The 72,089-nt window shown below is 39.8% G+C and overlaps 4 protein-coding genes and 1 non-coding gene across 7 annotated transcripts; 4 read left to right on the plus strand and 1 right to left on the minus strand.

The window, feature by feature from the left end:
- Nucleotides 1-11,393: 11,393 nt before the first annotated feature.
- Nucleotides 11,394-23,612, plus strand: lrrc2 (leucine rich repeat containing 2). Of its 3 annotated transcripts, none has more exons than XM_078250456.1 (10): nucleotides 11,394-11,480; nucleotides 14,999-15,143; nucleotides 18,850-18,965; nucleotides 19,057-19,133; nucleotides 19,208-19,364; nucleotides 19,628-19,764; nucleotides 19,931-20,076; nucleotides 20,329-20,481; nucleotides 20,728-20,909; nucleotides 22,041-23,612. In XM_078250456.1, exons 2-10 carry the CDS (start codon nucleotides 15,007-15,009, stop codon nucleotides 22,088-22,090), a joined length of 1,155 nt encoding a protein of 384 aa, XP_078106582.1. In that variant the 5' UTR covers nucleotides 11,394-11,480; nucleotides 14,999-15,006; the 3' UTR covers nucleotides 22,091-23,612. The 3 variants fall into 3 exon arrangements, with proteins under 3 accessions (XP_078106582.1, XP_078106585.1, XP_078106584.1); XM_078250459.1 differs by having other exon boundaries at nucleotides 19,060-19,133; XM_078250458.1 differs by lacking the exon at nucleotides 11,394-11,480 and adding an exon at nucleotides 11,793-11,977.
- A 2,024-nt stretch (nucleotides 23,613-25,636) lies between these two features.
- Nucleotides 25,637-44,119, minus strand: slc71a2b (solute carrier family 71 member 2b). The gene is made up of 12 exons (XM_078250455.1): nucleotides 43,864-44,119; nucleotides 40,756-40,842; nucleotides 37,578-37,640; nucleotides 36,602-36,729; nucleotides 32,825-32,939; nucleotides 31,650-31,868; nucleotides 31,004-31,117; nucleotides 30,514-30,585; nucleotides 29,875-29,987; nucleotides 29,566-29,663; nucleotides 29,230-29,372; nucleotides 25,637-28,803 (listed from the first exon to the last, which is right to left on the minus strand). Exons 1-12 carry the CDS (start codon nucleotides 43,918-43,920, stop codon nucleotides 28,573-28,575), a joined length of 1,440 nt encoding a protein of 479 aa, XP_078106581.1. The 5' UTR covers nucleotides 43,921-44,119; the 3' UTR covers nucleotides 25,637-28,572.
- Nucleotides 44,120-51,866: 7,747 nt separating this feature from the next.
- Nucleotides 51,867-61,274, plus strand: spinb (spindlin b). Its single transcript, XM_078250451.1, is given in 7 exon segments — nucleotides 51,867-52,023; nucleotides 52,025-52,052; nucleotides 52,282-52,330; nucleotides 52,462-52,556; nucleotides 52,828-52,983; nucleotides 56,376-56,609; nucleotides 56,850-61,274. Coding segments are annotated over 7 exon segments (792 nt in total). The 5' UTR covers nucleotides 51,867-51,993; the 3' UTR covers nucleotides 57,050-61,274.
- A 1,972-nt stretch (nucleotides 61,275-63,246) lies between these two features.
- On the plus strand, nucleotides 63,247-63,347 carry LOC144518830 (small nucleolar RNA U13). Its single transcript, XR_013502050.1, has one exon. It is a non-coding gene; the product is annotated as a small nucleolar RNA U13 (small nucleolar RNA).
- Nucleotides 63,348-64,985: 1,638 nt separating this feature from the next.
- Nucleotides 64,986-71,869, plus strand: LOC144518068 (protein MAK16 homolog). The gene is given in 11 exon segments (XM_078250450.1): nucleotides 64,986-65,176; nucleotides 65,582-65,631; nucleotides 67,032-67,141; nucleotides 67,282-67,346; nucleotides 68,738-68,889; nucleotides 69,166-69,220; nucleotides 69,346-69,420; nucleotides 69,575-69,655; nucleotides 69,657-69,698; nucleotides 69,825-69,890; nucleotides 70,826-71,869. Coding segments are annotated over 11 exon segments (930 nt in total). The 5' UTR covers nucleotides 64,986-65,161; the 3' UTR covers nucleotides 71,045-71,869.
- Nucleotides 71,870-72,089: the final 220 nt, after the last annotated feature.

Raw genomic sequence — 72,089 nt, forward strand, 5'->3', positions numbered from 1 at the left:
ACTACTACAAAATTGTGGAGATGTACTAGCATTAAATTGTTCTTAAAGTATATTAAATAAAAAATATTCATTGGGCAGATTAACCCCTTTCACTGCATACATATAATATTGTGTTACTTCTGATGTATACGTTATTTTATTATTAACCAGCTAATTTTAGCGACTTTGGTTTGGCAATTAAACATACAAGAAAATGAAAACAAATCACATTAAGTACCTCAGAACTGTACTACTCTACAGTAGGTAAGTACATTTGAGTTACTTTCCACCACTGATACTAATGATATTACAATGTTGCTACTATTCTTACCTTCTTTACTTTTCAAAACAGTTTTGCATTATTTTACAGGCAGTTAAATTATCAGAAATGATGGTCATACAAAACTCTCCAACAAACCTGAATCCCAATAATGTGCCGTTAAATCCATCCAAACATAATACCTCGGCACAGCTGCAGATTGAACTGTACCCGATGCTAGACTGTAAAAAGTTTTAATTCTTCTAATTGGTTTCATACTTAAAGCTGTTATGGACGTTATGAAGTTATTGACTAAAAATAAACCAGTAACTACTAACAACAGAGTAAATACATTTCTTTGAATAAATAACCTCAAAACACTAAAAGATAATGACATTTGATATGAAATATTTTAGATTTACTGACAAAAAAACACACAAACCTTCAGAACTTCAACTGAGCGTCCGCCAGCCTCACAGGGTGGGTTATGACAGAATGCTGTTTATATTAGTGTGTGTGTGTGTGTGTGTGTGTGTGTGTGTGTGTGTGTGTGTGTGTGTGTGTGTGTGTGTGTGTGTGTGGGTGGGTGTGTGTGTCCCTCCCCACTCAACAAAAAAATGTTTTACATGTGAAACTCCCATCAGCCTGTAAATTTGTCAGTAAACATATTCATGTTTTCCTCTCTCTCTGTTCTGTCTGATGCTCTCTTGCCCATCTCTCTCCCAGTGAGCTCACAGTACTGGAATATAACTGGTCTTCAGGGACACACAGGGAGTGAGAGAAATGTGAAGGAGTGATGGAGAGAGAGACAGGCGGAGGATGGAGGGAGAGCTCAGAGGTGTGAATTAACTTATTTATAGAAGCAGTTTTTTATTTCCCGACTTGGTTCAAGTCTCACTTCTGATTGGCCGATGAAGCGGTTTGTAGTATTTATAAGGTAGTATGAAGTAGTTTGTAAGGACTACTGACACAATGGAGCCGTGGTAGAAGAAGAATTCCGATTTTTTACTGCAGTAAAAGTACTAATACCACACTGTTAAACTACTCCACTAAAAGTATAAATCCTGCAGTGAAAAGCTTATCGAAGTAAAAGTATTTCATCAAAATGTACTTAAAGTATTTAAGGTAAAAGCATTAATTGTGCAGTAAAATGCTTCTTGTCAGTGTTTCCCATTATATCTGATGTTTGTGCATTAATATTAGTGCTGCGTTAAATGTCTGTTGTATTTTACTGCTGTAGATGTTTAAGGTTGTGCCAATTTTAACTCCTTTATATATTGTTAGGTAATTTAATCTACAGCAATGCATCATTTTCTATAAGATCATATGTTTTGTAGCGTTGCTGTCCTGTGAGAACCACGTATCTCTAAAAAGGTCAACTCTTCATTGAGTCAGAAAAACAGCCCTTTTTCAGCTTTGTGACGATGCTATTTCAAGCTAAACCAAGAGGCTTTTTAAAGACTTCATTTAGCTAAAGAAGTAGGGGAATTATCTCAAAGCATAAAGGAACACTTTATCCTTTAGTTTATCACAAACCTTCAAAATCAACACATCTGGAGATCAACGCATTCTCACGAATGGGTTCGTAGGATAACGTACGAAAAGTTATCACACTAAAACGTATGATATACGAAAACTAGGAGACCACTGGCTGGTCACGTGACATCGGCTACAGAGCTCCGTGCTACAGAGTGGCAGTTGCTAGCTGTTTAAGCCGCTACAGAGCTCTGCGACACCAACTACGGTGCGCCGCATGGTGCTCCATCAGGTCAGCGGTAGTTGGTGGTTCAGAGAATAGGTGACTGTGAGTTGGGTAAAGAGCACCGTAAGCTGCTGGTCATTTTGGTGGAGAATACGATTTAGTTTAGGCAAGGAAAAGTGAGCATAATGCGGTGTTGAAAGTTACGTTTTAGGCACCGAAAATGACGTTGTGTTATTTATCTTTTTTGTGCACGTTATAGGTTTACAAAGTGAAAAAGCCCAAAGTCCACCCCAAAGGGACTTACCATCTCCAACAGAAAACACTGTTCACAAACTGCTCCAAACAGCTCTATTGTAGTCCAGCCTTTACTTCCGGGACGAACGTGCGTCACTTTGTAACACACGTTATAATGCTCGCCTAGCTGCTAGCGTAGCACGCCCTCATACTCTGCTTCTGACTGGGTAGTAGTCCTTACCTAGCTACTGCACGTGTGCGACTCCCAACAAAGATGGAACAGAAGTGTGATGTCTCACTCTGTAGCTAAAACGGAGAACTCAACACACAGGGTGAAAAGAGGAGCTGCAGCAATGTGCAGTACAACAAAAATATGGTGTTTTTTGAAAATGAAACTACATAAACCTATTCTGGTAAAACCTCTAAATACAATTATGAACCTGAAAATGAGCATAATATGAGCAAATATTATTTTACAAAATAAAACAGGAAACTAAACAAAACCCAGGATCATGACAGTGGTAACAAGACAACGAGGACTGGGAACACAAAAGATGAATCTCACTTTTTCTTTTTTATAGCTCCTCGCTTGAACTGGAAGTTGTTCTGGCCCTCCTTCCTGAAGGTCATCTCAAAGCTTTTATGCCTGCCGAGGATCAAGGATTAAGGAGCTATTAGCCAGGATACACGAAAGCAGCCTTCTTGGAAGCTGTGCAGCTGAAAGCCGTTGCTGACTCCGCCCATACAGCTGACAAATTCACGTGACACTTCAGAGGAAAGGACATCTCATCACTCTAAGACATTTCCTCGTTGCCTCTCTTCTCCCATGATTTCCTCGCGTCTCACCCTTGCCTCCTCGGTGGGAGGGACTAAGACGCGAGGAAAGGAAGCAAGTGGACGACTCGAGGAGGCAATTTAAGGGTTATGAGATGCGGCCCAGGTCTCCTCCCTCTAAAACACGTTTCCTCGTTCCCTCTCTCTTCCCGTGATTTCCCATGAAGGAAAGCAATTGAAGGAACCGTGGATGCAATTTAAGAGAACTGAGATTCAGCTAAAGGCAGGCTGACGCGGGTAGACACAAAACCGGTGTACAACAGACGACGTACTGGTGGGGGTACAGGGGCACAGAAAACTCAAACACAATGAATGAACAGAAAACCTAAAAATACCAAATCCTCTAGAAACTAAAGAAAAACTGTCACACAGTCTCAAATAAAGTAAAATTAACAACAAAAATCTGAAGACCTCAGGCCACAGAGCAGGACAGCAGCAGGAGAGAGTTGTCTGATAAATGTCCTCGAGTGTCACCTGAGTCAGTGTTGGTTGAGGACCAAGAGTTTGAAAATTAAAAAAAAATCTGGAGGTGTGCAGTTGGGAAAGAAGTGAGACCTCTGTAGCCCGCTGCTTATCTCTGCTCGAGGCTACGTTGGCTGCTCCTGGCATAACACACGCCAATCTCACACACAGCTGTCAAAGGGAGAGTTGCATTCTGGGTTATGTTGAGTTTTTGACAAGGAAGAAAAATGTGTGAAATTAAAAAGACAATATCTTGGGTGCCTGCTGCATCTATTTGGAGTCTGTGGAGGACTCAGACAGTGAGTTTGGCTTTAGCATCAGTGTGGAGTCTCAGCTGTGAATACAGGCCGCTCGTTAAAGTTTACAGAAACCACAGAATGAGCTGAAGACATCACACTAACTGCAGACCTCTCATCACTCTTTAAAGGGTTATACCGTGTTTTAGGCCATTGACAGCAAATGATGTGCTTTTAATATCACTGCTGATGATTTTCCATCAGTTTTTACATTGATTACAGTTCATTTCTATGAAAATCAGCCTACAGAGGTGAAACTTGAAGATAATCCAACACTTTAATATTGGGTTAATGCACCTCAAGGTCTGTTTTGTAACTGTTCTTTTCTGATCTTTCAGTCACATCACATGATCTTCATGTGATGTGATTGTTCCTATTCTTATTGTCTGTGCACACGAATGAAAAAAATTCAAATGCGGATGTTTAGATTTCCATGTCAACTGTTGACATGATTGTAGACAGCTCAAGAGCACAAGAGTGATGACACACACGCACGCACGCACGCACACACACAGTCAGCACTCAGTCTGCTCCCTGACAGCTGTTACATCCTGAATCATTAAAGAAAAATAACACACACGTGTTGGGTTTGTGCGTGTATGAGTGTGTTGCAGACATATATATCCTGTAGACCATGAAGGTATGACATGTGTGTAGAAACAGAAAGTGATCTGCTTTTACAATTATGTCATGAACTTCAGAACACACTTTACGAGAGAGCGTGTGTGTGTGTCAGTTGGGTAATAACGTGTTTGACATTTCAACCCTCTCGGGGTGTGATATGATGCTGCCCCAGGGTGTGAAGCAAATACACACACACACACAAATACAAACAGCCGTCTGTCACACGGCTGCTGGTATGTGACTCTTAAAACAACCACACTGAACGACAGGAAGCTCACTGATTAACGTTATAAAGTATCAAAAGTAGCAGTGGACACTTTGCAAACTGGCCCCTTTCACAGTGTTGAATTATGGAACCTTCAAGTTTCTCCCTTACAACTAAACTGAATTCTCAATTACATTTTGAGTATTTTGTTGATGGATTGATCAACAACACAGGACTTTTACTCAGGAGACCACTGTTCATGTCCCGTGTGAATTTAATAAGTTAATCAGATTTTTTGTGTGTAAAATCAAATCAGCAGTTAGCGTAAAGTACCTCAAAATTGTACTTAGGTGCAGTACTTGAGCAAATGTACTTAGTTCCTTCCACTACTGTATCAGACAGTAAGCTTCTTAGGTCAACAGGCAGAAACCAAACATACAGCAAAACACTGAATATTAACTGAAGAAGATCAAAGACAAAAAGCTCAGACAGGACAGGAAGTCAAAGTGAAGAGCGTGAACCTGAAGCAGAGAAACTCTTATATCATTCGTGCTGATAAGACGATTGCAGGCAGGTGCAGCGACTCAGCTCTCAGGAAGGCAGGTAGAGGCCTCTGGTGGGTCTGGAAGGTAGCACAGGGGGCAGTATCAGGACAGAAGAACTCTTGTGGAGTATGTCACGCTCGATGGTGTTTTTTGCCTCCAACGGTGCCTTCCAGGCAGCTAACCCTAACCTTAACCCTAAACATAACCATTGCCGTGCTGCCTGGGAGGAGACTTGGGGGCTAAAAACACCAAAGACCGTATGTCACACAGTTCTCCACAGACAAAAGAGCTTCAGAGGAGACGTATATATCAACTGGAATAATTTGTGCTGTTATTGAAGTTTAAAGAAATGTGGCATCAAAACCAAAATGAAGGACATATAGTATGTGCACATCGTACAGACATCCTGAATCATGTTACATCTTGTTTATAGAAGCCAAAGATATTTAGTGTCACAGCTGAGAGGTACTATTCTAGGCGTAGTTATAGTATGGGCAGGACACAATATTAAAAATGTCATTACTTTATTTGTTAAATTATTCATTCGTATGTAAACATACTAAATCAAGGAATATAAAGATTGCGTAAACATGTAAATAACTTTATTTATCCAGCAGAGGAGAATAAAAATATGTTTTAAAATGTACTTAAAGTATGAAAAGTAAAAGTACTCAATATGCAAAATGTTCCCTTTTAGAATGTTTAGTTATGGAGCCCTAAAGGTTCCCGAAAGATGATATATATATTTTACCATATGTACACAAGATAATCATTTATAGAATAAAGTAAAGTAAAAATAAAGTTATTATCGTGTTCAACAAGATAAAACATTTTTTCCAGGACTTCACGGGCTCTTCTGTTCGATTTTTACTATTATTCTTATAAGGCAAAGCAACTTTATTTATATAGCAACTTTTTGCAACAAGGCAATTTAAAGTGCTTTAAGTAAAACATTAATGAGCAATTAAAAACAGTAAAAAGGACAAAACCTTTACTTTCTAAAGAGAATAGAAAGTAGAAACAAGCTAAAATCAAAAAAGATAATACAGTAATAAAAGTTACGGTGCAGTGACGACCTGAAAAGTCTGGATGGTTCATAATATAGCAATAGATCAGACATGTATTTTGGCCCTAACCCATTCAGTGCTTCATAAACCAACAGTAGTGTTTTGAAATCAAGTCTTCTCAGACTTCACAACTGGAGTGATGTGATCCACTTTCTTGGTGTTAGTGAGGACTCGAGCAGCAGCGTTCTCAATCAGCTGCAGATGTCTGATAGATTTTTTAGGGAGACCTAAAGACACCGTTACAGTAGCCGAGTCTACTAAAGATAAATGCATGGACACGTTTTTCAAGTTCCTGCTGAGACATAAGTACGTGATGACCTCACATAAATCCCAGCAGAGCTTCAACCTGATTGGTCTAATCAGCCACATAACTGAAAACACCTGAGAGAGTCTGTGGGGCCTTCAATCTGTAACAATGCATCAGATTTAATAAATTGATCTCATGGTTTGTGAGTAAACTCAAAGTAAGTATAGCAGTTAAATAAATGTAGTACAGTAAAAAGTGCAATATTTACCTTTAAGATGTAGTGGAGTAGATGTATAAAGTAGCAGAAAAACTTAAGATTGAACAAGTACAAGTAGCTCAAAATTGTGCTTAAGTACAGTACTTGAGTAAATGCAGCCTACTAGTTACTTTCCACCACTGGAGGCACCATAAGCTTTTATTTGGACCGATCCCTCAGGCTGATTGCAGGCGGCTGCAGAGACTCAGCAGAGACCACTGGTGGATCTGGAAGATAACACAGGAGGCAGTAACAGCCAGCATGATCTACCAGTATGGAAAATATAACATATCAAGGAATATAACCATGCAATCCTTAAAGATAAATAAAGGACATGGATGAATCAACATATGAGAGTAGAGATACAGCAAACTGCACACGTGTTGCTCTTCTTTTGTGTTGTCACTCTGCTCTAGTGATAGATACATAAAATCCCTTTGCAGTGGTGGAATGTAACTACAGTAAGTACATTTACTCAAGTACTGTACAACTTTGAAGTACTTGCACTATACTTGAGTATTTTCTTATACTCCTTTACATCTAATTTACTACATTTATCTGATAGATTTAGTTACTTCACAAATTAAGCTTTTACACACAAAACGTGAAGAGTTTATAAAACATGTTTCGTTATTAATTAAACTCCAACAGTTTATACAAGTACAGCTGAAACCATTAGTCCATTAGAAAGTTATTGTGAAACTATTTTGACATTTGTCTATCATGTTTTTTCTTGTAATAATGTTGATAATTGTAATGCAGGTTCAAAATGAGCTTCACCTCAACCAACTTCAACAGTAAAATCCTGCTTTTACATTAATGCATGAGTAATAATCTAATGATATATAATAGTATAGCAGTCACACAATACTTTAACTACATTTTCACGATTATACTTACATAGGCTTACTTTTACTGAAGGAACATTTCCAATTGAGGACTTTTGGTTAGAATCTGCAGTTGGCCTACTTTGTCTATTTCCCCCTTGTTTCTCCAGTTCCCCCCCCTCCCTTCCTGTTGTGTTTGTGTCGTCCCCTGTCTGTGTGTCTGAGGCTGGGTGTGGCTGACCTACATTCTGCTACTCAGCCAAACTCATCACACCTGCTGCTCCACACACCTGCGGCCAGCCACATTTAAATGGTGCGTTCATGCCACATTTAAATGGTGCGTTCATGCCACATTTAAATGGTGCGTTCATGCCACCTGGGAATATCAGGGACCGCCCCCCGTGATTACATTGTTTTTCCGACTGCCAGCGTTCATGTGCATCACTGTCTATGCGTGTTCTTCTTCTGTTATATTGACGTTTTGGCATAACAACTTGTTTCATGACTACCACCAACTGTATCAGGTGTGTGAAAACATGGAGGCCACAATAACAAAGATTTTTGTTTTCTTATGCGAGCGCCTACTTGACTTGAATTGGTTTACTTGTTACTGGCAATAGCACACAACTTTTATAACTAATTTAAGTTACTCTGTTGAAACCAAGGGACGACTACAACCTAAATCGATAGCACATTGTGGACGTTGGTAAAATATATTCCATGCATGCGTGAATTTTCTATATTTAGGAAAATGCCGACACATTTGAACGATCGTCGGCCATGTTTCTGTACGTCATTGTCAACAACGCGTCACCAACTGGGAAACTCTGTTAGCAAAACCTAGCCCCAGTTTCCCAACTCTGATTCCCAGATGAAGTGACGTGAATTATGACGTTTTCAGTGGGAAAAAATGTTTTTCCGATGCCCATGAACGCACGGAAAGCCTCTGAACACCCACACAGGTGATTTCAGTTATTCTTGCTGATTGGACCTCTGCCCAGGTGGAAGGTGGGCCGTAGCTTAGAGGGGAATTTATTACATCACAAATCTTTTCTACCAATAAAAAGAATGATAAAGGTTTCATTTGTCCTGCCCAAACAGGTGCAACTTGTGCTGCGTTCATATTTCACATTTTTCCAAGTGAAAACGTCATCATTTACGTCACTTCCTGTGGGAATCAGAGGTGGGAAACTCGGGCTAGATTTTGCTAACCGAGTTTCCCAGTTGGTGGCACGCTGTTGACAACTGACGTTTGATGTAGACGACTTTGGTTCACTGAACATATTTCAATGACAATAAACTGTTCATTGTGGACAAATGCCTCTGCCAAGTAACATAACATGTTTTAAATTATTCATAAATAGGCCCATGTATAAAAAAACAACACCTTATCCGTGTCCTTTCCTGTCCGTCGTCCTGCAGATAACACAAAAAAACACCTGTCCATGTGCTGTTTGTATGCTTGCATAAGAAAACAGCAGCAAATCTTTTGTTATTGTGGCCTCCATGTTTTCACACACCTGATGCTCTAGGCTACGACCAACCGTTGGTGGCAGTCATGCAACAAGTTGTTATGCCAAACGCCAATATAACAGAAGAAGAAGAACAAGCATCCCGACCGTGAACGCTGGCAGTAGGAAAAACAATGTAATCACGGGGGCGGTCCCTGTTATTCCCAGGTGGCATGAACGCAGCAAGAGCCAACAAGAGACTCAGGAAGAAGTCAATCAATCTACTTATCAATAATCCTTTTCTGTTTGGATCACCTGCAACTCTCTTTGACATTAAAACGGTTTTCAACCAACTCCTGTCTCCTGTGTCTGTGGGTCCAGTTAAAACAATTGCTAAAGTATAACACTTTTACTGTAACACTGTATTTTTACAGTGTGGGCATGAATTACTTTTACTTAAGTAAAGGATCTGAATACTTCCTCCATCACCAATGCTTCATGAAACATTTTCAAAATAAAATATTTATAACCACGACTCACTGTTATGGGTAAACTCAAATAAACTCACAAAATAACTCAAAAATAAGTCTTTTTTTTTTTTTTTTACATTTCTTTAAAGATAACATTATTATATATAATGAACCAAATGGCAGATAAGTAATCTTGTATCACAATATCACAATGTTATGTAAACTGTACTCTTCCTGCTACTGATACTACTGCAGCTCCTGTTTGTGGTACAGCTTAACATACCGTCAGTGTGTGTGCATGTATTTAAAGAAGGTGAGCACACGTGTTGTGCACGTCTTTACATTTCGTTGACTGTAAATGTCATGCAGACAATATTTATGGAAGAAGCACCAACTGTTTCACTCACAGCTGTTTGGATGCTTTTTGTACTTGTACAAATATCTAATGTGATATTTGGAACGTTGAATCCTAAAAAAAAAATAATGAATCCCAGTAGATTTAAAAAAAAAAAAAAAATCATCAAACCATCTGAACTGCTTGTCTTTGTGTCGCTGATATTGTTAACCAGTCCCAGTATCATCTATAGATTTAGGAAAAAGTTCAGAAGCAAATCTCTGAGTTCAAGTCCAGAAACAAATATTCTGTTTTAGGCCTTAAACAACTTTTAGGGTAAAATTTTTTAAGATTGTCCTAATGGAGCTGCAAGAGGAAAGGTTGTGTTGTAATGAATAAATCTAATCCTCTGTACGGTGGCCTTTTAGGACATTCTTTTAAAGTTAACCCCCCCTAACCCTAAATTTTGAGTTAATGTTTGGAAATCAAACTTTGACTTGCAGGTGCAGCTCTAAGGACAATACTGGCACAAAGCGGGAACTCTCAGGGCCATGAAGGTCCCATGATTCACTGTGTAGAAATAAGTTAGTGATAATTTGATTGAATGCACATTTATCTGGGAACATGTTCACCTAAAAGCTGTAACGATGAGAGTTTTAAGGTCTTCTGTATATTTTTACTCAAGGTCTTGTCTGTAAAAGTTTATATATTGTACTCACGTGTTGCATATACCTAAATACATTAATGTTAAATAACAACACACTAACTGAAATAACTAGCACGGAAACCCAGGGGCAAGTACATTTACTCCAGTACTGTATACTTAAGTACAATTTTGAGGTAGTTGTATTTCCATTTAATGCCACTTTATACTGTTTACTGCACTACATTCTTTCTGATATCTTTTGTTACTTTACAGATTTAGTTTATTAAAAACAAAATATAATCAACTAATAAATAATGATGAAGCCTATACTTATAGATTTAACTACCCAGTAGTATAACAATTAATTAAAATGAGCTTCATCTTTACCAGCTGCAACATTAAAGTGAGAAACTAATTTATGCATCAATTATTATAATACAATAATATAATATATATTATTTTGCATAATGAATACTTTTATTTTTGGTACTTTAACTACTACTTATGTACTTTGACTTGTAACAGAGTATTTCTACACTGTGGTATTACTAGTTTTACCGAAGTAAAAGATCTGAGTACTTCTTCCACCACTGCTGCTTTAGAATAGAAGTACAAATCTAATGTGTGCACTGGCTGATAAATCTGAATTTAATGATGAAACTCAATTAAAACTGTGTAACTCCGTTAAAGATATGATGACACCAACAGAAATGAGAAGTGTCTTTATGCCATTACATTACCTGTTTTAATGGAGTTTTACACAAAAAAAGAAGATGATGTCAGTGATCCAGATAAATGCTTGTACTGTATGTGAGGCAGCAGAATCATGTGACACACGGCAGGGGTCACATCTCAGCTGGTAAAAATAGCATGTACACACACACACACACACACACACACAAACAGACACACACACACACACACACACACACACACACACACACACACACACACACACACACACACACACACACACAGTCAGATCTCAGTAAACAAGCTGGTGAAAGTGAGCAGACAGCAGGACGTTAACAGGAACTCACAGGTAAGAAACACATGAATCATTGTTTTTTGTAAACACAGCTGAATGTTGGTTTACATTCTGACAGTGATAATATATTATTATTATATTGTTATATTATATTATATATGGTCAGACTGAGCTCCCAGTAAACAGTATGTGTGTCTCCATAATGGCAGGGTGAAGACAGATTAGCAGCTCTTAAAGTAAAAAAGTTGAACTGCAGGATAGTTTGTTCTCCAGCCAGCAGACACGACTGTAAACACAACTGATGATTCATGGGAAGTCGAGTTCCACCTCCTTCACTTAGTATCCTCATGTTTAGCATGTTAGCATTTCTACGTTGTAACATTAAATTCAAGTACCTAGTAATTTTGCTGATAATACTTACTGTACATACTTAATTACTTACTTAAAGTTTTGAAAGCATGACTTTTTCTTGTAGTGGAGTATTTTCACAGTGTGGTATTAGTACTTTTGCTGCAGTAAAGGATCTAAATACTTCTTCCACCACTGTCTAAGTAAGTGATTATAAAGAACCTTTCCAGCTTTTGGAGGATCTTATCTAAAGCGCCGCAGCAACATTTTGAAAAACTTGTAAATGATCCAGATGTTTTGTTGAGGCAGGTGAAGAGGGAGTAACAATAGCTGCGATGGGACGGGATAAAAGTGTGAACTATCATATCAATCTTTTGAACATGAGTTTAGTTTTTCAGCTAGAAAAAAGAACGAAACAAACACTTCGCGTTTGTCTGCATTAAGATGGAGAAAGTTATCTAGGCAGTTATTTTTATTTTTTTTTGTCATTAAAGTATTTATTTATTTTTCAACAAATAATACAACCAACCTACAAATGACAACAAAACAAAACACAAAAAGGCAGTCGAAACTAAACTTAAAGGACAACACCCCTCTGTACCACTACAGTGGTGTGAAAAAGTGTTTGCCCCCTTCCTCATTTCCTGTTCCTTTGCATGTTTGTCACACTTAAGTGTTTCGGAACATCAAACCAATTTAAACAAAAGTCAAGGACAACACAAGTAAACACAAAATGCAATTTGTAAATGAAGGTGTTTATTATTAAAGGAGAAAAAAAATCCAAACCATCATGGCCCTGTGTGAAAAAGTGATTGCCCCCCTTGTTAAAACATACTATAACTGTGGTTGTCCACACCTGAGTTCAATTTCTCTAGCCACACCCAGGCCTGATTATTGCCACACCTGTTCTCAATCAAGGCATCACTTAAATAGGAGCTGCTTGACACAGTAAGGTCCACCAGAAGATCCTTAAAAGCTACACATCATGCCGAGACCCAAAGAAATTCAGGAACAATTGAGAAAGAAAGTAATTGAGATCTATCAGTCTGGAAAGGGTTATAAAGCCATTTCCAAAGCTTTGGGAATCCAGCGAACCACAGTGAGAGCCATTATCCACAAATGGCGAAGACATGGAACAGTGGTGAACCTTCCCAGGAGTGGCCGGCCGCCCAAAAATTACTCCCCAAGAGCGCAGCGACGACTCATCCAAGAGGTCACAAAAGACCCCCACAACAACGTCCAAAGAACTGCAGGCCTCACTTGCCTCAGTTAAGGTCAGCGTTCATGCCTCCACCATCAGGAAAAAGACTGGGCAAAAATGGCCTGCATGGCAGAGTTCCAAGGAGAAAACCACTGCTGAGCAAAAGAACATCAAAGCTTGTCTCAATTTCTCCAGAACACATCTTGATGATCCCCAAGACTTTTGGGACAACATTCTGTGGACCGATGAGACAAAAAGTGGAACTCTTTGGAAGGTGTGTGTCCAAGTATATCTGGCGTAGAAGGAACACTGCATTTCATAAAAGAACATTATACCAACTGTAAAATATGGTGGTGGTAGTGTGATGGTCTGGGGCTGTTTTGCTGCTTCAGGACCTGGAAGACTTGCCGTGATAAAAGGAACTATGAATTCTGCTGTCTACCAAGAGATCCTGAAGGAGAATGTCCCAGACCATCTGTTCGTGTACTCAAGCTGAAAGCAGAACTTGGGTTCTGCAGCAGGACAATGATCCTAAACACACCAGCAAGTCCACCACCGAATGGCTGAAGAAAAAACAAAATGAAGACTTTGGAGTGGCCTAGCCAAAGTCCTGACCTGAATCCTATTGAGATGTTGTGGTATGACCTTAAAAAGGCCGTTCATGCTCGAAAACCCTCTAATGTAACTGAATTAGGACAATTCTGCAAAGATGAGTGGGCCAAAATTCCTCCAGGACGCTGTAAAAGCCTCATTGCACGTTATCGCAAACGCTTGGTTGCAGTTGTTGCTGCTAAGGGTGGCCCAACCAGTTATTAGGTTTAGGGGGCAATCACTTTTTCACACAGGGCCATGATGGTTTGGATTTTTTTTCACCTTTAATAATTAACACCTTCATTTACAAATTGCATTTTGTGTTTACTTGTGTTGTCCTTGACTATTGTTTAAATTGGTTTGATGTTCCGAAACACTTAAGTGTGACAAACATGCAAAGGAACAGGAAATGAGGAAGGGGGCAAACACTTTTTCACACCACTGTATATTGTTTGTGATTATATCACTTGTGATGTGATACACCATATGTTTAATGTATCAGGCTCTTAATATATGAAAAGAAATAGTCCCATACTAAATGGAACTTCCCTTTAACATTGTTCTTCCTGGCAATCAAATATTCGTAAGATGCAGTCTCCGTCATCAGTTGAGTCCAATCTGTGAGCCTCGGCGTGTTCGTGCTTTTCCAGTTCCTCAGTATCAGCCTTGCTGCAGTGATGAGGCTTGCGGTTATTAGCGCATGCTGCCCTTTGTTGACTCCTCGTGGCAAAAGTGTGCTATTTCCCAGGAGACATCTAGGCAGTTATTTAAAACTGACATTGTTGCTATTTTGAGGCTTAAATAGGATGTATAGTTGAATATTACCTGCATGGTGTCTTATTATCTGTCAAAGAGTTAGCATATACAAGGCAAACAGAGTGGGATAGTACAGTTCCACGCTTGGCCAAAATGTCAGCCTTTTTCCAAAATAAAAGCCTTTATGATGCTTTCAGTGACAGAGTGAATTTTTCTGTCATGTGGACTCATCCAAAATGTGAGCCTCCAGCAGCAGCCTTGTTTGTCATATTAATGTCTTCTGAGTGATGGAACTCACTGATGCATTAAGGTCAGAATGCTGCACTGAGACTAGATACACTTTTTTCTCTTCCTTCTGTCTTTAAAAGTTTATCTGTGACATTTTCATTTTCCATGAAAATCACTATTAAAGCGGGCACAGAAAAAGATCAACTAAAGTCACACTATTTCTCAGCTTTTTGTTGATCTGTAAACAAATAATACTTAATAATAGAAATACTTCTAAATTGTAGTTAAGTGTAGTATTTGAGTAATAGTACTACATTCAACCATTGAAACTCTGTATTTCTAAAATCAGGCTTTAGAGGTTACAAGATAATAAAAGGGAATTTATACTTGAGGGATAACATCATGAGATGATGGTTTCCTCCTCCTCTCTTCCTCTTCTTGCCTCCAGGAGCAGAGATGGGTCCTGGGAGGAAGCTGGACGTCCCGGTGAGCGACCTCTCTCTGATCAGAGGGCTCTGGGAGGTCCGAGTGAAGAAATACAGACATAAACAGAAGAAGGAGCAGGAGAGGATCGAGAGGAGCGCATTGCCCAAGTAAGATGATCAAGGCTGTACAGTTACACGTCAGCTGTCACACTCTGTCCCGGCATAAACAGTAGTGTGATGTGACTACATACACATTTACTCAAGTATTGTGCTTAAGTACAAATTTGAGGTACTTTAACTTTAATTGAGTATTTCCATTTTATGCTACTTGATCATTTTACTCCACTATATCACAGAGTGAAATATTGTACTTTTCACTCCACTAGTTTTTTGACACTTAGTAGTTCATTTTTTACATACAAAAACATATGATAGGATGAAGTACTATAATCTACCCAGTAGTATACAAATATCTAAAATTGGCTCCACATTGAGGAACTACAACATTAAAATGCTCGTGCATGCATTCATTAGTGATACAAGGATAACAGAAAAAAATAAAATTCTATAAACACTGAATAACAGCTGATCATTCTGTGTTGAAGTAAAAATGGTGGTGAACTTAAAAAATGTTGGCATAAAGGGTTGCTGAGGAGCAGCCGTAACAAACAGGAATCCCACTTTAGCATTGAGTAAAGTTGTATTGATCAGCGTCGTCAAACATACCGTGATCAAACTGAACTTCAGTAGCAGGAAGAACAAACTAAAGTTAGTAGAAACACACTGGAACAGTAGTATCACTAATTCTGTTTTTATTTTTATTGTATTTTTTTTATTTTACTTAAAAGGAGAATTCATTTGACAGATATTTGACACCACTCCATTGTGTAACACAAAAATAACATTTAAAATCAGCAAAAAAAAAAACTCAAGACAAAGCGAGTTGAGGTGCATTAAAGCTATAGTGCGCAGTTTCTGTCTCCCCCATGAGGAATTCTAAGTAATGACAACAACACGGTCGGGGCGTCCACATGATACAAGCCTTCCGTGATTGCGTAAACCCACCACCCCTCCTCCACACAGCTGCTAGTATCCAAGGAGGACACGGAGGATTAAAAAAACATGATGGACTCTTCAGAAGAGGTCATTATCTTTACTTCAGTTTACTGCGCGGGAAAGTCACCGGACGACACAATCTTCTGAACATAGCCACACTGAGAAATACAGAGAGAGTTGTGTGGAGCCGATAGTCTTAATTAGCTTTGTAGCAACTCATATGGCAATGGCTTGAATGTAAAGGACGTTCATTAATATCAAAAAGTTACGCACTAAAGCTTTAATCTCCAAATTGAAAAGTTTATTTTCAGTTCAGGTCCTCAAAAATAATCCTGAGCATTGATAGCCTCCATGGCTAAACAGAAACAGGAAGGAGGACCACTTAACAAATTAAACAGCAAATATTGAGAAAATGTCAAAGTACATCCCATCATTTTTGATTTACAGCTGATGTCTGTGCAGTGATGAAATGCCACAACAATCAGTCCTCAGCAACAAACATGGAGACAAAATAAGAGTTAAAACTTAAATTCATTTTTTTGGCATTTTAGGCCTTTATTTGTGATAGGACAGCTTAGACATGAAAGGGGAAAGAGGGGGAGATGACATGCAGCAAAGGGATGCAGGTGGGAATTGAACCGTCGGTCGCTGTGTCAAAGACTTAGCCTCTGTATATGGGCGTGTGCGCTATCAGGTGAGCTACCCAAGCGTTACATTACATGTCATTTAGCTGACGCTTTTATCCAAAGCGACTTACAATTGCTATATATGTCAGAGGTCAGACGCCTCTGGAGCAACTAGGGGGTTAAGTGTCTTGCTCAGGGACACATTGGTTGATGTATCGCAGTGGGAATCAAACCCAGGTCTCCCACACCAAAGGCATGTGTCATATTCACTGCGCCATCACCACCCACACCTTCCGTGATTGCGTAAACCCACCACCCCTCCTCCACACAGCTGCTAGTATCCAAGGAGGACACGGAGGATTAAAAAAACATGATGGACTCTTCAGAAGAGGTCATTATCTTTACTTCAGTTTCTGCGCGGGAAAGTCACCGGACGACACAATCTTCTGAACATAGCCACACTGAGAAATACAGAGAGAGTTGTGTGGAGCCGATAGTCTTAATTAGCTTTGTAGCAACTCATATGGCAATGGCTTGAATGTAAAGGACGTTCATTAATATCAAAAAGTTACGCACTAAAGCTTTAATCTCCAAATTGAAAAGTTTATTTTCAGTTCAGGTCCTCAAAAATAATCCTGAGCATTGATAGCCTCCATGGCTAAACAGAAACAGGAAGGAGGACCACTTAACAAATTAAACAGCAAATATTGAGAAAATGTCAAAGTACATCCCATCATTTTTGATTTACAGCTGATGTCTGTGCAGTGATGAAATGCCACAACAATCAGCCCTCAGCAACAAACATGGAGACAAAATAAGAGTTAAAACTTAAATTCATTTTTTTGGCATTTTAGGCCTTTATTTGTGATAGGACAGCTTAGACATGAAAGGGGAAAGAGAGGGGGAATGACATGCAGCAAAGGGATGCAGGTGGGAATTGAACCGTCGGTCGCTGCGTCGAAGACTTAGCCTCTGTATATGGGCGTGTGCGCTATCAGGTGAGCTACCCAAGCGTTACATTACATTACATTACATGTCATTTAGCTGACGCTTTTATCCAAAGCGACTTACAATTGCTATATATGTCAGAGGTCAGACGCCTCTGGAGCAACTAGGGGGTTAAGTGTCTTGCTCAGGGACACATTGGTTGATGTATCGCAGTGGGAATCAAACCCAGGTCTCCCACACCAAAGGCATGTGTCATATTCACTGCGCCATCACCAACCCCAAGCGCCCAAAAAACGTAACTCTTAAATGACTTCTGTCTGTTTCAGTTCTCCTGGAGAACAGTACATCAAAAGTCCAACATAGAGAGACTGAGTGAATGTGGTCTGGACTCTGTGGAGGAGAGTCATGGTTTCAGAGACGCTGTAGAAGGACAGAATGTGAGCCAGTGTTGAAGGGGTTCATCCCAGCATCATGTACAGCGCAGAGACAAACATTCATATCGTTATATGATTTGTTATATCTGTCCTTATTCACCAAATTGGCTGTATTAATTTACCATGAGAAGCGCATATTTTATCCCAAAGATGGTGATGCTTCTTTTCTTCTCAGTACTAAGAACTAATGAAAGCTGCATAAATATCTTTTTAAGCCAAATGATCAACTCTAGCAACATAAACATTTAGAAAAACATTTTTAAAAAAATATATGAAAAAAAACGTGTTTTTATTATGTGTATTTCTTTACATTATGTTACCATAATGTAAAGAATTGTGTGCAAAATTGAACTTCAAATGTTTCTGTCTGTGTCCAGTATGGGCAGTCTAACATGACATTATTTTAATGTTTTCAAATCTCCACTCAGCTGTGAACAATTTCTGAAAGAACGACTCACACACAGCTGACTTTGGTTAGTCATAAACTCTATGAGGGTCAGGGCTGATTTTAGTAATATGAACAGACAGACGGCTATTTATATCCCAACATCAGTGCTGTGGTTCTACAGTGACGGCAGGTCAGCGTCTCCAGAGAGCAGAAAGGTCATGAGTATAGAAAATGAACATCCAGTTGGTCTGAAATCTAATCTGACATTAATATGAAGCTGCAGATGCCAAATTAACACGTCTGTGTCTGTCTGTGTGTGTGTGTGTGTGTGTGTGTGTGTGTGTGTGTGTGTGTGTGTGTGTGTGTGTGTGTGTGTGTGTGTGCGTGCGTGCGTGCCTGTCTGTCTGTCTGTCTGTCTGTAGGATCGACCAGCAGTGGCAGTATCGTATCTACTGTAAGGCACTGAAGACCAAGGAACTCAACCAGCTGCATTATTACCTGGAGAGATCTACACTGCCTGATATACAGCCCTGCACAGGTAAATATACTGGTGTACGCAGGTAAATACTGCTGTATGCAGGTAATTTGCTGACGATGTGTGGTTGCTGATCAAGTTGTTTTTCTGTTAGAAGCAGAGCAGCAGGATCAGAAAGGGTTAGATCCGGAGCAGAAGCTGATCTTCCAGCTGGAGGGAGATCAGTGGAGGGTAAGCTGGTTACACATTCTGCAATGTTCATCCGGAAGAACATAACTGGTAAAAAAAACTTCATATTTGTGCAGGACTTCCCCAAGGAGTTGCAGTGGATGACGTACCTGAAAGAGTGGCACGTCAGTGGGACAAAGATCAGTCGGCTGCCTGAGTACCTGGCTCTGTTCACCCAGCTCACTGTGCTCGAGATCCCCAAAAACGCCATTGCCGAGCTGCCACCTGAGATCGGTGAGGGGGAAACACAAGATTTAAACATGATCAAGTTTTTCGAGGAGAGAGATTTGATTTTCAGTCACAAACCTGAGTCGGGTTCCAGTTTCTTAAACAAATTTGAATTATTGAGGTTTCATTTGATTCTTAAGTTTTTCCCTTTAATCAGAGCATGCTAGGTCATGTACCTAAAGTTAGTGTGCGTTTGTTTAGCCTCCTTAAACAAGTTGTGAAAAGCAAACAAATGTTGCTGAAGAACAAACAGTCTCTTCTGTCCTCAGGAAAACTGACAGGTTTGAGGGAATTAAATGCCAGCTACAACCGTCTGTCCAGAGTTCCTCCAGAACTCGGAAACTGTGAGAACCTGGAGAGACTTGAACTCACAGGAAACCACAACCTGTCCCAGCTGCCCTTTGAGGTGACGCAGAGAGGATGTGATGAACATCCTGTTTCATCCTGAACCGTTTTTGTACTTTTCAATACTTTGTTAAAAACAATCAAAATGCAGAGCAGCGGAGTGTTTTGGTTTTGCTGTGATTTTGTCACTACGTTGATGATGTCATTGTGTTGATGATGTCACTCAGCTGAGCAGCCTAAAGCAGATGGCTCACCTGGACATCGCGGAAAACAGGTTCACGTCGATCCCCATCTGTGCTCTGAGGATGAGCAGCCTGCAGCTGCTGGACCTGAGCAACAACAGTCTGACTGACCTGCCGCAGGACATGGACAGGTAACTGATGACATCATCACCACCTGTAATCTGAATATTACTCTGAGTATCAACAAGCCTGATCCTGGATGTGCACTGGAAATGTCTCCGTTCTTGTGTAAATGTCTTTCAGAGGTGTCTTCCAGTTGACCACAACATCTGTCATGCTTAACATTAGACAGCAGATCATTAGGAAGTGCTAACAGATACTTTCTTTTATATGTACAAGCAAAATAAATATAAGTTTCTGTGTGTGTGCGTGTGTGTGTGCAGGTTGGAGCAGCTGGTCACCCTGTTCATCCATAACAACAACCTGTCTTACCTCCCTCACTGTCTCACCAACATCTCCACACTCAAGATGATTGTCGTCAGCGGCGATGAGCTCACCTGCGTCCCGACTAAACTGTGCCGAAACCCCGAAATCAAGTACTGCATGTTAAATTATTTTAGTAATTCTGCATTAGTTTATTAGGTTTAAAATGTAAACACAAAAAAACCACACAAAACACCCCTAAAGCTGTAGCGCTCGCTGTCTGCAGGTGGTGGTAGGGTTATAACTGCAGGAAGGGGACAACAGACACAATCTCCAACATGACAAAAGCCAGTCAAAGTGTGTCGCTCATGTAAGTCAGACTGTTCTCAGTTTCCATCGTGTCTACTGTCCCCCGGCAGGTTTATCCGACTGCGAGACAACCGTGCGAGCGCAGAAAAGAAGAAGAAAGAAGAGGAGAAGAAGAAAGAGAAGAAGAAGAAGAAACAGAGGTGGAGAGAGCAGAGAGAAGAGGAGGAGGTGAAGAAGGACAGCAGAGAGAAGGAGTTCATCGAGGTGTACATCGGCTCGCTGAAGGGCAGAGGTGAGAAAACCAAAAAGCTTTGTTAGTTATAACTCACTGGGTGAACTGCAGCAATACTTATTATATTTCTTTATGATGTTATTTTTCCTGGGGAGAACAATCTGTATGTTGACACATACAGTGCTAAGCATAAGTTTACACACCCATGCTAAAGTTGACTAAAAAGAGGAATACAAAAATCATCTTTTGGAAATTGATGTTAATGCTTTAATTAAAAAAAATGAGGAAAAATCCAATCTTTAAGGACACCAATTTTTTTTGTGAATGAATAATGTATTGTAAATAAAAAAAAATGTTCTTCCTTAAAATACAGGGGGCATAAGTAAGTACACCCCTATGTTAAATTCTCATAGAGGCAGGCAGATTTTTATTTTTAAAGGCCAGTTATTTCATGGATCCAGGATACTATGCATCCTGATAAAGTTCCCTTGACCTTTGGAATTAAAATAGCCCCCCCACATCATCACATCCCCTTCACCATACCTAGAGACTGGCATGGTTTTATTTCAGTTAGTCTAATAGCTGGTTTGATTTGCACTGAGAGATGATTTTATGGAAAGTACCCCATGCCAATCTCTAGGTATGGTGAAGGGTCTGTGATGATGTGGGGGGGCTATTTTAATTCCAAAGGTCAAGGGAACTCTATCAGGATGCATAGTATCCTGGATCCATGAAATAACTGGCCTTTAAAAATAAAAATCTGCCTGCCTCTATGGGAATTTAACATAGGGGTGTACTGACTTATGCCCCCTGTATTTTAAGGAAGAACATTTATTTATTTATGCTACATTATTCATTCACAAAGAAAATTGGTGTCCTTAAAGATTGGATTTTTCCTCATTTCTTTTAATTAAGGCATTAAGATCAATTTCCAAAAGATGATTTTTTTATTCCTCTATTTAGTCAACTTTAGCATGGGTGTGTAAACTTATGCAAGCCACTGTATATTACATTCTAATTTAAAGAAAGTAAGTCATAACTATATTATAATTCATATTGTGGGTAATTAAACAACACACAGTGCTCTGACTGTAAATTAAAATGTTTTCTCATTTTAACATGTGGACTTTAAGTTAAACTGACGACAGATGATCAGATAAACCTGCTGACATGTTGTTTGTCCCACACCAGACACGGTCCCTGAATCCACCACCAAGGTCTCCATCTCCTGCCTGCTGTGAGGAAGAGGAGGAAGAGGAGGAGGAGGAAGATGAAGCTGACGTCTGTCATCACGTGAGAGACTGAAAGATAATTTGAAGCAGCATTTTCAAAGCAGCACTAGAAAAGATACAAAATCACAATAACACGGTTTCATTCATGGGATACCGGACTCACATCTATAAAACGCAACGCATTGCATTGTGGGATTGTTAGCAGAAAGTAATGTTGGCCTACATGCTGTCGACAAAAGCTTGACACTGTGAAGTTCATTCCTGCCAATGGGAAAAATCTAAATAAGTCAAAATTATGACTTATGACGTAAAAAGTGGACTTTTAATGTGAAAATTGAGCTCAATGTTCAATCCGTTCCAAAAAAATTGTACTTAATTAAAAAAAAGATTCATTTTATCACTTCGTAACACTCAAATTTAGAGAAAATTGAATCCAATGCGTATGAAATTATTCAATTATAGAGCTGACATGAGATCAGTCTTTTATTTCTTCCACGATGAGAAAAAAAAAGATTAAAAAAATCAAGAAAAAGTGATAGTGATAGTTTTGACACATTGTGCCGAAGTGAGAATGATTTATAATTCTGAGATGTTAAGTCATGAATTTGAGAAACTAAGTCTATCTTCTGACAAGTTAACGCTGACATTTTAACCCTTAAATACTCAATATATAAGAAATTGAAATTGAAATACGTAAAACGACTTACTTAAATGAAATTATGAGATAGTGAGTCAGAAGTATGTCGTACATCAAAATCCAGATTATGCCGCATGCTTTTGTCATACGTTTTTTTTTCCGAAGTTTGACTTTGGATTTTTATTTTTTAGTCATTTTTAACATTTCATCTATTTCCCCCCCCCCCTTGTCAGTAATGAACTTCCATAGTTTCAAGCTGTTTGAATGACTGAAGGTTTTGTTTTTAAAACATCACAATATGGTTTATTTGCATGTATCCCCGCTGACAGATACTTTTTTAATGTTTGAGTGTTTTTAAATTCATTTCTGCATTTCAAAAAAAAAAAAAACTTTCATTCCAAAATCAGATTCCCAACATGTAAACAGTTTGACGTCAACTCATTGAAGTTCACTGCTTCATTATAAACCGTGATCACAAACATACTTTACAATTTAATGTTTAACGGTTAATCTTGGAGTACCACACCGTACAGTATATCTGGGCTGGGCAGCGAATGTGATGTTGTTTTAATGTTTTGTTTTCTCCACACACACACACACACACACACACACAGAGAGGAGACATATTTGGGAGAAACTGGACTTTATGGTTGAAGGTGCAAATGTGACCAAACAGAAACAAGGCTGAACGCCAGACAAATTAAAGATTGATTAATTTCTGCAACGAACACATTTAGTGATTATTCCCATCAGTTTCTCCAGAAAGAAGAAAAAAAAAAAGTGTTTTAACTTTTATATTTTTATTTGTTGTGCAACTCATTTTTCCGTGTGACGCTTTGAGAAGTTTGATAGTCGGTTTTTATTATTCATTTTAATAAATGTTTGTAAAGATGTTATTTTGCTCAAATTGTCTGATTTAGCTGATAAAGTTAACTGGAAGCAAAGATTTAATATTTCACTTATTTCATGAGAAAATAAGTGACAATTATTTAAAATACGCATATCTCCCCAAATGCCAAATCATTTCTTCAAAGTTGGTGTCTGAGCATTAGTCTACTTTGACCAATACTTATTTTAATTTTATCGATTTATCATAAACAATACCAACAAAAAAAACAAACAAGTCCACATTTTAAATTCCATACATCTGTCTTTATTATAATTATATAGATATTATTCAAAATTATGTTCTTAATAAGATAAAAGCAACTGCAAATGCACAACACAAAGACGTCATTCAGCGTCTCTTTGTTTATATATAAAAACAGATATGAACATGAAGAATGATTAGAGGCACACGTTGAAAAGAAAGTTAAAGTGCAGCAATCAGCAAATGTTCTGCATCATGTACACGAGGAGGAGAAATACTTGACTGCGTACATTTCTTTTTCCGTTCTAATAATTATCATCAGCTAAAATAAGTCTTCGCAGTAAAACTAAAGATTTATTTTCAGTAACAAGTACTGACGTACAAAAACAAGTTTCAAAAAGCTTCGGTCATCATCAGTTTCAGTAATGTCCGTTTTAACTGGTGGCCATGTTGCTTCACGTCCCATCGGAAAGTTGAAATGATTGGCTACCAGAATAGGACTTGAGAATGAAAAATAAAACGTGTTTTTCTACAAAAGCTCTCAAAGAGGAAGCGTCTGCGCAAGAACTTTGTCAAAATAAATACAGCTGATTATAATGATGAGCATTGAAAGCTTTCAGTATGTTAGTTTTCAATTCTGGAAAAAAAAAAAAAAAAAGTAGTGAAATCTACCCGTTACAATGTCCCATAGCTCGAGGTGACCATGATTATTCTGACCTACAGTCCAAAACACAAAGATATTCAGCTTACTATCATATATGACAAAGAAAGAAAGCTTTGACTTTTGGAAGCAGAAAACTGAGAAATGACTAAAACATTCATTTTATGCTGATCAACTAATCGTTGGAGCTCTAGCAGAGATGCGCTGAGTTAATCTTCACCGTTTGCTAAGCGTGTAGGAACTACACAGTGTTGTCCGGAGGAGTGATGAAACTTTCCTTCGAGACGTGAACGCAGCAGCAACAGAGAGCTAAACAGGACGAAGACGACAATATCAGAAAATACAGGATGTAAATAATAACACAGGTGGATTCTGGGATATTGCGTGACAACTCTGCACTGCTTCAGACTCAGAGTGTTAAATATATATATATATAATGTTGGTCCAACTTTCTGTTTTTGACATCATCTTTGAGAAAGAGAGAAAAATCAAAAACAGGAGATTAAAGATTACAGTCTCAGTTGAGTCCGAAAAGTTTGGTTTGAGGAACTGACGGAGAGCTTGAGGCTAAGTTAAAAATAATAGAGGTTTTAAAAAGATGAAAACAAAAGTCGGAAGAGTGAATCTGAATTTTAGAAATCTTTAGATGAATCCTGTCTGGTTGTAATGGGATTGTGCTTCATGAAGCTGCACACCACCATCTTTAGAACACTCGGGTGTTTCTGTAGCTGCAACATTCAGGTCAAATTGGAGAAAAAAAAAAAAAAAAAAAAAACCACCAAACTAAATACAGGGTGAAACTTTGATGTAAAGTTTTGGTTACTTTTGGGACGTCGGTACCGAGACCTGTAACAGACACCTTCCCGTCAGAAGACAGTATTTCCCACACATTAGATATAACTTGAGTGCAGCATATATGCCACTTACATAATTTTGACTGAGTGATGTATGGAGGACGTGTAAGGAAAAACAAAAATCTGTAACAGACAGAATATCAGTAATGGATTTATGTAACATCCTGAAGGTTCGAACTTGTCGAACTACAAAAGGATTTGCACGTTTTAGCTCATGTCCGATCCACTCCTGCGGATTATTTTCCATCACTTTTTAGAGTGATGTCCTTCCTTTCCGTTTGTTTATTTCTATAAAAAATAATCAACCTGCAGAGACGTGAAACACTCCATGTTTAATTTAAGTTATTGTGCGGGAAAACAATTAAATGAATGTCTCTCCTCGGTGGTGCATTCAAGGACATACCGTAGCTCAGAAGACACATGCACGCTGTCTTGCAACACTGTCTACTCATGTTTAAATGCATTTATTATATAAGAAGTTATATTATATATAAGAAGTTTTAATGTGAATTAAACAATCGCTGTGCATTTAGGCTCTTTGATGTCAGTGCATCCTTGAATGCACCACCAGAAAGAGCCATGTCCCAGTACACGGTATACATTATATGCTACTTCATAGTACAGTAGTAGTTTTTGACGTTAGTATAAAAGAAAACATATTTAACCATTTTTTACTAAATAGGAAATTATTTTGAAGTTTAGTAAAGTTTCAAGCCTCTGCAGGCGGAAATAAAAGTTACACAAATTGTTGTCTGGAAAGAAGAAAAATAAATAACCTAAAAAGCGATGAAAAATGATCAACATATGTCCACATATAGTCCTTTAAACATCACATCTATCCCATTCAGGGTTACCGGGGGCTGCATCCTGTCCCAGCCTGCACTGGGTGAGGTATGACACGTCTTTTTCACGGATTAGTTCATCTTTCACCAGAGAGGAACACTAAACGGCCATCTAGACAGCTGGGTGGAGTTTGGCGTCAATACAGTACAGTTACAAAGCTGTTGCTATGGATAAAGCATCTCCTGGCTGTAGCCATGGTAACAGCTCTGACTATGGAGGGAAGGGGGAAAGACGTGGTTTGACCTCTTAAAAAAAAACACCTGAAAACAACAGTAACAAAATTATAACAAATGGCACAATTTGGTTCTCAATAACCCGTCGGCTCTGAAAGTCAGAGTCAGACTTAACACAACGAGAACAGAGCGCTCACTGCACAGATGAAGATCGGGCTGTCAGGCCTGGATCGGAAACACATGTTTAAACTACATCAGTAACTCAAGAGCGCTCGATTCGTCCTACCTGGAGCGGCAGGCAGGTGGGAGGAGGAGCACTACCACAGCCTGAAAATAACCGACAGGCTCGACACACTTCAAGTATTTGAACACAAAATGAAATGATGAGGAGATGTCAATAGATCTGATACTGAAATGTGATCCAGTGACATAAGCGAAATAAGCTCACTGAGCCCGGCTGGGGATGCCATGGAGGAAAACGACTCATTAGTGCGCAGGATTTAGTCATTTATACTCTTGATTTAAGATAACCTATCAGCTTTCAGGTCACTCTCTTACTGCTTCGCTTATCAACGTTTAATTTGGACTCCGATATGCAGAGATACTTCAGGTGTTGTCCGTTAAACACAACTTTGTTTTATCTTTGAGATCCATTAAAAGCATTTTACAGGATAACAGATGATTTGCTGTAAACACTGATGATACTGTGGATGTCATCCAGTTCATAAAAAAACTGGAGCGCTTTATAAATGTCTTTGTCAGACTCCTGTCTAACTGAACTTATTTACTGCCATCAGGGGAGGAGGTAAAATATAGAACTTGATATTAAATCCAGAGCAGAAATCAGTAAATCGTGGTTACAAATTAGACCCTCCGCCCCCCCTCCATGACACCTAGCGGGCTCCGTACAAGCGCACCTAAAAGCACTTCAATCATCACGGATTGAATTAATTTCTTAAATATATCAACGTTTCTATTTCTAGTTTTCTCCTCAATATGAAATACACAGCAGGAGAGGATGATGATGTCACAGCCGGTCAGAGCTTGCACATGCTCAGTGTGAGTGCGACAGTCCAGTGTCCTGGTAACCTGTTAACCACAAGTCTCATTATTTGAGTACAAACAGTCAGTAATGTGGAGATAACATATAAACAGCGACGATAGAAAACAGCCACCCTGCCGCTGCAGGCGACAACTCCACTCCCACCAGTCTCGCCTCTCTCCTGTGTCATGTCCCACAATGCCGAGCAGCTCTGACCTCACCATCCTCTACCCCATTTCTCCGTCCTGGTATAAAGTTTCAGTTAAAACAACAGTCTGTAGATTCGGGACGCCTGGTGGTCAGCTGTGTGGAGAATTCAGCACACCGCTACCTCACCGCTGGTCCCGTACAAAGAGGGGCGTTTGATCTCCTGACTTCTGCAGACCTGACAGGTGGAGTTAGGTGCAGCAGATACAGAAGCAAAATGACTCCATGACTCCAGAGTGTTTAGGTGGCAACCAGACTGACGGCAAAAAAATAAATAAACTTGAGTTAAGTGATTTGCATGGCGGGTTATACTTCATAGTATTTTAAACTAAATCACAAGTGGTACGTTTTCACATGAGTACGTCTCCGTCATCTACCAGGTGAAGGAGGTTAAGGTCACACTGGGAGCAGATGTGCCTCACAACCTTCTCACTAGAGGAACTAAAGACCAAAACTAGTTCGGTGACATGGAGCTAAGGTGGACTTAGAGACTGAGGTCCTCTTGTTTGAGTGGTTAAAATGTGTGCAGTGTAACTGCCACGTTCCTAGTTTGATCTCAGGCAACATTACCTCCTCTTTCTCCTAATTACTTCTGTCTCTCTATACGGTTGTTGGATCAACAAAATCGATATTGAACCAAAAAGAAACCAGAACTGGAAAAACCAGACTATAATCAACCAGTCCTTGAATATTTTTAAACTACACTGTTAAACTAAGTCTACATTTGAGACTTGTTTGAACCAAAGGGAAATTAATTTGTGCGACAAACATACGGCAGTAAATGTATCTAAGAGAAGAAATATTCTACAGAAATAAATCTCGTCAGTGTGATTGCTGCCTAACAGTCCCTGAGTCTTTTATCTGAACAGTCTGGATCTAAAGAAATCATAAAATAAAAGCTGAAAACGGTTTATTCGGAAAGGGGCGAGACTAGCAGACAGTGCTCACAACCTCAACGCTGCGATTGGCCGGCCCGGCTGTCTGTCACATGCTGCTGTCCTGTAGGAGCGGCTCGATGTCCTCCGCATCACTGGTGGGCGTGGCCAGAGGGCTGGCGCTCTGAGCGTGTGCTGCGGAGGTGCTGCTGGACTTGCGGGTGGAGCAGGTCTTGGCCTCAGCCAATCGGTGGTGCTCGGGGATGAAGACGGCTACGAGGAGGGCGAATAAGACGGTGCACGCTCCAAACAGGAAGGGAGGTCCGGGAATCACAGACTTCTGCAGACAGAGAGAAATAATGCGTTAAATGTTTAAATTATGAACAATTATTTTGAAAACTGAATGGATTGACTTCAAAGATTGGCCTCAAATTTAATCCTGATTAAAAATCTGCACACTAATAAATGTCTATCTAGATATACACACACCGTAAGAACACATCAATATTGTAATTAATATACAACTAAAATATTATAATAGATTTGTTTCCATATTGTGACCCCTAATTGTATGTTCAAGTAATTTTACTTCTATGTGTTTATGCTCTGGTAAGATGTTTTAGATCAAACAGTGATGTCAGCTTTAAGCAACAAAACGTCCCAAAACCCAAATGCTGTCATGACCCTTAGGGTTCAGGCAAGGTAGCAGACTTCCTCCGCGCGCGCGTGCGTGCGTGCGTGCGTGTGTGTGTGTGTGTGTGTGTACCTCTATTTTCTGTGTGGGTCGTCCTGCCACCGGGTGCATATCGTCCAGCTCCACGTTGAAGAGAAAGAAGATAAAGCCGTAGAGGGCTGGACCCAAACCGTTACAAAGACCTCTGATACCTGTGATCATCCCCTGGGCTACACCTGCACGCACACGCACACACACACACACACACACAATCTTCAACAATGCTTTAAATTTAAAAAATTTAAAAAAATAAAATAAAATAAAAAAAGACAAGCATCTTTCTCCCGTGATTCCTGTTCTCCTTCCCCACAGACAGACAGACAGACATACAGACAGTACTGTCAGTATACAGTACAGTACAGTACTGACCTTGCTGGTCAGGGGATGCACAGTGTGACACCAGAGCAGAGACTGCTGGGAAGGTGATGGAGGACATGGCTGCTACTGTTCCTGCTGCCCACATCATCCTAAAACAGATATGAATAAAGCACAAACAAACATTTAGTTTTGTCTTCAAGAATGAATGAATGATATACAATAATAGTAATATTATTATTATTATTATTATTAAATAATAATAATATAATTTCATATGAGCGATAACAGAAAATACAAATGTATACTGTGAGAAAAAGACTAAAAGTCCCATCCAGTAAAAAAAGCAGCGGGTGTTCTCACCATGGCTCGGAGCCGAAGCCGTACCAGGCCAGCTGGAAGAGCTGAAAGCCCAGACCCAGAAGAACTGTGTTCTTATTACCAATAGTCCTCATTAAAACACTAAGGAAGAGAGTCTGACAGACAGAGAAAGAGAGAGATTATGGTACATGATGAATGAAATGATACGCAATCTCAACATTATTGTAACAAGCGTTGGACATTTTTCGAATACATGAAACTACGTTATAATAGGGCTATGCAATTAATCAAAATTTTACGATTTCGACTCCTAACGATCACAAAAACAGAATAACCGAGAAAAAACATTATAAGTAACCTGTTATTTTGTCTTGTGTTCTGAATGAAAACAAAAAGTTCAAATGGGGAAAGGATTTTACAGTTCAATTCAGAGAGAGAGAGAGAGAGAGAGAGAGAGAGAGAGAGAGAGAGAGAGAGAGAGAGAGAGATTACTTAATTAAAAGGTAGCCCCCTTTCTGTCCATGATGAGATGAAATCTCTGCAGTGAACTGTTCAAAATCTATTTAAACTGTTTAAATTTGTGTGACACACGCACAAACATTCATACGTGAACAGAAAACAGAGTGAGGAGAAATTCTGTGACAAAACCACCATGATGGTGTCGGCTGGTTGTGTCTGTACCTGAGCAACTATAGAGAGGATTCCCACCATAGCGATGAAGGCAGCAATGGCTGCGGGAGAAAACTCAATCACCTGAAATACAGCACAAAATATCTTACAGTGAGTGAATAATTAACATTTCACCAGTGACAGAACCTCATAGAGACACTAACATGTTCATGAATAAACAAACACTAATGTGGTTAAAATCATCAACTCTCTGAGGGGGGAAAACATCCTGAACACTTATATTAATGTCATTAAATGTACTCATGTTATTTACTTTCATCACAGAGATACGGTGAAACACTGAACAGCAATTTTAACATCCGGCCGGATTTTCACCAGAAGGAGTCAACAAATGAAGTTTGAAAAAGGAGATTAAAGAAGGTCATGACATCTTGCATGATTTTGGCTACTGTCCCAATTAGACACAAGAAGAAAGCAGTTGTACACCTGACTGACGGTGTGTTAGTGTGCGTTTGCGTGTGTGTGTGTGTGTGTGTGTTACCTGTCTCAGGTAGAGGAAGAAGCTGGAGTACTGTCCGGCCTCAGGCAGGTAGGACAGGAACACTGTGACACAGATCAGCAGCACTGTGGTGTCTTTCCCCACCCGACGCAGAGACTGAACACACAAAACAATCACCTGTCAAGGCAACTCATCAATATAACTGTCTGTCAATCAATCAGTTGACATCTGGCAGACACATTCACATTAACTACCTAAGATATCATTGCTGCATGATGGCAGTGTTAGCGTCTCACCATTCAGCTGCCAAATATCACCAATCAACTTTTTTTTTTACTGTTATTACACTTTGATCAAATTCTTTTTTTTCCTCACTTTCTGCTCCGCTCTTTCAGCGTCGTCTTTGTTTTTCACAGTTTTTTAGAATGATCTACTTGTGTTAAAGTCTTCCAAATTAAGCAGTTATTACTAACTCCATTTGTGCCAGTGCAGTTATTACTAAAAAGGCATTTGTTATATAACAAACTGGGTATTGAACTGCCAAATGTTACATGTTAAGCTATAAAGCATCATAATAACCATGTAACTAATACACATGATGTTGCTTCCTCCTCTTCCTTACAACAAACTATACGTGACCTTTGACCCCGCTCTGTCACACTGTGGTGTTTTCAGTCTCTGAACTCACCGCGAACGGGTCAGCCTGCTCCCAGGAGATGGGGAAGCCCCAGGACGTCAGCCTCATTTTGTCTGGCAGCGACTCTGGGACCACGAAGAACACAAAGGCGATGTCGGCCACAGCGATCACCGTGGCAACCAGGACAACCAGGCTGTCGCCGTACTGCGCCGACAGGTAGGCCCCGATGGCCGGGCTCGTCACCAAGCTGGCCGCGAAGGTTGCCGAGACCTGATGAGACACAAAAACACAAAACTTTACTGAGGCTGCTTTCACATTGGACTGGTTTGTGGCAGTTTGTTTCAGCTGGTGTGAAAGATCTCAACTAAACTTTGGACTAAACAACTAGGCCGACCTGAAAAGGAAGGTTTCAGTGGTGACATGCTGCGGTCATATGAGCTGCATGCATGAGTGCATGTTAGTAACCACACGCCAGTGGACCAAACCTCTGTGTGCGTCTGTGGTCATTAATCTTAGTTAATGACTTCATGTGTCATTGATTATAAACACGTTATGTGCATATTAAATGGGTGTTTTCATGTAGCACCACATAGATCCATGTATTTCATAACAGACACATTCTTCCTCTTGTTTTATCAAAACTAAACAGTAAAAGATTCTGTCTCTCAATTAGTTTGAGTCCCTCAATTTAGAGGGACAGGCTATGTGGTCATTTAACAAAAAAAAACTCTTAAGATATACATTTTTTTACCTTAACTTTTAAAAACGTAAGCCAATAACCAGTGAGTCAGAGCCATAACATGACAGAGACCAGAATGCACTGCAGCAGCTTTAATCTGTTGGCACTACCAGTGTAGGTTTCTGCACCTTAACATAAACCACTCAGACAACTCAAAGAGTCCATTTGTACTTGTACTTCCTGTCCTGCCAGTGACACCAGTTCACTGCAGAGCTCCATAATGGCAGGAAACACCATTAAACAGATTTGCAGGACCTCCATTATATATACACAATATTCTATTACAGTAAGCACATGGGCTGCAGTGCTGCTCCATTATGTGCACATAATTACATAACATTCAGTCAGATATCAGAGCTGTGTGGTAGCTTTATCTTTAAACCTGTGACGTTCTTTTTGAAAGTGTTTTGTGACAAAGTTAAACCTACTTCCTGTGTTAGTGACTAAAAGGCTGAGTGATTTAAGCGGTCCATGTAGCTGTAGTTACCAGTCCGTAGGCGGTGCTCCTCTCGTGCTCCTCTGTAATGTCAGCCACGTAGGCGAAGATCACCGAAAAGGTCACCGCGAAGATTCCTGAGACTGAGATCAGAGCGAAATACCACCTGGACACAGGAGAGGTATCAAAACATCAGATAAAGACACAGACACAGACACACACACACCAGAATATTCATTTGTCATCATCCTAGTTTCCTCAATTTCCAGATTCTTCCAAATAAAAAAGCTGCAGATTCTCAGGAAAAGGAAGAAGCAGGTTTTCAGAGCTATATTATGTTGATAATGTAATATTATTATAAATCAGATTATTGGCAAAAAAAAGATTGTGTAAATAGGTGTTTGGTGTCATTTACATAATCAGGAACAGATTAAAAATAAACTTCCCACAATGTGAAAGGGTTTTAATTAATAATAATAATAATAATAATAATAATCATTTATACTTTATTAATCCCACAAGGAAAATGATGTTTTTCACTCTGTTGTTATTATACAAAGGCCTGAATTACACACACACACACACGCTCAGTACCTATACATGCACTAATGTCAGAGTGAGGTGTCTGCAGCTGTCGATGAACAGGCCCCCCTGAGCAGTTGGGGGTTCGATGCCTTTCGGTTAGATTCCTTTGATCACAAAATGATGACTTATGAATAAAACTTTGCCTATTTTACACTGGACCAAGGTTAAGCTATCACAGTTCATGCCCAATATAGACCCTATGTGTGATCGTTGCGAGCTACACCAAGCTACTCTAATTCACATGTTTTGGGATTGTCCTAAGGTGTTTGATTATTGGAAACTGATATTTGATATGCTTTCCAGAACCACCGATGAACACCTAGAACCATCGGCTTTTCTTGCATTGTTTGGAGTGGTGACACAAAACTTTGTTTTAAATAATAATAAACTAAGACTTCTGTCGTTTGCCACACTGATAGCCCGGCGACAAATCTTGATCAGGTGGAAAGATTGTAATCTCCCAACGTTTGCGCGGTGGGTAAGGGACATGCTGTATTTTATTAAATTAGAGAAAATAAGGTATTCTGTCAAGGGGTCAGCTGACAAATTTATGTTGATATGGCAACCTTTCCTTAGTCACCTTGATGCTTTAGCCCCTGATGACTTTATGTCTGAGTGAAGATTTCGGTACATGCAGCTAGCAGTGTTGTACGTGTAGTACTGAACCGTCTGCTGATTATATCATGGCATTGTTTATTGATCTTTTTATTCATTTCCTGTGCTGTCCATATGCATGTTAGTGCCCCGGACATCAATGTAAATAACTTGAGTGCATGTTTTGTAGATCTTGGTTTGTTTATTTATTTTGACACCTTATTTTATTTATTTTATTATTTCTTTACTGTTGTTTTTATTTTCAATATTGCTTAAGTTGATTACCCTCTGATGTTTTCATGGGTGGGTATATACAAGCCCAATGTGTCCTCATGGTGAGTTGTTAATTTGTTGTAACAAAACTTAAATAAACTATGTTCAAAAAAAACTTTGCCTATTTTATTTAGCATTTGCTTTTTTAAATCAATGCCCATTACTGTATTATAAGGACAATTACTGTCAATTAATGGAATAAAAGAAAGCTATTTCGATTATTGTTTAAGTAATTTTTCAAGACAAAATACCAAATATGTAATTGTTTAACGCTATGAAATCTGGGACTTTGCTGCTTTTTTTGTGGTATTTTTAGACTTTTATTTCCCAGGACAGCTTAGACTTGAAACGGGGGGAGAGAGAGAGAGAGAGAGAGAGAGAGAGAGAGAGAGAGAATGACATGCAGCAAAGGGTTTCAGGACGGAATTGAACCTGCGACCGCTGCAGTGAGGATCGAGCCTCTGTACATGTGGCACACGGGTGAGCTATCGAGGCGCCCCACTTTGCTGCTTTTCTTGGTCTCACAAGATAGTAATTTCAATATTTTTGGTCGGAATAAACAAGACCTTTGATGACATCACTTCCATTCAATAAAATGATATTTTAGAGCTACTTTAAAATGTGTGCACAAAGAAACTAAAATCAAAGAACATGTTTTCTGTCTGATGAGAAACAAAGACATAGGTGTCCTTTGCTGTGATTTAAATACTATATGCGGTTTCTGTGTAATAACGGAGTTTTTAGAGGGATATGCTACACTGCTCACGTTTCATGAATAATTAAAAACGGAGCAAACACTGTGCGCTTACACGAAGAGCACATGAACACTGTGAAGCTGAGCTGTGGGAGAAGCAAGAGAGGAAAGTGTTCTTTGCTCTCTGCTCTGCAGCATACATGCTGATCCTGAGCCGCTCACATGAACAACATGTGACTGTTCAAACTCCAACAGACCCTCCACTAACTCTATTGACTCAAGTGAGATCACACCAGGGATCCATAATTTCATTTTAAGATTAAGCAATTACTGGTTTATTCTATGAAACATCAGAAAACATTGAAAAATGTCCCAAACCCAAAGATACTCCGTTTACTGCTATATAAAAACAGAGAAAAGCACTTATGTAGCTATTAAACTGAAAATCTTTGAGTTTGTTGGTCGGGGAAAAAAACATGGGACTCTAAACAGCAGATTAATCAATAATGAAAATGATCATTAGTTGCAGTCCTGCTCATAAACATGCCACCCTCAGTTTGCACTGTAATCTGATATCATCTGATGCCAGTGGATCAGTTTAAATTATTTCCAGGAACAAACTGACTTCAGCAGAACTGAAGAGACAGACAACAGAGAGCAGATCACAGAGGAGTGTCTGCTAAATGTACAGTACCAGCAGCTTTGGAGGTTTAGAAGACTGTAACAACTTTAGGAGGATTCAGATTGTCTCTAATGGGCTAACATGAGGTACCCTGGAAATCCAGAGTTCTGGCGAGAGCGCAATTTGAATTTGCTCAGCGAGTCACTCTGGCATTGAGTAATGATGCTCATTACCTATGCCCTTGGTAGCCGAGCTGCACCAATCACATCGGTGTATCTGATATATTGGCGGGCCAGAGGCGAGCTAAACAGATGATGACAGCGCTGCGACGTCAAAGTCATTAGTAAACATTGCAAGATGGCTACGGATGAACACCAGTTGTTTGAAACGGCTTTGGCCGCTACAATGAACGAGTTAGACATGGCTTTTTATCTGAAAGAGGAACAGAAGACGGCGCTCGAATCATTCCTTTGCAAGGAGGACATTTTTGCCGTTTTTGCCGACCGGATACGGCAAGAGTTTTAATCTACCAGTTAGCTCCGCTGGTAGCCAAGTGTATGGGTACGCTCTGGATACGTCACCCCGTGTATTGTTGCGATTGGTCGCAGTGTTATCCAATTGCGTGCAGTGAGATTTTCAAATGCATGCTTGAGCATGAATTGGGCCATTTTCATTACTCAATGCCAGACCCTTAATCTTTCGGATTTGGGTCTGGATTTCCAGGCTAGACACAAGGTTTCTCTGAGGTAACAACAAAGACTTGTTTGGGAAAAGAACTGCTCAGAAGCTCTTAAGAATAATACATTTAGAGGCAAACTGGTATTTCACATTAATGCTGCTGACATGGAAAAAATATTTTTAAACTGCAGGTGAAACCTTTAAATGATAATAAAATGTGGTCATTTAAATAGCTTAGAATATTGCTTATACATCCCCCGTCTTCATCAGACTGTGCTGCTGTCTGACTCAAAACTAATAGTTATAATTATAGTTGGAAGTCTTTTCTTGGTAGTACAAGTTGTGCATCAACTGTCTCTCACACAAAGACACACTGTCTCACCAGGGGCTGATCCTCATGAAGGGGATGGGGGCACAGGTGAAGAAGACCGTCATCAGGAGGAAGGACTTCCTGCCCCAGATGTCTGACAGGGCACCAATCAGAGGAGCCGACAGAAACGACAGAAAGCCCTGAACAGGAACACGGACGCGAAAAAAAAACAAAAAACATTAATGACAAAACATTTTTTTCCTCTATGTCTCCACACGATGTTCAAATGTAAATGTAATGGTGTCTTATTTGGAGGAATCTGAACAATTTTCATAAGCGTTTTAAGAGTTTCAGTCATTTTCAAGCAAAATATCCCAACAGATAGTTCTTAAATGTGAGAGTTAGCTGCTTTCCTTGGTCTCACATGATAGTAAACTGAATAATAAAACATTTGATGTCGTTGCCTTGCAGGCTGTTGTGATGGACATAAAAAAAGAAAAGAAAAAAAAAAAAAGAAATTCAGCGTTTCCTTTTCTTCATTTGTTCATTCAAGAAGGGCTGCAGGCTTTAGTGCCATAGCATCCTTTACACAACAATGGTGCCAGTGAGTTCCACACAGTGGGGTTTCCAGATTTGAAATGTTAGACAAAGACAGCAGTGGTAACAGATCAGTGCTCTGTATCAGCTTCAGAGTTGAGGTAACGGAATCAGGAGAGAAAGTTTGATGAGTGAATCCAACTTTATGAATTCATTCATTTTTTCATGATGATGCTTTTTAACCACGGTAAACGTGCAGGAGAAACACAGCATTCATGTTGTTTTAGTGTACATTCATTTCTCTATACTGCAGACAGTTTCTACTTCACTACACATTCTGCTGGTAGTTCCATGAGGTTTACGTCTTCCGATCACCACCGATTCATCTTTTTATTGTCTAGAAAACATTTACTCTCATATCTGCTGCTGTGACAGTCAAATGCCCCCAACAGGAATCCTGCAGAGTTTCACATGAATGAGTCTGATGCGTTGGTGCCGAGAGAGATCTTACCTTGACCCCGTGAACCAGGCCGTTCATCAGGAAAGTGTGCTGAGGAAACGTCTCATGGAGGACCTGAAACGACAAAACCGAAAGTCACATCTACAGGTCTTTTAAAAATGTTTTTTGAATTATTTAACTCACTATTTAGACATCAACCGTCTGTCAGTCTGTGACTACTTATATTTTATACTTCTGTGACTGTGGAACATGTTAAAGTGCATCTTAATTAGAGATGTTCCGATGCCGATACCAGTATCGGTATTGCCTCCGATACTGCCTAAAACGCCGTTATCGGTATCGGGAAGCACTGGAGTTTATGCACTGATCCGATACCACGTAATAAAGCCCTAAAGAAAATCTACGTTAAAAAGTAGTTGATTTATGTTCTTTTTCCGTTATAACTGACTGTCAAACTGGATAAAAAAAATAAAAACGTTCTGTGGCGTTCATTGTTTGTGTTTGTTCATGTTTCACAAAGAGTTTAACCTGAGCCAGACCAACAATAAAGACAGAAATCATATCACATCCATACAGGGATAGCAGTTTACAGTTGTTAAAACATAATAAAATATATGACACACTGGTATCGGATCGGTACTCGGTATCGGCCGATACGCAAGTTCAGGTATCAGAATCGGTATCGGGAAGCAAAAAATGGTATCAGGCCATCTCTAATCTTAATGGGTCAGTTGTGTGACTTATTAAAAAATTAACCAAGGAAATGCATTTATGATGACTGTCACACACTTATAACACATACGGTGACTCCGATACATTAGCACTAAGACTAAGTGTTCTAGTGTTTGATAAACCTTTAAACACATGGATCTGCCTCTCAAACTGGACTTCATGAATCAGATGTTATCTTCTCACCTGTACCTTGGTGCTATTTTTAGTCTGAAAGTTGCCATAATTCCAGTAATATATGGAGACAAGCATTGTGATGATTCCCCTCAACAAATGATGGACAGCTGATACATCTCATATATATCTTTCATCCAGGCTGTTTTTTTTTTTTTTAACTGGTCTACATTAGGGCTGGGAATATATCGATATATGATGCTAGAAAGCGTCTTCAATTTTGGATATCGTAATATGACATGCATTGTCTTTTCCTAGTTTTAAATGCTGCATTACAGTAAAGTGATGTCATTTTCTAAACTTCCAGACTTCCACATTACTAATGAGTATTTATCAAAAATCTCATTGTGTAAATGTTTTGTTAAAGCACCAATAGTCAACCCTACAATATCGCCGCAATATCGATGTATTTGGTCAAAACTATCGGGATATTTGATTTCCTCCATATCGCCCAGCTCCAGCCTACATCATGTGATAGATTAACCAGTTCTGTCAGTTCACATTCTTCACAGTCCGTCTGAAACACTCACATGCCCACGAGTACATTGTTTGCTGGAATTGTTTTTCATGGTCATACTGGCCACAAAACAATCCCTCTTAAAGCAATCCCAGTGTAAGAGATCAGGGACAAAATCCACAGTTCTTGTTCAGTGTAAGAATTACTTCTAAATGTTGTTAAAAACAAATATGAGACTTCTAAAGTGATACAGACAAATCAAGTGGGTTTCATCCAGAGTTACCGTCCCTCTGTCATGGCTTAGCAAGCAAGCTGTCTGTGGAAGCACAAAGAGTGAACGTTGTACTAAAATAACTTTGATTTGACGGAGTCAGACCTCTGAAGCTTTTAACTGACTTTAGAAGTTACAGAGAACGAGGATTGTACATTTTATCATCCATCACTTCCATTGAAATTGTTTTAGATTAAAAGTAGTAAGAACTACAGCAACCAATAACACTCTATAGTGAAAATGAGTTGTTACTAGGGGTGTGACGAGACACCCAGCTCACGAGACGAGACACGAGATTGTGTTCACTTGATCGAGACGAGATCTTAACGCTATTTTACAGGAAACTACAATGAAGAAATAAGACTGGAAAAATAGTCCTTTATTCAATCGAAAGTCCCAAAATGAAAACAGAGCACTGAAAGGTTTTGCCACAAACTCCGATATACGGCTTCTCTCCTGTATAACTAACACTGTTACTTATTCCAAATGTACGGTGGAGAGAGAGTCTCTTCACACAGAGAACCTAAATTACATAACATAACGAAGCGTTTTCTGGCAGTAGTTGAGACCAAATGTTTTGTACTTGAATTTGTCATTGTACAGTAGACAGAAATAAAGCTTATTTTACTATTGTTTCACATTGATTACGCTCTAAAGCACAAATAAATTGCCATCAAACACTCAGATGATTTTTGTGAAGACAGATGCAGTGCAGCAATAAACAATGAAGTAGGCTACTCTAGTATTGATTTATGACCATTATAGGATGAAGGGAAAACATTTCTCTTTGTTTAATATCATTAAAAGCAAAGTTAGGTTTTGCTGTCCGCTTCCCGACTCATTTTAACAGAGAAAGAGAGTGGTCTGCGTGAGACAGTGCTACAGTGAACTGCACGCTGCAGACGCGTGTGTCTCGGCCAAGAGAGAGAGAGAGAGAGAGAGAGAGGGAGGGAGGGAGGGAGGGGGAAAGAGGGAGAGCGGCAGTACTCTCTGACGTTCTAACGCTGGGTTTTACAGGCAGCTTTTATCTTGTGTACTGATATCGCGAGAGACTTTTTACCACGACGAGAAATATCGTCACATTTAATAATCGCGAGATTTCGTCACACCTCTAGTTGTTACCATCAGGTAGGTGGATGACCCATGTCCAGAGATCCTTCATAACTTCCATCAGAGCTCTGTTAAACAAATCCTCGTGATATGACAGTTGTGGCACTTGTTCTTGATATTTGAAGAAGCTGGTTGAAGGAATGAAAGAGGGAGGCTGTGTTCGCACGGTCCAACTAGTCCGCCACCGCTGGTAAACTTAGAAAACATTGTATTTTGCACGGCTACATGCAAACGGGAATATTAGTGGAATATTCACTTTCATTAGCCGTGTAAACTGCTTAGTCGGAATATCGTCTTTTTCAGAATAATGGGCAAAACCGGAATATTATGTGCATGTAAACGTAGTCCTTGTGCACATCTTCACAGAGAGATTGAACTACAAACATCCAGCTGACTGGTAGAACAGTGAAACTGGCTGCTGAACCTTTACTTTAAGAAGCGATCTGTGTGTGTGTGTGTGTGTTGATGTTCTGTGTGCGTTAACTTACGGTCAGCATGGGCGTGGTCAGCAGCCCCCAGGCGAAGAACTCCAGGAAGATCACCACCACTGCATGAGTCACTCTGGCTCGGCCGTGCTGTGGCGAGAAGAGAGACAGAACCATTAACTATTCATCTGTGGGAATTAACCTCACTTCCTGTACAATCTGATCAAAACTCATGTCTTCTACCGCTCTCCTCCAATACCTTCCGCCAGCAGTTTCCTCCAACATAATCACTGCACAGTTACATTAGGGCATGATGACTTCTCTACGGTTTCTTCTCATGTTGGTGTTCAAGAAAGTTTCTATTAAATGTTCTCCTTTTAAGATGTACTGGTTAGTAGATTTCACTTAAAGTTACACGAAATCTCTACATCTTCTACGTCATGTTTTTTTCAAATGCTTATACAGTATGCATTAGGTACTGTCGTAAAATCTGTTACGTTTATTCTGGGATTTCTGAATAAAGTCCAAACAACAGGTCAGCTTCTGTTCTATGTAGGAAGGAAGTTTAAAATACACGTAAGTATACAATAAGTGACACAAATAAAAAAAATAAAAAAACAGCAGTTTCACCTTATTCAGTTCTGTGTTATTCAGTTGTGTGATTTATTCTTACATGTTGTGGCACACCTGAACTACAAAATGAACCCTGACTTGAAAAACAACCTTTACCTCTCACTTTCCCCAATAATTAATCATGGAGCTGTGTAGCTTCACAGTGAACAATATCTTATGGTTGCATCAGCAGAGTAAATCTGCTTAAAGTTCTGAAATCTGTAAAATGTATCTGAAGTCAAAGTGAAACTATTTTGGACTATTTCAGAGCTGGAATAACTGAAAATGAATCCAAAACTATTATTCGAAGTTCCTAAGTCATGTTTCATGCAAACATAAGACCACTTTATGGTCCTGCGTTAAAAGCCGTGTTGTAGGTACGTATGCAGGTACGTGTAGATCTATGTTTCCGTTGTCCAGTAATTACCGGTCATTGAATGAGAAAAAGTAATGAGGACTGAAAATTCTAATCGTCTCCGGTCAGAATGACCAGTGGAAATAATTCCCTCTGCACAATTTGAATTGTGTTAAAATAGGCTACAGTGCTGTTCATACATTTCATTCTATTAAAACAATGAACAATCGTGTTTTTGTCATTTAAAAAAAATGACTAGACTGTTTCTGGGTCCTCCTCCTCCAACATGAAATCAATCACCGACCGTGTTTAGAAAGCACAGGGGAGACTTTGTTTTTCCATCTACGCCTCCAGAGTCGGTACTCGCTCCGAAACTAGTCCCATCACTCTCTCACTCGCTCTACCATACACTCCCCACGCATACACACATGCCGGCTCTCCTATTCTCTTAAGGCTGAATTGTGGTTCTATGGAGGCTCCACGCAAATCTTTCATCAAAGCCTACGTAAGTGGCCTGAAGTTTATACTTGCGTTGGTGTGTGTGTCGATCTCTTTAAGAGAATAGCAGGGCCGGCATTTGTGTGTGCGTGGGGAGTGTGTGGTAGAGCGAGTGAGAGAGTGACAGGGATCAGCTTCTGAGCGAGTATACCAAGTGGTGGAGAGAAACAAAGTTTCTCCCCTGTGCTTTCTGACCATGGTGGAAAAGCTGTAGCAAGAAAAATTCCCTTTCCTTATGAAGAAGGAGGACCAGGAAATGAGTAGGGGGAAATGCAACGCTACCAAGCCACGACCATACGGACCAATCACAGCTGTTGCGGTCGTTAAATTTTTTTGAGGTGCACATCAGGCTACGGCGTAGGATCAGGCGTAGGGTCCGTATCTACATGTACCTACTTACCCATGGTGTCAATTAACGCAGGACCATAAATTAGGCTTAAGGCTGGGCGATATGAAGAAAATCAAATATCACAATATTGTAGATCAAAACACATCCATGCTGATATTGTAGGGTTTACAATTGGTGCTTTCACAACATATTTTCACAATGAGATTTTAGATAATCATCAGTAATGCGGATATAATAACTAAGTGGGTAAAGGCAAATGATAGAGCAGCTAGAACAGTCTGAAAATTACATCACTTTACTGTAATGCAGCCTTTAAATCCAGGAAAAGACAACACCATATTATGATATCCAAAATCTAAGACGATATCTAGTCTCTTATCATATCTCTTATATATAAGCCCTAATGCAAACACACCAATCTTTCTGTGGTGTCAGCATCTCCAATGTGAGGATTTGTTGTTTTTCCTCTGCTTTATATAACTGTAAACTAAATATCTTTGGGGATTAGACTGTTGGTCGGACAAAAGATATTTAAAGACGTGGACTTGGTTAATCAGGAAACTTACAGATAACAGACTATGAAAATAGTTGTTAGTTGCAGCCATAGACGCTTTTCATGCGAAGCTAAATGTGTTTTGCATCTCACAACAAACAGTGGAAAGTCTTATTAGCTGGATGGATGAGATGATTCTATGCACACAGGTTAACCCTAGTGTCATTTGCATGATGCCTTCACTGACAGGCCAGTACCCCATATGCATTACTTTATGAGCTTATACAATACAGCAGAAGGCAAATTGAAATCCGTAACGTTACACAAAGACTACACTGTATTATATAAATAACAAAGGAGCTGTGGAGGAATCAATTACATGCAATTTCTTTCATACACCACACACATATTTAACGCGGTTTAGTCTTGTATGTTTACCATTGTCAACAAACACAGAAGCATTTATAGCTGCCTGCTGAGCTAAATCCTTCAAGTAGCATCTGAACTTCCTTTCTCCGAACAGAAAGGAGTGACAGCTAACGTTAACGTTAATGCTTGGACCCGTGAATCAGCGCTGCTCGTTATCAAGGTTCACCTGAAGTAAACAGAAGCTAGCTAGCTAGCTGACAGAACTAGTTGGCTAGCTAGCTTAAATAAACGATTGAATTGACTAACGTTATCTACCCCTCTGATTTAGCTAGCTACCAGCGTTTAATCTACAACTAACGTTAACGGCCATGACATCGGTTTTTGTCCACACATTCCAGCTGCTATCAACTGATTAGCTTCATTTCAAATGGATGTTTTCGTACAGACCAACATTAGCCTACAGTTGCTAACCAGCCAAGCTAGCGCACTTCTTACCGAGCTCCGGACCAACATTATGTCGTTGGCCTCGGTCGCAGTTTTCTCCAGGTTCATCTCACATCTTGCCGTAACGATTTTCACATCAAGTTCGCATTGCTCGGCATCCTCCTGAGGTTTCTCCGTCTCTTCCAGGGTGTCCCGCTGTGTGAATTATAACTATGTGTCTGCGCTATCGACTTCAGCTGTAGCGTTGACAGCGGTAAACTAAAGGCTCGGTGGCTTTTGTTTTTCACCAAAATTCCTCCGCTCTGGTTGTAATTTAACAGTTTATCACCGTGTTTTTATTCACCGGAGTTTCCCGGCTGAGCGGCGCTGACGGCTCATTTCCGTTAATTATCATTCAAAGGTGTTTTAAACGCCGCCCTACGGGACCGTCTCGGTAAATGAAACGAACGCCTTTTCGTGACAGTGAAACTCAAGCTGTTCCCAGATCAGCTCTTATTCAGATTCGATTCTCGATTACATAGTTAAAAGCTGAAATATCTAACTCTGGGTCAGTTTATACCCCACCCTATATAACCAATTGAGAGCGCCCCCTGCTGTGCCACAGTCCACACTACAATGCAGATGGTGTTTGATTAATTTAGCAACGTATGAAGCAGACGGCGTCGTAAAATCAGTATCATAACAAAAGCCAAATACTATCTGCAGTTAAATGATTCTACTTGTACGCCTCCGTCTGTGAGAAAAACGGGTTAACCGAGGATCTCAGTATTTGGCAGGAAGACAGAGAAGCAAACCAAGCTGCCAACATTCTTTTGGATCACTATTTAGCAAGGGGCAGAAAGGCGGGACTCGGCCGTTGAAGAATTTTTGGCTTCAACGCAAACCTGCACAACAACCAGTGTCAAGGCAACCAGCATAATAAATTACACTTCCGGTTAGAATTTAAAAAATAAAAGCCTCCTCACGCTGCAACACTTGACAACAGTGATACCAAATTTGATGGTTTTAATTAGAGTGAACAAGACATTTCAAATCAGAATAAGGTTTATTGCCAAGTAGGTTTACAAGGAATTTGCCTTGGTGTTTTAGTACATAACTACAAACATAGTAAGAGAAAATAGAAATAAAAGCAAGTACTGCCAAACAAAGAAATACAATAAAAAAATATGAAAAACTATAAAAAGTTCCATCCATCCATTCATCTTCGTCCACTTATCAGGGGTCGGGTCGTGGGGGCAGCAGCTCCAGCAGGGGACCCCAAACTTCCCTTTCCCGAGCCACATTAACCAGCTCCGACTGGGGGATCCCGAGGCGTTCCCAGGCCAGGTTGGAGATATAATCCCTCCACCTAGTCCTGGGTCTTCCCCGAGGCCTCCTCCCAGCTGGACGTGCCTGGAACACCTCCCTAGGGAGGCGCCCAGGGGGCATCCTTACCAGATGCCCGAACCACCTCAAATGGCTCCTTTCGACGCGAAGGAGCAGCGGCTCTACTCCGAGCTCCTCACAGATAACTGAGCTTCTCACCCTATCTCTAAGGGAGACGTCAGCCACCCTCCTGAGGAAACCCATTTCGGCCGCTTGTACCCTGGATCTTGTTCTTTCGGTCATGACCCAGCCTTCATGACCATAGGTGAGGGTAGGAACAAAAACTAACCGGTAGATTGAGAGCTTTGCCTTCTGGCTCAGCTCTCTTTTCGTCACAACGGTGCGATAAATTTAATGTAATACCGCCCCCACTGCGCCAATTCTCCGACCAATCTCCCGCTTCATTGTCCCCTCACTCGCGAACAAGACCCCAAGGTACTTGAACTCCTTCACTTGGGGTAAGGACTCATTCCCTAGCTGGAGTAGGCACTCCATCGGTTTCCTGCTGAGAACCATGGCCTCCGATTTAGAGGTGCTGATCCTCATCCCAGCCGCTTCACACTCGGCTGCGAACCGATCCAGTGAGTGCTGAAGGTCACAGGCCGATGATGCCATCAGGACCACATCATCTGCAAAAAGCAGCAATGAGATCCCCAGCCCACCAAACTGCAACCCCTCTCCACCCCGACTACGCCTCGATATCCTGTCCATAAATACTACAAACAGGATTGGTGACAAAGTGCAGCCCTGACGGAGGCCAACTCTCACCTGAAACGAGTCCGACTTACTGACGACAACCCGGACACAGCTCTCGCTTTGGTCATACAGAGATTGGATGGCCCTGAGAAGGGACCCCCTCACCCATACTCCCGCAGTAGCCTACCTCCCACAGTATCTCCCGGGGGACCCGGTCATGCACCTTCTCCAGATCCACAAAAGACATGTAGACTGGATGGGCATACTCCCAGGCTCCCTCCAGGATCCTTGCGAGAGTGCAGATCTGATCTGGTCCGTTGTTCCACGACCAGGACGGAATCCGCATTGTTCCTCTTCAACCCGAAAATGGTTTTGGTTTATAATCAAACTTTAGATTAACACACTGTAACAGTGTTAGTTTAATGCGATTAACACCAATTGTATTACATAACCCATGATTTCACATACATGAACCGACATTGTGACATATTGAGATAAAGTCCTTCTTTGGCGATAGAAGGAGGAAGATACATTTTTCTAAAATGATGTAAAAATATCTACTGTATATATTTTCAAAATCATTTGTGATGGCAATATTTACGTCTTTGGACAATGTTTTACATTATGATCATTCCATGTTATGTTTATTTTCTACTAAAGTTCTTAATAAAATGACAAAAAATAATAAGTAGGTTATACCTTTCATTTTTCAAGTATTTAGGCCAAGGAGCAGGACTATAAACAGGCTTTACCATGTGGTTATTTCGTATAGACTATTTATTTATTGAAATGCCAGAAAAGATTCTATATATCGTGATATATATCACTACCGAGATATGAAATGACCTATATCAGGATAGAAGATTTTGGCCACATCGCCCAGCCCTAGTCGTACTGTAGGTAGGCTACTACTGTTAATATGTTCTTTTTTACAGTAGCCTAATAATAAAATATATACTTATTTAAAAATACATATGTAACTTTTCCTTCACAAATGTCTTTATTTCGATCTGAATAAAGTGCATGCTTAGTATTCCTTTAATTCGTAAAAAAAAAGAGAAAAATATCACATTGCAGCAAAATCCGCGCTTTTATTTTGGAGGCCGCGTCGACTGACTTCCGTCATCCCTCCATCTTAGCGCAGCTAGCTTGTCGCAGCGAAGAACCAAACGGAGGCAGAGCGGATCAATTTGGAGCCACGGCGGTTGATCGGGATTATGCGGCGACACTGATTGCTGTATCGGTAAGAAAGTGCGGCCTCTGGCACCGCCGAACGAGCCGTTTAATGGGCCGTTTGTCCGGTTTGACGTTTTACCGCAAACCAGCTAGCTTAGCGCCTGTGTTTTCTCCCTCACAGACCTCCCTCTCCCTTTGTTCGCTTGCGCCTTTTTTTTTTGCACTGATGCGGGTTTTGTAAATACTGGTGCAATATGGCGGCCGTCTGGAGGGGTTGACCAATTATCTCTGCACATATTTAGATATGTTGTAGTGTCACAGCAGGGCAGGTTTGTGTGGTGGTCAGTTAATGAGGAGGAGGAGGAGGAGGAGGAGGAGGAAGAGGGTAAACTGTGACCTCTGAATGGTCATCTTCATCAGCAGCAGCCAAAAACACAGTTATATTTACAAAAACACATTAATGATACCTTGCTGTTATTGTAATGTGACGTGCATACTTTAATGTGATCTATGTGATCCACACACAAACAAACAAACAAACACACACACACACACACACACACACACACACACACACTGAATGCATGTGTCAGTGTGCATAGGATCATGTCTGATATACAAACACAATGTAGGAAGACACAGATTTGTGTTCAGAGTACAAGACACTGTCAGGTAAACTCAGGTGAGGTTAGTGACACCTAAATGTTACTGACACATTACGGATTATCATTTTGTGAAGATCATTTTGTGAAGATGACTTGTTGTCACTCCCAAAACACCATGACATTTTTTTCTCCTGGGGAGTCTGGAACAGTAAGTCTATTTACGCTCAAATCAAATAGTTTAGTTTCCAGCTGAAATGATTAGTTACTAATCGATTAGTTGATAAACAGAAAATGAGTCAGCAGAAGAGCTGGGTATCGGTCAAAGATTTTAATACCGGCACGATACTGTGACTTCGATACTTGTTCCTGAGCGATGCTTTTTTTTATTTTTTTTTATATCAATTTCATAGAAATCATTTTAACAAATAACAATTACAGCTCCTTAACACCTATGTGACACACACTGTAGTCAACCATCTCAACATACAACAACACACACGGGAGGTCTTTGTTCTATCGTAGAGTTTTTTCCTACGTGCCTCTGTGATGTGTAGACAGCCAATCAGCAGCATTGTTAGATCTTGGTACAAGCATGCTGCATGCCTTTTGGCTCACTGACACCGGTGAGATTTACTCATTAGGTATTGAAATTTGGTATTGAATGACAAGGCATTTTTCGATACTTGATGCTATGGATGCGATTTGGTCGGTGCCTAAAAAGTATCAAAGTTCGGTACCCAGCCCTAATCAGCAATTATTCCTCCAGGTGTTTACACGCCACAGGAGCAGATTAATCCATCCATCCTATCAACAAAAAGGAGTATCTGAAGTGATAGTCTCTTCATTCGCAATTCATTTATGTGCGCAACACACAACCAGATAATAATTAATAATAGATAATAACCTTGATACATGTAAACACTGTAAGGCTTCCATCCAAGTGTATTGCAAATTGTAACCGAATTTCAAGAAAATATGCACATTAAAGCTTGTTTCCATTCACTGCCGTTATGCGATTATTGTTTCCCATCTCCATCTTCTAGGAGGGCTGGGTGATATGACGATATATGTCGTCCCAACGATATTAGGGATGCTAATTTAGATTTTTTTTTTTCAGATGGATAGCCGACCCTCGTTAACCAGTCGTTACCGTTAACCGACAAGCAGGCAAAAAAAAGTCCCAGCCCTCCTGCCCGGGACGCTCGGATGTGCTTTACGCGCTCCCCGTCCGAGGACAGCTGCAAACTTGTACTTGTCGCACAGCCATGACGTTCCGTGCGTTGTCGTGGACACACGCAGCCACTTTCCTAGAAACTACTTGCGCGTCTGTGCGATTGACACAAGTCCGCCGCTGTCTGAGCCTGTCCTCACCACATCCTGTGGTTTTAACTGATAGTGATAATCGGTCAAAATTCCTATTGTCGGTAAACGGTTGATCCCTAAACAATATCAAAATGTCTATTGTACACCTTTTTTTTCTGTATGGTTTCTATCGCAATGTCTTAAAACCAGCGGCCGAACTACGTTGCGCCAATATTTACGTCATTTGGAGGCTTTAGTTCTGATCCTTCCGCGTTATGTTCTTTTTTGACAAAAGTTCTGAATAAAATAAGAAAATATTGAGTACTTTTAATTTGTTAACTATGTAATTCACACAGGAGTATACAGCAGGCTTTACCATGTGGTTTCATATAAGCTTTTGGTTTATTGAATTACCAGAAAACATGCTATACCGTGGGATATATATCGTTTTTGAGATATTTAATGACCTACTGTATATGGGGATAGAAGATTTTGGCCGTAACGCTCAGCCCTACCTTCTATTATCGGCTCAGCTTGCTTGGAAACGAGGTGGTAACAAAAGAAGTAGCAGGTAACGGGTACAATCCACAACTTTTGCTAATGGAAACGCTAAAACAACCCTTCTAATGTGGAATGAACTGAAGTGGAGTGGAGTGCTTGTTGGAAACACGGTTATGTGGCCTGTGTGGTGGGGTTGATCCTGGTCTGATCCTGGTCTGTTCTGAGCCAGTGCTGCAGCGGTGTAGTGTTTCTGCAGCGCTGCATGTATGTGATCATGTAGCAGCAGCAGCAGGTTTGTGTTGCAGTTGTGGTTGTTGTTGTGCAGCTTGCAGCTCTTCTAAGGTTATTTTATCTCCATAAAGCAGTTTATCTGTAAACATCAGGAGTGTTTCTGTGTGCTGTTATTTGGGCTGCACGACATGAGGAAATAATGCGATAACGTCGTTGAAATCGCGATAACGTTATGATACTTGCGATAAATAAACAGATATTAAAGTGCACTCCGTTATGCTTTTCTGCTGCTTTCAGTATTCTGCTAATATACAAAAAAAAATATTGCATGTTGAGTTTAAAACAAACGAAAGGAAATTATTTCCATCATTCTTTAATTAAAGAAATTGAACATTGAATTAAACGTAAAAGGCATCACTAAACAAAACAAAAAACAAAAAATGACAGTTACATTTTAAAGTGCAGTGTTTTTACTGATATTTTCTTTACAAATAACATAAAAAAATCTCGGAGTGTCTTTTGCGATATGTCGCAGCCTTTCGCGATGCGTTTATTGCGGCAGTTGATATCGCTATGACGGTTAAATAAAAACAACTATATATAGTGCCGCCCTAGTTGTTATCATGTCCAGCTGTTTCCCAGCATTCTGTGTTTTCACTGCCAGCATGTGTGACCTTGTCAGACAGTTTCTATATGTGGTTATCGGAAGGTTTTCTCTCTGTTGCCTGTTGGATTCAAGTTCATTCAGATTTTTACTGACATGTTGGTGTCTGCTATTTTAAACAAGGTCTGTTCTGCTTCATGGTGACCTTTTATAATGCAAATAATCAGTTGGTATAGATATCACTGAGCATCAGAGACATGAAGTGATAAAGTCATCAGTTGTGCTTTTGAGAATGAATCTCAATGATAATTTACATAAAGTTAGTGATGAGAAACGTTCTGCTGGGATGTTTCAGACACCTGCGTGTTGTGGTTTCGCTGAAGCACATATGAAAAGGTCAGTCCGATAACAGAAAATAGTAAATCATCTAACAGTTTGTCTGTTATAATAATAAACAAGACACCTGAATATGTCAACTCGAGAACTTGTGATAGTGATTTATCATTGTTCTTTGACATTTTTAGACGGTAATTAAGGCATAATTTAAGCAGATTAATCAATAATGATACTCTTTTTTAACAGCACTTTTCAAAGTTATATGCTCCACATGGTTGAACCTGGATGGAAAAATGTTTAGGAGGCCATTTAAATTATAAATTACAGACAATATAAAAAGATACAACAATAAAATAGAATGAATTAGACTATAAGAAACAAGAAAAAACAATAATAATGCAACAGATAAGACAATTGCAGTGTGCTAGCATTATTCATGGCAATAGGGCTGCAGCTAATTATGATTGAATAATCTGCCAGTGTTTTGTTAATTCATCATTTGACCTATGAAGATAAAAAAAAAGAAGTTATAATTTGTCAAGCAAAGATAACGACCATTGTCTAGTTCCTGCTTCTACAATGTGAAGATTTAGTTTTCTTTAATTATAAACTAAATCTGTTTGTTTTTTGGGTTGAACAATAATCGTGTCAGTCAGAGCTGAGAGTCAAACTCTGATCAGAATGTATTGCTAAGTAGGTTTTCACATACAACACATTTGTTTTGGTGCATAGACAAGACACATAAATAGAAAATAGAAAATTACACAAAAAATATTTAAAAATACAGTTTTCCTGCTTGAATAAAGCGGTGTCATTTTTCTGTACTACCTTTCTGTTTTTTTTTGTTGTTTTTTTTGCCTTTAGAATAAAGACATTTACTCATAATCTGTTCAGAAGATAAAATCATTGAGGTTATCAATTCAAAATAGGATGTACATTTTTGTTGCCCATTATGTATGGGTGATGAGGTATGAAAGAAATGAAAATGGTGACTTAATAAGTTAATATTCATGTCTGGTCTCCCTCCTCAGGCTGAACACACTGTTTCATCATCGCTTCCATCATCTGTGACGTCGCCTCAGTCTCCAGGGTTTAGTCTCTCCCCGGCCTGTATGCAGCCTGTCCAGGGCCCAGCCTAATTCCTGGTGCTCCTTACTTTTCCACCACCTCCTCCCTCCTTTCCCTACCCTCCTCCCCCCTTTGCCCCCTCCCTCCATTCCCTCCACCCCCCCCACCCCCCCCCCTCCCCCCCACCCCCCCCCCACACACACACACACACACACACAGACCCCTGTCTGGTGTCAGACTGACTCCCAGCATTTAACCCCAGACCGGCAGCCTGGCTGGCTGCCCCCCTACAGGTGGATGAATGAAGACCCCATTCAAGAGCCCAGCGGCCCCACGGCCCCCCCGACCAGACGGGGGTGAGTTACAAAACGCATCAAACACTTGATGATCACTGACCGATTTCTTCTCAAAGTTGAAAAACAAAAAGAATCATATTTTGGATGTCAAACAGTATTCAAACATGGAGGTCATAAAAATGAAAATGTTTTTCACATTAGAACATTTCTTGTTTTGCTGACCTCAGACGTCCTTGAACGCACCACTCGTCTGTATGATTGATGCTGAATGTTTGTGTTTGTGTTTCAGGACATTCAGGTGTGTCTGCAAACATGATGAAGAAGAAAAACTCACACAAGTAAGTCTGATGAATGTAATCAGATGTTCTGAGCTCCTTTTTCATTTGTACATTCATTATTAAAATTGTTTTTTTTAAAGAGGCCAGATATGACTTTATCTCTAAATATGTTTTCCTCTGTCTCCCTGCAGGAAACAGAGGACCAGTGTTGGTCCCAGTAAGACTCTGGCTCAGCCCAGAAGGAATATTGTGGGCTGCAGGATCCAGCACATCTGGAAGGAGGGCAGTAAGTCTGATTTAAAGAGATGTTTTAGGGGTCTGACATCAGCTGTTGAAAGACAATATGTTGTGCTTCTGAAGACTTGAGAAGACTAGACTTTTTATTCTCAGTTTAGCCTTTTTGTGATCATGATGGGGAATATTAGTTAGTTTACACTCAAACTTCAGAACAAACATACGTTGTTACAAAAGAAAGTACTCGATCAGGGTCAGAGTTTCTTTGTTTCTTGTGTAGATAATACATCTTTGTGTGTGTGTGTGTCTCTGCTTCCTCTTAGGTAAGTCGTCCCAGTGGAAGGGGACGGTCCTGGACCAGGTCCCTGTGAACCCGTCCCTCTACCTGATCAAATACGACGGCTTCGACTGCATCTACGGCCTGGAGCTGCACAGTGATGAGAGGGTGGTGGAGCTGGAGGTCCTTCCTGACAGAGTGGGTGAGGAACACTGTTACTTTCTTACCACGCTGAACAGACTTTGGGGGTTTTCCCATTCACTTCAACTAGTACAGTGCCCGCCAATTGCTTGGCATGTGGGATTGCTGCTTGAAGCTTTCTCCAAAACCAAATTGTACCCCAAAATTACTTACAGAAGGACCCCGAACCACTTAATATGCAACTCCACTGTATAGCCTAGTACTGACTTACAGTGTAGGCTACTTCTACATCAGAGGAAGACATTGTACTACTGTATTTACCTGACAGTGAACGGGGCAGATTCAGAATTTAATCACAAAATATCACAATAAAAATGTGGAGTAACTAATCAGACAGTTGCCTCATGGACTCATGGCGGTGTGCTACACACCCGGCCCGGTAATGAGAGCTAATCAGCACCTATCTGCGTTAATTAACCAGCAGAACCGGACTGTGTGTGTGTGTGTGTGTGTGTGTGTGTGTGTGTGCGTGTGTGTGTGCGCCCCCTCCCACTGCTGTCCAAATCTAATATTCAATGCTGTCCAAATTGCTCCAAACCCCAAGTTCATTGGAAACCAAGTGTGAAGTAGATTGGATGAACGGTTCATGAGATGTTGTTCAAGTCAGACACACGCGCGCGCACACACACACACACACACACACACACACACACACACACACACACACACACACACACACACACACACACACACACACACACACACACACAGAGGCGTCCCACTTTATTAGATAGATATATAGTCAGAGTTTGATAACAGCAGCATCTAGTGGACGTTGGAGGAACTGCAGCTCAACACACTGAAGCTCTGACGCAGTTTTGTTGTTGGACTGAAATGAGTTTCTTGCTAACTGATAGTTAGCAATTCTTTTCCGACATGGAACTGGTTTCAAAATGCGTAATTATTTTTTTATTTAATTTCATATCTAAAACATATAAAGCGAATAAATCCTGAGACATTACAGAATAGACAGCAGAGAAAGTGACTTAAAAAACAACAAATTAATCGATTATCCTCTAATTAATGAATCGACTAATAGGGTTGGGCGATGGGGTGTGTGTGTGTGGGGGGGGGAGGTAAGCACTTTTTATTTAACTATATCGCTTTACATAAATCATTTTTTCTACTACTATGGGCTAACAGTTAACGTAGAAACGATCAGACATACATTTAAATGCCCTCTGTAAATAGACAGTATTACCATGGCTATGCTGCCGCCTGCTGGTAGGGGCAGTAAATTACAACTTGACCCACTTTCACTTAAAGGGATATTTGACCGTTGGAAAGATGAATATATCTTTAAATTGGGTCACTTATGTAGTAGAAATGTGATTTTTTTTTTTTTTTTTAAATTGGTGGCTTCTAGGCCGAGAAAAGCCAGAAAATGTGTTTTTGGCTCATGTGGATGAAAGACACCAAATCCCAGAATGCACTTGCTTCGCAAGCTTTAGCTGCCTACCCCCAAGCTACTTACCGTTTACAGAGAGACAGATAGTGAGACAGTCAACTCAACTTAGTCTGTTTTATTGTCATTTCAACCATATACACGAAACAACGTTTCACCGTGGCTCAATTGGTTACACAATTAAAATATATGAAAACATTCTATAAAAACGACATACAAAACAGGCTACATTTAGTACACATGATATGCTCCGTAAGGTTCAGCTAACACATAGCTAGCTACTAGCATTAGCGCTTGGTACAAATTCTGGCGTGTAATGTAGAATGGTCGGCATTTAACAGTCACAAAACTCCACCAGCAGTTGCTAGTTGGATAAGCACCCCATTTCTGCACCAAGTAATCCGTGTTAACAGCTCACCTCCACTAGTCTTACCCGCCATTAGAGAGCGGTAGCTGCATAGTCCATAGCAATTGTTTCCACAACAACAAAAACACAGCAGTCTCTGGAACTCGTTGGGAGTTTCCATTGAAGCTGATGTAGTCCAGTCTGTTGTCTAATGAGCGGACACTTGCAAGCAGGATTGATGGAACAGGTGGCCGACTAACGTTAGCTTTTCCACCCGCAAACTCGTTCAACGCCCGCTGATGATGTCCTTCACCGCCAGGAGGCTTCGACCAAGCACTGCTGGTCTCCATAGCAGGCGACGGCCAGGTCGAGTATTCCGTCTGTAATAAAGTGTCCTGCATATCTCCGATCTGTACCAATGTATCCCGGTGGTACACATGTGCGGTAGTTTGAATGCACATAATTGTTGTTCTAAAATTTCCTTCGGGATGAATAAATCTATCTAAAGTTTTGATGCTGAGAAGCCACTAAAGCTACGCTAGGATTCAAGATGGCTGACACTCGTTTTGTTTCGTGGAATTTCGGAGAATGCCAAGTTGGAGTCCAACCCCCTATGGGCGGGTTTGAAATATGCGGAAGTTGGACTGTAGTCCATAGCCTCTGGGCCTTTTTCCAGACCCACAATACAGAGATCTCCCCTCTCAGGGGGACATGAGGGAGGGAAGCACAGTCATTCAAAAATACTACCGGGTTTCTACTGATACAAAGCTTAATGCTAAATCGGTGAAGTATCCCTTTAACTACGGTGCCGTAAAGTCTATACTATACTCAGTCAGATCTGCGTACAGTACAGTGGAACGTTTGCCTTTAACAGAGCGACAGTACTAATATAGTAGTAACCTAATATACTGAGATTAAACTACATTCTCGGTTATATTTGCACTGAATAACGCATTCAATAAACAGAAACGTAACTCTTGCAGCGCACATGAACAGATGCGCAATATTAGCTCACACATAAATTAGCGCCCTCGTGAATTAGCCTTCTTTTGTACATTCATAAATCCTACATAACATCGTCCCGTACAGGACATCAGACTTACTTATTGATGCACGCACACAGTAGTGTCCACAAACTTAGTCCAATGAGGGGAGAAAGGAAAGGGTGCTAGCGTTCCACGTTAACGCCTTTTCTCTCTCGCTCGAGACCGCTGTGTCCAAGCCGAGGCGCCGAGCATGACCTTACCGCATGCTGATGCGTTACTAGTCCAGGTAGAGCGCTACCTGCTACTGACAGTGAGGGAGAGAGAGAGACTGTATCACTACAGCCAGTCCAGTCTGCTCAAAGCGCTGGTCTTTTTCACAAATAGGTTGCACGTAAAGGGGGAAAAAAAGTATCTTCCACTTAAGGGGCCCTATCTTGCACCCTGCACACCCCCGACGCAAGTGTCTTAAGTGTCTTGCTAGTTTAAGACCGACGCAGTTGTCAATTTCCCGTCCAGCGCCCGCGACTAGGATTAGTGTGTGTCTGACAGGGTTGGGGGGGTAACAGTTTACTATGTTGATGTAGTTTAGTGAGTGAGCACAGACTCTGATGATGTCAGTATTAACCCCCGTCTCTGCCTCTCTGTGATTGGCTCAGCTCCGGCCCGTGTCAGCGACTCGATGCTGGCTGAAACGATGATCGGTAAAGCGGTGGAGCACATGTTCGAGACGGAGGACGGGCCAAAGGAGGAGTGGAGGGGGATGGTGCTGGCTCGAGCTCCCATCATGACCGCCTGGTTCTACATCACCTACGAGAAAGACCCGGTCCTCTACATGTACCAGCTGCTGGACGACTACAAGGAGGGAGACCTGCGCATCATGCCCGACTCCAGTGAGTGGCAGCGGACTGGAACTGGTTCTACTGGGCACCAGTGTCACCAGTGTTCATTTCAGCACCTCATTTAGGCTCACTGTTAGTCTTTCAACTAAAGTTTTAGTTTTTTAGTTAGTCATTTGTCTCTGAAACGAGAGGTTTTTATAACTAATGTTTCTACATGAGTTAGTACTACCAGACACATCACCTGTCTCTCTCTTATTCTCTCTCTCTCTCTATCTGTCTTCCCCTCTGCAGACGACAGCGTGGCAGCGGAGCGGGAACCCGGCGAGGTGGTTGACAGTCTGGTGGGCAAACAGGTGGAGTACGCCAAAGAGGATGGCGGGAAACGGTCGGGTATGGTCATCCACCAGGTGGAGGCCAAGCCCTCCGTCTACTTCATCAAGTTCGACGACGACTTTCACATCTACGTCTACGACCTGGTCAAGACCTCCTAAGACCAGAAAACCGGTCCAGGACCCCCAAAAAGACTTACTGAGACCTGCCTAGACCCACCGAAATAACCCCCCCGAAATCCCCAAGTGAAGGAAAACTACGGCTAGGGTTTAAAACATCCACGATCTATAGAGACGCCTGAGACGAACAATATCATTCTTTACTCTTTCGCCTTAAACACAAGAAAAACATGTGGTTATGGAAGCCCAGCCCCTCACCAAGACAGAAAAACTACAACCAGCTCCAAGTCTTCAGGTGTATCCAGTCATCTTATAGTCCATCATTATTGTCCAGATTTCGTTAGACTCTGTTTGGATGCTTCCTTCGACACAAAACTGGTTTGTGGGCCCCAAAGAAGACCAGGGATCCTGTGTTATATGGAATAACTTAAAGCTGTATTGTTAAATACTATTTTGGAACATTTGTGGTGGTAATACACAAAAACTTGGCTAAAATCGGGGGAAAAAAAACACTGCTGGTTGAGTTTGAAAACTTGATTTCTAGAAGCTGAAATCTGCGCGGACCCGATCCTGAGATCCTCCAGACACAACAAAAACGTCTTCTGACCCAAATATCATTTGCTCCAGAGTCAAAGCAGGTCTGAAACTATTTAGGTAAACAGAAGGACCTCATCCCCCCCTTTCCTGAAACCCTGTCAGACCGCTTGAGCTCTCTCTGTCGTCAGAGGAAGGGGGACAGACAGGTCTGAGTCTGCCGGGGTTAATGAAGGGATGGGACTTTAGGAAGACAGAAACCTGTAGATGAAGTGAAAGCTGACCCATCGTCTGTCTCTATTTATAGAAGGTGTACGTGGACTATTGTGCTATTAGAGGTCCAAATACAGAGGGGTTTACTTAACCTGCCTACCTGCAGGTCACCTGTTAACAAAGACGCTGAGTGGAATAAAGTGTGAAGGAAGCCGTGGAAAAACCAGAGGACACAGAGATAGACTGTTTTCTTTTGACATTCTTTTAGCATTTGGCTTTTTTTTCCCCTGTTGCTGCTGATTCCTACATTACCCATAATGACTTCCATCAGACAGTGGGAGAGGCTCAGGTGTGTTTGTTTGGCTGCATCAGTTGGTCCAAAGTGGCCTGTTGGCATTGTTGGCTGTCCTCATAATCTGGTTAGCTGTTGCTCAAAGGTAGTGCTTGTGGTCGCCGCCCAGATTCAGTTTTCAGTAGGAATGCTAATGATGCTAACGAGCTACTTAAATTGGTCGCACAAACTTTTCATGGATTCTGGTCCAGATGAGTTCAGGTCAAAGAAACACTTGTGTCGATCCTAGATTATTTAACATTTATAATCAGTGTAGAACCATTACTTAATGGTTTATAACAAACTAGGATGTAGTTGTAAGTAGATATATGTTTGTTAATGTTAAGTATTTGTCAACAGTTTTAACTTCTGCTATGAAGACAATTCTACGAGTTATAGTTTTTAAGTAATACATTCACATGGTGTGTTATAAACCTTTATTACATGTTTATCACTGGTTATAAATGTTAAATAAGGTGTTGAGGTTATCTTGGAGCAAAGACAAAATGTCTGAATGTTCCTTTAATGGCTTCCCTAGGACAGCTGATGCAGTATTGATCAGTTTAATAAAAGCCAAAATGCTGGCACAACTGACAAATCACTGAACCTGAAGGTAAAACTGTAGCAGTCGTGATGCCCCGCCCCCTGTCTGAGGCGCTCTTTTCTGATTGGTTGGACTCAAGCACGGATGTGGTTTGTCACGATCCAAACCAGTCCTCCAGTGTTCATCTGTTGGAAGTTGATTTATATGTTTTTATATTTTATGTTCTTTTTCCCTTCTTATCTTTTCTTCTGCTTTCCGCCCTGTATAGTTACTTCTTTGTTTATATGAGCCGGCACATTCAGATCGCCTTGTTTTCTTTGTATATTATCTCTTTGTTGGTTTTATGTCACATCTCTTCTGATCTGTGTATACTGTATATGACCCAGTTAGCTGTAGGCTTATGGCTGAAATTCAGATTTCAACCAAAATGACTGAAGATTTTATCCCAATTGCACTCCACAGATCTGTCGGTGTGTAGGATTATTTTGTCTGTTTGCTGACTGACAAATCTCTCCTTCCCTGAAAGGAGTCTGGGTTGGGGCGCTCCTCCCTTGCAATCACTTCCTAGCTCCCTATAAACCACTCCTCCTTTTTAACAGTTAGAACTCAGTCAAGGGTTGATGGAGGATACTCCATCTCCCACAATGCTGTGCTCCTACCTGATGTAGCTTCACCCACCACAGACATAACTCTTAACATTAGCATAAACAGCCATGTTGCCTGATCCACGTCCCGTGTGCCTGAAGGGACTCAAACATCTGAAACTAATTTTTTTTTTTTTTAAAGGGCGTAAATGTTTCCAAACCAGTGCTTTTTCATTTTGGATGCCAACTGTTTTAAATCTAGAACACTCCTGGTTCAAGTCCATGATGTGGGTTCCACAACATTTCATTCAGTTATGAAGATGATTTGTTCTGATTCTAGAATTGAAAGCACCTGCATTACTGTTTTAGAATATGTTGTTTGATATTGTGGAACGTATTCCATATCCATCAACCTGCCCATTCTAATTCTAGAACATGCAAGCTCCGGAATATGAAAGTTCATTCTGTGGAGTTTTTAATAACACAAAATTCTCACAATGGAACCCACACATCCTGTTTGTTCTCCAACCGGCTGTGGTGTTCCAGAACATTTTGTTCAGTTTTTGGAAAACTTTTGATTTTGTGGAATGTGTCCCATCACAATGTGTGCAACATGTATAGAACCTTCCCATTCTGACAAAAAAAAAAAAATGTTTAAGGAAGCACATGTTAGATTCATTAGATTTCCTAGAACGCATCCCAAAAAAAAATCGTGTGAGCCATTTTTATACGAACACATGTTGAAGGGTGAACACATTTGCTTTCAGCTTCAGATTCTAGAGAGACTGAGACTTGTTTTGTAATCTGGTTTGGATATGTGCATTCTTAAATCTGAAGTCTGGGATTCTAGAATAATTGTACCACATTCCTTTTAGAATCTTTTTTTTGTTGTTGATTTCCCTAAAAAACACAGCTACAAATTCTAGAACACTGAGACCAGAACCCACGCGTTCTGATTCAAGAACACGTCTGGTTTCTCAATTGAAAATCTATTCAAAACATCTGCGGACGGAGAGGACAATAAAGGGCAAACGTGATTTATTAACTACATAAACATGTTGGCGTTAAGATATCAAAACCGTAACCACAATTGATAGTATTGTAATCACAAGAAAACAACATATGACAGAGGAAACCTCCACAGTTCAAACAGTCAGAGAGCAGACGATGTTGTTTCTTTGTTTCAGGTAGAAATGTTTGTTTGATCTGCTAGCTAGCTCTGCCTTGCTCCTGTCCCCGGTTGTCTCCTCGGTTTCTTTAATCTTTACTCCGGTCACCAAGGAAACGTCCAGAAGTTGTTGGACAGTTTGTCTTTCAGGCCCATTCAGAGAAAGCAGCCGGTGTCCGCTGATTTAGTCTCTGCTGCCGTTTTAACCGCTAAAGTTAACCTGGATACCCACAATGCACCTGGCTTCAGAGGATGTTTAGACCGTAGTCAGACTCCTAGGCGATGGATGGGGAGGGAGGGGAGGGGAGGGGGGGTGGAGACCAGTGTCTGCGTGGATCTTCACCCTTCATGATGTGGACATCAGTAGTCGTCTGTTCAGGAGGCGACACCCTGTTCGTATTTTACAGAAAAACATTGATCGTGTGTGTGTGTGTGTGTGTGTGTGTGCGCGCGCGTGTGTGCGTGCGCGTGCTGTCGATCAGCCCCTGTTCAGAGAAGTGTTGTTTTTGCATGCCTATATAGCTCGGTGTAAATCGATGTGAGTTGCATGTCTGTGTAGTTTTCAGTTGTTTGGCTGACTTCTATCTGTTGTGGCTTTTGGTGCCTTTCGTTTGATTTTTCGATTTTTCTTTCCCGGTTTGTTTGTACAGCGTGTTCCAGAGGCTGCTGCTGCTGTTTTTTGGGGTTATTGAGCAAAAAATAGAAAATGAAAACAAAGAAAATCCTCCTCCAAACAGAACTGACAGCAGTTATTATCATGAGGTGATGACGGGTGTGAATTCGGTTTCTGGGTGGATTGTCCCTTTAAATTGTGCCAACTACAGATGCCAGTGTTGTACAGCAGTGAAAAGCTTACACTATTTACTAAAATAAACCATTTCTCTGTTTTTTCATTCCCGAGTCTGTCACTTTTTTCCGTTTTTAGATTTGATTTTGATGAACTTTTAAAGAGACGTCACAACAACGAGCATATCTTCAAATCACAGGAGACGTTACTAAAAGGCGAGCTGAAATAGCCTACAGCTAACAAATAAAAGAAAAATAAACACAGGATTCTTAGCCATGAATAAAGACCAAGATCAATTGTCATAATCTTGTTTGAGATTATTTATTTATTTATTTATTGGTAGACATAAAAATCCATCCATCTAAACACGTTTGCTGTGTTTATATTAAAAATAAGTCGGCTGACCCTTCAACATGATGGTCAAATCAGGATAAAAGTTTTAAGAAGGGACTATATACTAATATACTAATGTCACAACATTAAAATCCTACAATCAGATACATGTGTTGTTTCATGAATCTTTAGAGGTAAATAAGCTTTTTGTTGAGTCAGCTCATCTTATAAATGATGAAATTGCCAAAGTTGCTAAATTTAAGATTTGAATGTATCAGAGACTAGTAGAATAAGATATACATACAGTATATTGACATTACGTTTCACTGAGAAATATTCTTCCAAATCTTTCCAGAATTAGTCAGTATGTAGAGAGCTTATTAATGTGCATATATACTCATCACAAAAGTTACAATTATTTTGGACATGAAGACATTAATTGGTGGTAAAACATTTCTAAACTTCTATGTAACCATAATTATCTCCTGATGTATTGAGACCTATAATATGTATATGAGAAATATTAATAACATACACCACATCTCAGAGACAAATATTGTACTTTTTACTGCACAACATTTATCTGACAGCTTTAGAAACAAACCTGATCAATTTATAAAATATGACACTGTGCTATAGATTACATTTTCCAACAATATACTATATAAAGTGCTTAAAATGAGCTCCACCTCTTAACTGTAACATTAAAATGCCTATGTGTTAAAGTATCGGTAATAATATTCCAATAATATGATACATAGGCCTTTTAATGATATAACTCTCTGAAAGGAACCATTCTGCCCAACAAGTACAACTCTAAGTATATTTTGCTGTTTATACTTTTTTCCTTTTACTTATTATTATATAAGACTTGTACTTGTCTTTTTCACTGATTGGTATTGCTACTGTTACTTCAGTAAAAGATGAGTAGTTATTCCACCTTTGTCAGTGTGAGCCAGTACCAGCAGCAATGGAATGACTTTGTACTCAAGTTCTGTACTTGTTGTGAAACTATTTTGATGGTTGAAGACATTTTCCATGTAAAAACATTTCCAGGTTTTCCTTTTGATAATGTTAATAATTGTAATGCAATAGTAATAATGTTGAGGATTGGAATGTTGGTTAGACAAAACAAACTTTGTGAAGGTGTCATTTTGGGTTCTGGGCAATTGTCACGACATTTCTCACTATTTTTACAAACTAATCAATCAATCAATCAATCAATTAATGGCGAAAATAATCAGAAGATTAATCCATAATGAAAATAATCATTAGTTAATAGTTTAAAATGAGCTCGAAACTCACCCAACTGCAACAGTGAAATCCTGCTTTTACATTAATGCATGAGGCTAATGATAATTTGGTGGTGACGTGTTACCATAGACGGTTACAGAAGATTTACGGTATTATTTTTAAAAAAGAAAGTCACATTGAAACATAAATATTATACGAACATGGTGATGCAGTTGCCCTCCACGCCGCCACGTGTCGCTGCTGCTTCCTTTTATGGAGACAGTAATAGCGGTCACTCCCACAATGCACCTCTTCAGATAGAGTACAAAACTCTGCTTTCCTAGTTGTTCAATCGAAATACAAACACACGGGCTGATTGCATGTTGTTTTCTCTGTGTATTGTGAGATGACAGAAGGTGGAAATAATAAATGTTTAATATTAAACTGTGACACCGTCATTCAGAGAGCTGGTAAGGCGGTACAGCCAGCTTCAGCGCCATGTTGGAACTGTGATCTTTCTGGTTCATGAGTATGATGATTGGTGTACTCACAGTATATCTGTGATAGGTGCAGCCCTCTCCTTGTTACGCTCTGCGCCTCAGCCCTTCTGACCCAGAACCAGAAATGCTTCAAATGATAGTTAACAGTTTGTGAAAGTAAATACAAATGTTATTGTTGAAGTTGATGTTAGTATCGTATACCCATCTATTGCAGAAGGAGCTAAAACAGTGGTGATTGAGACTATGGCCTACTATTAGGTGTTGCAATGTTTATATACTTGTATTACTAACTAGGTGTCTTACTTAACATCTCCAGGACTAAAATCATGTATCATAAGTAAGTGTATTACAGTTTTTCTCAATGTCTAAAACACAATTTCTGAAACCTTGCTCCATTTTCTGAAAACATTAAACACAAAACCTCATCTTCAAGCACTATTTACAAAACCTCTGACTCCTCTTGCAAAATGAAACTTTTGCCTCAAAACAGTTTTACCTGTGCTCAAAATCAAACACTGCTCTCAAATCATAAACAAAGTGATCAAAATGATATACACTATCAAGCAGTCAGTAAACAATGCACCAACAAATAGAAAACACATTGTTCAAAACATATAGTTCTCAGGGAGAAGTACATTTTTAATCTCAAAACAAATTTCATGTGTTTCCGTCATTGTCTTTTGATGAACGAAAACATCATAGTAGCTCAAAATTGATCAGAAATTACTACTCTGCTTTGCAATTTCTTTTGTTCTTCCTCCTCCTTGTACCCCTGTTTTGACAGTACTTTAGGCCTACCCTGCATCTCACAAACTTGTCCTTTGTCTCTGTGATACTGTAATTCTTGTTCTTTGTTGATGTGAACCTCGACCTGCAACAAGTCAAAATCTATTGAGCAGTCAGTACTGTTAACAAATGGTTCAGGGCCATACAATTTGTTCATTGCACAGTATACAGCCTACAATGCACTGTATTACAGTATACAATACTAAAAGGGACAAAAATCCTATTCGTCCTCCTCTTCCTCCTCGTCGCCCACCTCGCATACGCACTCGTCCTCGTCCTCTCACATTGTTTCTTCTGTCCATTCTCAGACTTTCTCCTTCCCACTTTCAACAACCTGTTTGCTCTCTGAACTGGCTTATATCGGTTGTCATTTGAAACAAGTGAAATCAATTTTGAGTGGTTGTGCTCAATCAATGTGTTCTCTATTTGTATTTGATTGTTGCCACTTGTGTTTACCAGTATGGATGACATGTGCATTAGAGTGCAGAATGTGTTTTGAGAATGAGAATGTGTTGAGAGTTTTGCTGAAAAGTCTAAGTGAGATCTGCAAATTGTGTTTGACGATGGGAAATGGTTTAAGGTATTGACAACAGACTGCACAATCAGCTAAATGAGTTCAGGCAACTGAGAACTTTGTTCAGCCAATGGGTTTTAGTGTTTTAGCAATTGAGAAAAACTGTAATAATTAAATATTGATAATTGATATCATAATTAATAACAACTAGGCCTATAAATAAATGGAAATCAAGGTATTCTATATCTGAATCTCGTTCACTTTCACACAGAAAATAAAGCATCAAATCTAAAACGATTTATGCAAATACAATAAAATAATGCAAGTGATTAAACGTGATTAGATGTCGCATTGCTCTTCTAAAAGTTATGGTGTATTATGTATACATAAAAATAAAAAAAAGTAAACGTAACGTTACTTAGTTTATCGCGATACTTCTTCACTTTGACGTCACGACTCGGAGATCTAGCCCGTGCAAACAGAAATGGTGGCTCCCTGACACACCGTCCATGTGGCTTCGAAGACAGAAAAACTCCTTTATAACTTCACATTTACTTATTTAATATAATTTTAACAAGCAATAGTCTGGTTGGGTGAAGCTGCAAGCAGCTCTGTGAAGAACTAAAGATGCAACACGACGACGTAAGTGTGTTAAATGAAATTTAGAGCTGCTAATGTGCTCTGCTAAGTCTTCAGGCTAACGTTAGCTAACCGGTAACTATTTAGAAGCTGATAAATCTAGGTTTTTTTATTTTTATGAATTACATCTGTTGTTCAAGAGCTCCAGTAGCTACGAACAGTAATGATCTTTACCAATTACATACGCGTAGAAATATGTTTAGAAAGGCATATATACAATTTTATGAGACTGAACACACTAGGTTGCTATAACATTTCTTATTTAAAAAGTCACAAAAGTATGAACATTATGTGAATTATTATTATTATTATTATTATTATTATTATTATACTAGTGCTGTTGCAAATCGAAAGGCTCCTTATGAAACTCAGTGCATGTGTGTAATGTGTTGAATCTGCTTCCTGTAGGTGATCTGGGACATTATTGGGAACCAACAGTTCTGCTCCTTCAAAGTCAAGTAAGTCTCTAATTTAATCTGCTCCTTATTCATTTATTCAGTCAGTCATTCAGTAAGAGAGTTGTACAGTAGCTTAGAGATGAATTTCTCACTGTTTGTGTAAGAGATACAGAGATGTAAACAGGTAGTAAAATGGCTATAGAATAAAATAGAATTCCCTTATTATTGCACAACGAAATTAAGTAGCAATCCTCAAGGTACATACACACATATAAAACAGTAATAAGAAATGGAGAAAAATCTAAATACAGGTTTAAAAATATTAACGTTTAACAAATTAATGTTATAGATAAGAAAATATGCATTTGCTGTGACTAACACATATATATGTGTGTGTGTGTGTGTCTGTATATATGTATATGTGTGTATATATAGCTGGGCGATATAGAGAAAATCAGATATCACGATATTCCTGACCAAATACCTCGATGTCGATATTGCGACGATATTGTAGGCTTGACAATTGTTGCTTTAACAAAATGTTTTCACAATTAGATTTAAGATAAATAATCATCAATAATGTGGATATAATGACAAAGTGGGTAAAGGCAAATAATGAAACCGCTAGAATAGTCTGGTAAGTGAAGACAATTACATAAATTTACTGTAATGCAGCCTTTAAAACCAGAAAAAGACAACCCTTATGCCATATCCCGATATTATGATTTTTCAAAATCTAAGACGATATCTAGTCTCATATATCGATATAATATTGATATATTTTCAGCCATAAATATATACATACATACATATATATATATATATATATATATATATAATCCTGGAATTTTGCAACCCTAGTCCTAATTCAAACAAAAATGGTAGTCGGAAACGGGTGTGAATCTTCACTGGTGTCACGATTCGATTACGATTATCCTGTCAACGATGCGAATCGATTCGATATCCCGATGCGTCACGATGCTTCACCTCCTCAATATTATTATATGTTGCTACACATGGTTTTCATCGACAAATTCAAGCCGTCAGATATATATGAACTCCCCTTTTTTTATGGTATCTGCTCTAAAAAAAAGACAATTCCTGAATGTAGCAGAGTCTGAACACAACAGACGGCATACAACAAAAAAAGAAGCAGCGACCAGAAAATCAACAAGTGACATCAGTAGGCAATGATCGATTATGGTCTGTCGCTGCATCGATGCAGAATCGTCCAGGTCTGCATCACGATGCAAAGATTAATTTTAACACCCCTAGTCGGAAATCACATTTCTGCTTGCAATATTTGTGATGTGAACCAAAATTAAAACATTGCATATGTTACTGTCCAGGGTTTCATATTTTATTTACTGGAACGTGTTTAAGAGTTTCTTGCGTTGCACAAAATGAGACCGTGAAATGAACCAGTTGTAAACTAATATCTTCTTCCTCTTTGCGTCCAGGACGAAGAGTCAGGGCTTCTGTCGTAATGAATACAACGTCACAGGGTTGTGTAACCGCTCGTCCTGTCCGCTGGCCAACAGTCAGTACGCCACCATCAGAGAGGAGAAAGGTACACACTTTATGCACTAACATTATCTGACCGATCTGTAAACTATTGGTTGGAAATATTTAGGAAGAACGACGAACAAGACAAGAGAAGGAATAACTATAGTCCGTCAGTTCATTAATAATGGTGTCTTTTTCTTGCAGGTCAGTGTTTCCTCTACATGAAGGTGATCGAGAGAGCAGCCTTTCCTGCCAAGATGTGGGAGAAGGTAAGCATTATTTGTTTCATAGTTCGTCCAGAGACTTTTTAAACGTACTTAAATATGTTACTAAATGCTAAAAGGAGCTGCTATCAGTGACTTGTGTTTACATTATGAAGCTATGTAAGCGTCCGACAAGCAGTTCTGATGTAGCACACTGGCAGCTTTAAAGAAAAACTAGATTAACCCTCTGAGACCCCCGTAGACCCATTTTTGTCTTTTTCAGAGGGAGACGGGGGATGTTTAGGGGGAAATGGCTGGTCAACAGTCGATGCCACATAGAAGTGGTATACATCATCTGAAAGCTGGGAACCTTAATATTAATTTGAGATGCAGCTCAGCACTGTGTCAAGTTGTTCTCGTCATAAATCTGTAATAAACATGTTTTTGTTAAGAGTAAAAGAAAGTAAAGAGTGTATAAGGGCATAGAACATTATGATTGAAGTATATGATCCCCATTGTCATTTTCTATTATGTCTCATAGGTTGTCTCAGCCATTTTTGGGTTGTTACCATTTGTTACAGAGAATTGATGCTAATGTTAACCATTTTTGACCACTCGAGAATTGATAAAAGGGGTCAGAAATCCCTCCGAAATACCACATTAAGACACCAAGACCTTGAGGAACACCACAGAAAAAGTCATGCTGTGATTTGGTATCAAAAACTTTTGACAGCAAGAACGAACATTTTTCGGCAATTGGATAGCGAGCACCCTCTGTTCTGGAAATTCCTCAGAAACCCCTTTTATTGTCAATATATCTAGGAAAGCCATTCAGCCTCTGAATGCCTTCCTTCTCTAGTTTGTGGTTGTACATTTTCACGAGGTTGTGATTATCCTATATTCTTTGTAATCCTAATTAGAGCTGGGCAATATATCAATATTATATTGCTATCGTGAGATATAGATATCTCACGATGAGACTAGATATCGTCTTAGATTTTGGATATCGTAATATCGTAATATGGCATAAGTGTTGTCTTTTCCTGATTTTAAAGGCTGCATTACAGTAAAGTGATGTCATTGTCTGAACTTACCAGACTGTTGTAACTGTTCTATTATTTGCCTTTACCCACTTAGTCATTATATCCACATTACTGATGATTATTTATCAAAAATCTCATTGTGTAAATATTTTGAGAAAGCACCAATAGTCAACACTATAATATCGTTGTGGTATCGATATCGAGGTATTTGGTAAAAAATATCACGATATTTGATTTTCTCCATATCGCCCAGCCCTACTCCTAACAAACATTCAATGACATTTTATTTTTATCGAATGAAGAACTTCTGTTTTATGTTGGACAAATGCACACAGATTTTTCGAACTAAAATGTACATTTTCACTTGTGTGTTTCGCACATTTTCGTACTGTGTGTGTGTGTGTGCGTGCGCAGGTGAAGCTCAGTAAGAACTACGAGAAAGCTCTGGAACAGATCGATGAGAATTTGATCTACTGGCCTCGATTCATCCGACACAAATGCAAACAACGTTTCACAAAAATCACTCAGTACCTGATCCGCATGCGCAAACTGGTCCTCAAGAGACAGTAAGTACGGCTGACATATTGCTACTAAATACTACAACATACTACTACAGTTAAAGTACTGAGCAGGAAGAATGACCTTTTAGTGATTTAAAGTTAGACCAAACTTTAAACGGCTAAACTGTTGTCAAGCAGCTGCAGTACAAAGTATGCATACAAATAAAAAATGTAACAATAAGGTGCAAACCAAATGTACACAATGCCGGGAATGGAAACCGGTTAACGGCAGGGATCACAAAAATATGTTTTCTGACCTTTTTTTTTTTTTGCCTTTTTCAGGAGGAAGTTGGTTCCTCTCAGCAGGAAGGTGGAGAGGAGAGAGAAGAGGAAAGAGGTGAGCCATCAACTCCACACATGAGCGAGCACGCTGTTAACTCTTGACATGATTAGACTCAAACATTAAAGGTGCATTAACCTGCTGAAGAGGAAATGTATTAATGCGTGTGTTTGTGTTTGTAGGAGAAAGCTCTGATCGCTGCTCAGCTGGATAACGCCATCGAGAAGGAGCTTCTGGAACGACTCAAACAGGGAACGGTACGACACGCTGAAACTTTAGCTCAAGTTCACCCGGAGCAGAACAATAAAGCATTAAAAGGAGTTCAAACAGTTCAGGCAACTGCAGAGGTGAACTGTGTTCTCGTAATAAATACGATTTATATGTATTACGTTTTGATGTATGCGTTTTCAGTACGGAGACATCTACAACTTCCCAGTCCACGCCTTCGACAGAGCTCTGGAGCAGCAGGACGCAGAGAGCGAGTCTGAGGAGGAGGAAGAGGGGGGAGGAGGAGGAGGAGGAGGAAGATGACGAGGTGATGAAGGACCCTTTCGTCCTATCTGCTGAAACTGACTTTACGCACAGTGTGTGAGTTTGTATGTGCAGTCAGAAGACTCGCTTAGCGTGTGGTGATGTGAACGCGTCTCCTTTGCGTCTGCAGGACACTGGGAAGAGAGAGTTTGTAGCAGAAGAAGAAGTGGAGGAGAGCGACCTGAGCGATTTTGAGGTAAACCATCTCGCTGATTGGTGGATCTGTGTGCAGGGATCAGTGGAGTTCAACTGTTCACATTTTAAAACAACAGGAACATTTAAACAGGTTGAACTTTGTGGAAGTATGTGCTGGACATGAAGAACTCGCTTATGAGACAAAATCCACAGTCGTCATTCTCTGTGAAAATGAATTTGAAAGTAGAGCTGCAACGATGAGTTAATTTATTAATTAGTCGATAGAAGGAAATCGAATCAACTATTATGAGCATAATTTGAAGTCATTAGTCAAACTAATTGTGATAATAATCGGCAGATTAATAAATATATAAGATAATCGTTAGTTGCAGCCCAGTTCCAAATGTCATCTGAAGCTAACGTGAGTAAGACGTTTCGGATCTTTCAGTGTGAAATTCCGTCCACATGAAGCCGGTTACATCAGTAAAATCATCTTTTTCTCTCAGTGTCAGGCCTCCGTCCGTAATAAAACATTTCAAATCACCTGCTTGGTGTTAAGCTAAGCTTTAAGAACACGTTGACGTAAGCTGCTCAGTGAGTGGGGGATGCTCAGCTGTGCAACAGGAAAGTTAAAAGACCACCTTTAATCATTTAACTTTCGCTGTGATCATCCGTTTTAATGTAAATATAACCTAATTCATATTAAAAAGTCTTAACTTTGGAAGATATCTGTCTATTAGCTTTAGATAAACTTTTGAATATTTTTGCACAGAATGAGGAGGGTGGATTTTATCTGCCATCTCTTCCATTAAAATGTATTTGGGAAAGGATCTCTTCAAGACCAGTATGAACTGTTAGTTAATTAAGAAATGTAGTTTATAAAACGAGAAGATTTTGAGGGCTTGTGTTAAGCAAGGAAATATAAACAAGTCTAAATCATTTCTGTTGTTCAGCTTGAACGTTTTTAATCTGACTGTTTTGTGTTTGTTCTCTCAGGACATGAACAAACTGAAGACGAGCAGTGATGAGGAGGAACAGGACGAGGAAGAGGAGTCCAGTGAAGAGGAGGAGGAGGAGGAAGAGGAGACAAAGACAAAGGCTTCTAGGTCTAAAGGCAAATCTCCAGCCAACGGCTCAGCGGCGAGGAAGAAGCGAGCATACGTAGAGATCGAGTACGAGACAGAGCCCGTCGCCAAGAGCAGAGCCACGTCGTGATGTCACACCCTCTGCTGAGGACACCCCCCCTCCACGGTGGTCATCAGTTTGTTCGTACAGAGACTGTGAATGGAAGTTTGTTTGTTAATGGACACACAGGACGGACCTGACCTGGAATCAGATCTGATTAAAACACCCAAAGTGACTTTAACGCTTTGTCTGCTTAACAGTGACTTTAAAAATAACTTTGTTTTGTTAAATATTGAGTCCAGAATCATCTTTGAAAACAAAGTAACAGATGATGAACATGACAATAAATCAATTTTGGAAGAAAAATAAACTGTAAACCTGCTTTATACGTTCCTATTAAACATTGACATTTGGAGAAAAATATTTCTTAATTCTCTAAATATATTTATGTCCAAAATAAATAAAGTAACCTAAATACATTTTGTTGTTAAAACCCATCTATCACATTTCATGATGCTCTGCTGTGGAGCCAGGACAGTCACTTTAAATATTTTAATATAGGCATTAAAACAAAAACTAAAAAAGGAAACATTGGCATTGAAGTTCCACTGAAAAATAATGTGCAGGTACTTTTTAAATTTGTTGTGATATTTTTGCATTTTGATGCATTTTTCAATGCAGATTCAGATGACTCTAAAAGAAGCACAGCGAGATATCAGGGTATATACAGTATATATACTTTATTTACAAATAACTGAACCCCCGCGGTCGTACAATGAAAAAGGTACAGCTGAAGAAAACCATTACAGATTTAGAATATAAATAATCAAAGAATCATAAGAAGCATGTTATAAATTTAGCAAACAGAAAATCAACAGACATTGCAGGACAAAAAAAAGAATAAAATGTACAGAGCGTTTTACAGCCAGCGAGCGGGGATGAAACTGGAAATCTCCGATTCTGACCTGGTTTCGGATTTAATCACTTATAAAATTAAAAACATTTCAGCCTGATTACAGCGCCACCATTTGGTTTTTGCACCTTACCCTAACGTACTAATTTAAAAACTTGACGTACAGCACTGTTTTCTTGTTACTTTTATCGTTATGAAAAGTAATTTAGCGGTTACGTTTAT

The sequence above is a fragment of the Sander vitreus genome, chromosome 5 (genome assembly GCF_031162955.1).
Source record: "Sander vitreus isolate 19-12246 chromosome 5, sanVit1, whole genome shotgun sequence".
Classification (NCBI taxonomy): Eukaryota; Metazoa; Chordata; class Actinopteri; order Perciformes; family Percidae; genus Sander; species Sander vitreus.

Excerpts from the sequence above, each read along its gene's own strand:
- lrrc2 (XM_078250456.1), top strand. The coding sequence starts at position 15,007 with ATGGGTCCTGGGAGGAAGCTGGACGTCCCGGTGAGCGACCTCTCTCTG. Across the intron at positions 19,365-19,627 it reads CGAGCTGCCACCTGAGATCG|GAAAACTGACAGGTTTGAGG; the intron begins GTGAGGGGGAAA and ends TTCTGTCCTCAG. Across the intron at positions 20,077-20,328 it reads CTGCCGCAGGACATGGACAG|GTTGGAGCAGCTGGTCACCC; the intron begins GTAACTGATGAC and ends GTGTGTGTGCAG.
- slc71a2b (XM_078250455.1), bottom strand. The coding sequence starts at position 43,920 with ATGAACCTGGAGAAAACTGCGACCGAGGCCAACGACATAATGTTGGTC. Across the intron at positions 32,940-36,601 it reads TTCATGAGGATCAGCCCCTG|GTGGTATTTCGCTCTGATCT; the intron begins GTGAGACAGTGT and ends TCCTGTGTCCAG. Across the intron at positions 29,373-29,565 it reads TGCATCCCCTGACCAGCAAG|GTGTAGCCCAGGGGATGATC; the intron begins GTCAGTACTGTA and ends GTGTGCGTGCAG.